The sequence below is a fragment of the Xiphophorus hellerii genome, chromosome 11 (assembly GCF_003331165.1).
Source record: "Xiphophorus hellerii strain 12219 chromosome 11, Xiphophorus_hellerii-4.1, whole genome shotgun sequence".
Classification (NCBI taxonomy): Eukaryota; Metazoa; Chordata; class Actinopteri; order Cyprinodontiformes; family Poeciliidae; genus Xiphophorus; species Xiphophorus hellerii.
This window is the reverse complement of record NC_045682.1, coordinates 25,552,997-25,625,085: the sequence shown is the minus strand read 5'-3', so window position 1 is coordinate 25,625,085 and position 72,089 is coordinate 25,552,997. Positions and strand designations below refer to the sequence as shown.

The following is a 72,089-nucleotide window of genomic DNA, read 5'->3' as shown; positions in this document are numbered from 1 at the left end:
AATGTGCAGATTTGAAAATCACCTCGAAAATCCCCAAAGCTTTTCATTAGAGCAGCTATTAATTCCTTTTTTTTGGTCTAGTAACATATTCAAGGTCTAAGCAATACAGGGTACTGCCTTTGAATTATTGATGATCTTGTAAATTCATATCATACCTGATAAGCCAGGAAACCCAGGAATTGAAAGTTTTTTTATTTATGAGGCTCTTTGGATGCATAAATAGTTTACATTTGACAGTGGAAAAATCTAGACAAGGAGAAACAAAGTTATTAATATCAAATCTGATGTCAATGTTGCCAACTTTTTATGTTACATATACACATTTAAAGCTGACAGCTTGTATTTAATTTTAGAGCGTTTATTGGAGCCCGAGGAAATGTTAAGTATCTTACAAAATCCTTTATAATTGACATTTTTACATGTATTTCTTTGTGATTTAGGTGATGGAGATAACTAAATTGAATCACTGAAGTGAAGGAAAAATTAAACATGCTTATCAAAGAAAAAGTATAAAGTAAAAAATTTGTAAAGGTTAGCGTGCATAACTTATTCAGCTCCTTGGCTCTAACTGCCTCAGTTACTGGTTACTGTCAGCTCAGGAGTCCTACAAACCATAAATACAGCTGCTTTTTGAATGCTGCAGAAATTTGTTACAGTACAATAGAAAACAACAGCCTTGTGAAGAACAAGGAACTCTAAAGATCTTAGTGTGAGATAAGGCTTTTTTGCAAAGAAAAATAAACAAAAGAGATTTTTCAGTCCAGCGCAGATGGACTAGAGAACTGAAGTTATAATTGCAGTGAAAAGTATTTAGAACGTTTATGAAGTATTGATTTTGAAAACCATGTAGGATTATTCTTCAACTTCGCTGTCATGCACTTCTTTGTTGGCCTGTCATGTAAAATCCCACTAAAATATATTGAAGTTTGCGGTTATAACATGACAGCAGGTGAAACAGTTGAAAATAGATCAATGCTTTTTCAAGGCACTTTCCTATTACCACCACATCACTGTCTTAAGCCTTAATACTTGTGCTGCATTTTTTACAACACCCACACATTCACCACAGAGGTCTTCAGAAAGAACAAGAACACTCTTATGTTGATTTCAATTATTATATTGTATAATCATTTGTTTACTACAATTACAATTTAGAGAAATGAAAGAACGGCCAGGGTTGATGAAGAAGGAGTTGGTGTAGAAGATTTTTTTTTTTTTGCCATTTTTTTAAGGTGCGCATGAGTGGAAAGATATGAAATGCTTTTTTTAAAAATAACATCTGACACTAATCTGCAGCTTCAACCCAGCAACCAGCAACCTTTAGCTAATTTCTACAGTATGAAACAGCTTCTCGTGAGTAAGAAAAAGTCCTTCATGCTAAGGAAAGAAAGACTGAGATCGACATAAAGCTTCTTGGAATGTAGCTTCAAAGTTCCAATCTGACCAAATGAGATTTTGTACTTCTGTAGAGCTCAGCATTGTTTGTGAAGGAATATGATTATGTGACCAGCCTTTTCTCTTTTTAAAAGCAATCAAGCTGTTTCTGACTGCTAGTGAAAAACTTTTGTTCCATAATGAAGAAAACAATTTAATGTTTAAGTGTACAAGGACTGGTCCAAATGTGATAAATGCAAAGGGATTTATTTGAAAGTTAGACAGGAAAGTATTTATAGAATAGAAGTACTTTATTCATCCCAGCAGGGAAATTACTTTATTTTTGATCACTTCAAAAAACAAATATATATATATATACTGATCTGACTAATACATGACTGAATAATCAAATTAATGAAGCATGCAGACATACAGTATGTTGCACCAGAGAAAGATTACTAAAGAGAAGGTTGGTGCCATTGAGTTTATGAACGTTCAGCACATTTTGGCAGAATTTTCTTCTTGAGTTTATTCGATTAAAGTGTTTGTTTACTCGTTTCCTGCCAGAGTTGTGCATTTATAGAACATGATAGGAGTCTGCAATGAGTCGGGGGGGGTTGGCATGGCTGCTCCCTCATTATAGACTTAGGTTCATTCATCCTTATTACCCTCAAAGTTGACATGTACAACTTGGCAAGCCTTTTTCTCAGTAGTTGTGGGTGGCTACAACGGAACATGTTCCCAAGCGTTACCTGTTAAAGCTTCATTGAAATATCTTCACTCATTCTTTATAGACCTGGTTGCTTTATAGGTTTCTTATTTTTGAATTATTATAATGTGTGGAACTTTGGTTTTGATTGACATATTGGTTTTCAATTTTGTGACATTTTTGGTGCTTTTTGTATTTTCACAAACTCCTTTGTTGAGTCGTCGCCTTTTTCTTTTCCTTCATTCTTTGAGTTTGCTTCAGACTCTGATTTGGAGCGTATGCATGCATCTAATTATTTTGCCCAAGTTTAGTTATTGCTTTACTGGTGTACTTTCCCAAAATGTGCTTTCTTCTTTAGCCATTCTCCTTTAAAATCTAAGTTAATGCTTGAACACAGCTGTTATCCAGACGCAATTGTTCGTCTTCCAACTAATCACCTTCAGAATGAAAATTAGATCCCGCTTGTCTCTGGTTTCCATTTTTCCAGTCAGGCTCCATATCTCTTGACCATAGGTAACTGTTGGAATATAAGTGGAGTGGTAAATCCGTGAGCTGCCTGCAGCATTTCTAAAACTATTTGGTTATTTGTTACATTTTTGATCATTGATAATTATTTTAGCAGTGAAACCAATGACAGGATCCATTATGTAAAGGGCTGTCACTCAACATTAACCCTTCAGATTGACTTAGATTTATCATAAGACTGGTTGATTTGTGAACAATAATAAGTTAAACACTGGTTTGTCTTTCCTGCATACCCATAACCTTATTTTACCTTGTACTAATTAAAACTTTTGGTACAATCTAATTATGTTGACCTAATATTCTTTTAGTAGTGTGTAGATTTGTTTTAGTAATGTGTATATTTCTTTTCAGACTACCTCCCAATCTTTATATCTAGTGCAAGTGATCAATGGGATTAAATCAGCAGGAGGCAAGCTGAGTTATATAAACGACTTCAAATAGATTTTCATTCATTTGGGACAGTTCTAGTTATTTTGGAGTTTAATAAGCATTTTTAAGTGAGCAACGCATGAAAGCATAGATCCTCAGTAGTTACATTAAATATTGTTCATCATTATTTAAAGACAATGTTTGTAAAATCACCTCCCAAACTCTTTCATAAAATAGTAGAGAATGGATACAAAAGGTCTTTACATTTCTTTTATGTTGCTGTCCTGCATGCTCAGTGAAACTGTTTCAGCCTGTGCATCAACATTTCTAAAACTGAGTGATTAATATTGAACACACAAAATTCTCCTACTCTTTAGAAATCGTACATTGTCATTAGATAATGGATGAAGCTAAATATATATATTTTTTTCCATTTCATTTTGAATTTCCCGTTTTCTTTTTTGCTCATTTTTCACTGTTTCAGCTGTTCTTGCGATTTGGGAGCTGTGTCTAGTTCGTCTGATATTTCATTGCCCTTCATCTGTTCTTCTTCCACAGTTTGTAACGGATATATTTAATAAATGTCAACATAAAACGGGTTACCACAATCCAGTGATTAATGATCAGGACCTCATCTGGTCAGGTAATGGCAAATCAATTCTTGAAGACACACATTTTATTTTATAGGCACCAGCTCACCTGGTGGGAAAATAATATGGTTGAAGAAATGGGTTATTAGAGTATGTCGTGTATAATGTCAGATTAACAAAGACAAATGATAAATCTGCTTTACAGAGCTGGGAGGCAATTTTCTCTGTGGTCGACTCAGGATGATGAAGAATACTTGGAGATATTTGGAAATAGATATGTCTATCTCACTAGTTTTATGCCTATTGAAGTAATTATTATTACTTTTTAATAGCAGTCATTGTGTTTCTAGTCATGCTCCTTTGTTTAGACACGTATGTGGATTAGGTTGTTTTCATTTGTTTTTATATGTTTATTCAGCTCAGTTAAAAATAGTCTGTGTGTGATTTAATGTAATCTATTCATGCACTGACATTTTCCTGGATGAGTTTGTTTAAAAAGGTGATTGACCTCACTTCCATCCAGAATGCTTTTGATTTACTGATGCTCATTGACTGCATTTAAGTGTTTGTGCATCTACAAGTCACCAGAATATGTTTAAAACCAGGTTTGTCTTTCACATTCAGGATATTTGAATTCTTATACCCATACAGTTCTGCCAGCTGGGGATAATGTTCAACATTACGGAGCAAATGACAGCTCACTTTTCAGCTTACATAGCAATATTTTGTGTCCTGGCCCTTTTCCTGTCCTTGACTCTGTGAAGGCATTATCTCCATACACCCATCCTCCCTGCATCATTTCTCCCCTGAGGGATCTTTTTAGGCTGCCAAATTATCCAGAGGTCACAGTATGACTTGTACCTGCTTAACACACTTGATAGATCACCTACAATTACAATTGACCTCCTAGACAGTCGTCTCTCACTTTATACATCTACATGAAAAGAAAAGTTGTGTTGTTTTCCATCTCTCTCTGACATCTGGGAACACTTACGTGTATCATCAAATCAGTACTGTGATATTGCTTACAGTCAAGAGTCTTGTAGCAAAGTTCCCACCTTTCAGTTTTTGTAAAATATGCTTTAGAAAGCATCTTTTTATGTTGAGTTTCCAAGTTTTTGATCACTACTACATCCTCCAAATCCATTTGGACAAACGTCCTACAATACTTAATGCCTGAATAACAAAGCTACTAAACTTTAAAACTTGTCTTTGTAACATTGAAATGAAATTGAACTTTTTTCAGGGTAATAATCATTTGAACTAATTCTTTACTGTTAAGGATACACCCTACAAAATATCATCTATAATTGCTGTAGCTGAAGATTTCATCATGTCTTTATTATTCCAGACTGGGACAGATGTTGTTTGACAGTTATGTATGATAAAGACATTCTGATGTCATTCAAAATCTATTAGCTAAAGTAAAATCTGTTATTATCCTCCACACATTTTGTCCCCTGCAGCTTCTCAACCTCACATTTGTAACACTCAGGGTAAATGAATAATTTAATACATAAGCTGTTTTTTTTTTTTAATAAAATTGACCTCTTTAGTTTACAACCAGAACCACAGTTTAGTCACTCACATCAGTCATAAACTGTGTTTTTTAGTATCATGTGAAACCCTTGATTTCTAAATGTACATTTGTCTGTCTATCCATCCCTCCATCCATCCATCCATCCATCCATCCATCCATCCATTTTCTTCCGTTTTATCTGGGGTCGGGTTGCGGGGGTGGCAGCTTCAGAAGTTACAGATGTACAAATGTACATTTGTGTGTCCCACAAATGCCTTACAACTAAATAAACTCAGATCAGATTTTAAAACCGCCCATAGCTTAAATTATCTGTCTAGTGTGTATGAAGATGCCAATCTTTCTGTAAATAAGACCCCAACATGTGTGTTTACCTATCTATGTCTGTAGCAATCAGGCTGCCACAGATTTTTTGGCATGTTGGAAGATTTCACAATTCTGTGACATGAGAGCTACACAGCACATGTGATCGAAATACAAAAGTTGCAGCAATGACCTAAAAGTTAGGTTATTTAACCTTATACTTTGCTGTAATGATAAAATTCATTAATTTCATAATGCCGATTTTATATTTAGATAATTGAGTAAGTGTGATCCGTAAAAATGTGAGTGCAAAAACTCTTATTTGCAAATTGACTTATTTGTAGCTCTTTGCTTTCTCTGGATAAACACAGATTAAAAATTAACTTTCTCAAATGTTCACATTAACATAGCAGATAAAATATAGTTTTACTTTCATATGCGAGTATAATCAAGACAGTCACCTAGACAGAAAACAGACATTCTTCTCGACTAAAGTAAAGCGTCACAGTTTGAGTTTATCGGTCACCTTGCAAATAGAGTTTCCAGTTTGGGCCCTCTATTAGTCTCTCTCTTTCTTTTCACCCACTTACTCTTCCATCCTATCTCCTATTGTACCAGCTGCAGGGTCTATTTTGGTTCAGTTCGCTGAACAAACAGGATGGAGAGGCGCTAACTTTGCCTTCCAGTTGTCGGCATCCTGGGAGTCCAGCAGGCAGCGAGCCTAGCAGTCTGCTGCAGGCTCTGTGAGAGATTTCTTCCTTTTGTTCATACTTTCATTTGTATTCTTTTGTCACTTCGCTTTGATCCCCTTATCATTTTCACATGTATACTCTGTTGGTGTGTGGTAACCCTATTCCTTTTTATTCTACTTTTGAAATGGTTCTGTTTTTCATTCCTTAGCGTTTGTGAAATTGTTTATATATAATTCTGAAACTTGTTTACTAAACTAAAGATAATCTGAAAGTGCTACATTTTTTTCCACTTACTATCAAAAACTTTTCTAATGTCATTCACAACTTTTGGGTTGTCTAAAAAACTTGCAATCAAACTAAACTGAAAAATTACATAAGTTAAACAATACTTACAAATGAATGCCTTAAGATAATAGGTTAAGATAATTGATTTACAATCAAAATATAGTTTGGCTTAAGTAGTTTCATTTTAAAATGACAATTTTACAGTTTTTTTTCATCCAGATATTTAAAAACTAAAATGTTGCCATATAAAACTATAGTTGCCTCACATATGGCTTTTTCCCTTCCCATTCAGCACCTTTGCAGGGTGTATGCAATTTTACAAAACCAGAATTACTCGTGTAGACTAGGAGTAGAGTCAATTACGGAGATGTATTGTGTCTAAATTTGGAAACTGTGGCTTTCTTCTTCAAGGCAAAGCAGAATAAACGTGAACCAGCATGTCCCATGGGTAAGGAAACATCTCCCAGCCAAAACACGAGCTAGGGGATGCTTTTCTTCTGGCCATGGAGTAAAATATTAAAGGCTACATCTCTAAAATGAAGCTACACAGCTGCTTGCTTCCAATAAGGCTTTGGTTTTAGTAAGATGTCATTTAATTTTGTTTTCTTTTTCTCATCCATCTAATGACTCCATTTTGTCATATTTGACATATTTTGGGATATGTCACAGCTGCAAGCTGATAGTTTTTCAATTGATGTATGATATGTTATACAGCAGCTTAGGAAAGTATTCTTAGTCCTAGGACATTTCCCATGTTTTCATTTTGCAACCACAAGCTTCAATGTATTCAGTGTGCATAAATTAGTGCATAATTCTGACATGGAAGGATGTCATTCTACAAAATTTGAAAATGTTCTTGCAAGCAAAAATCTGAAGAGAAGCATACATTTGTATTTGTCCCCTTCTGCTGTCACCCCTTAATAAATCAAGTGCAACCTAAGCCTCCAGAAGTTTCCAAATAAATAAATAACCAATATATTTATATTTCAGATAGAAAAATATATATTTTAAGTTTCCCATAGCCTGAAAGTAGAAATGTATAATGCTAGGACAGAAACATTGAAAAAGAAATGCTTTTACTTGTATTGTTTTGTTCGTTTGTTCGTTTTTATCTGAAATGTCATGTCCATCTGTTTCTGTAGCCATACTTGATAGCTGGGAGCTAAAACTCTTTTTTTTCCATCAAGCAGTGTGTCCTTATAATTGTCAGCATTTTTTTTTCATGTCTGCACTACTCTGTTTCTATTTTCTCATAGTCTTTGACGGCAAAGGTCCTCTTTGCTATCAGTCTGGTATTTATTCCCCCGTTCCAAAAGGCTCCTCATGGGATTTATGTCTTGAGTCTGAACTTTTTCATAATGTTGTTTTCTGTCAGCCTGTTCTCAACCCCTTTTCACTTTGTGTCTCAAGTCAGCGTTTAGCTGGGGGATCTAAATATACAAAAGGCCAAGTAGGGTTGTTTTGTTTTTTTTCCCACAAAACCAATATATTCTTTATTTCTGGTTCTGCTGTTTACATATTGTGGTCTTCTGACCCATGACAGTGGGAATGGTACTCTTTGGGTTGACAACTTTGTTTTTACTTTCCAACAAAAAGACTCACATACCTTTTCTATGAACTCCAATCTTTTAAGACTCTTAATGAAGGCTCGTTTGCTATTAGGTTACTTTGGGACAAGACACAAGTTCCATGTCAGTACTGAGATAAAGAGATCAGAGTTGTTTAAAGTAATAATATTCCATAAACAGCATTTATGAATAAAAATACTTAGAGATCTTCAGATCATTAAATATTATAATATTGTTATGTGCAGAAAGAAAAATGTATTATACTAAAACAATGTGTTTTTTTTATTTGGTAACGGGAGTGTTGGTAGGGAAATAAGTATCTCTCAAAAATTCCACATTTCAGATCAGAAGATAAATAAAGGAAAGATAAAATAAACTTCTATTTTAAAGGAAAAATACTTCTGCAAGTTCTGTAAGTCTGTAAGTATTACCATAAATTTAAATCATGCAAGCTTATGCTGAAAAGCATATAAAATAATATTTGCATGACAGTTTTGTGGACCAGGGTTGAGAAACATGGGAATTGGGGAAGCACAGATTGATCGGCCTGATATTGAAATCAGACTTTTTTTTTGACCTTGATTGGCTCTGACTGCAGTCTGGGAGGTCAAAAATGTACAATCATACATTTCCTTATTCATCAAACACATCAACACTAAGAACTCCCACCATCTATGAACCTATCACCTAAAAGTCTGAGTTTTGTTGAATTAAAATAAATAAATAAATAAATAAAACTTTTCATAACAAAACAATTAAATGTTAGTGAAGCAACTTTGATGCATGGGTCGGGAACGTCTAGTAATCCTTTCATTTTCTATTGTAATGTCTGCCGAGGAAACTCCACCCCTTCTTTTCTATTTTATTAACAATATGTGTTGTGAACTGGCACTGTATGAATGAACTGAACTGAACTGAATTGCTACATGGTGCATTCGATTAGTTTCAGCTCGGATCATGGAATGACATCCGTAGGCCTGTAACCACTCCAGTTTGCATTCTGATTTCAGGGCCCCTTTTGTTGTATTACCCATCTGGGAACTCAGAATATCTGACATTTCAGTACACGGAGAACACACCAATATTTTTTGTAAACATTTTAGTTTTTTTATAGTGGGCTTTATTCATTAGCAACTTTGCAGGAAGAAGAGCAGCGAGAGAAGGGGAGGACATGTATTAAATGGCCAGTGGCCAGGAATTAAAGCCGCTGTATATGGTGCTATCGCTCTGCCGCTGACCCACCTGGTTTCCACAAAGTATGTATTTTAATAAGTCAAAGTCCCAATCAGCAGATCAGACTTTAAAGAAAACTGGAAATCGTTGTTGGGCTGGAAAATATATACTGTATATATATATTTATATTTCAGTTTCACTCATTAACTCATTCATTGTACGTTGTTAGGGGTGGAATATGCTAGTCACACCCAACTGAGCATGATATATATAGACAAATGACCTGCTGATCACAATGTCATACATACTGTTAACTTGCTCACTATTATATCCATCTGAATAGTGGTAGAAAACCTGATGAATTGGAGAAAATCAGCAAGCTGAGAGAGAGAAGGTGATTACTGCAACAGTAAAGTGCTCTTGGTCAATCATGCAGAGAAGGTGCCTATTACTGTCCCTGTTTTTCATACCACAAGGAAAAATGAAACTTTCCTATAGCTTATATCTATCATGAGTAGAAAGTAGAAGTAAAAGCCCTTTTGTACAGATGTTAAAATGTTTGTTATGAGGCTGGAGGTAGAGTGTGTTTAAACCATGCAGGTAGATGGTTACTGTTGGATTGTAAAGCAATTTAAATCAAACACTGTTTCACATTTACACCAGCATCATTCAGCTCTGACTGGAAGTCTGGCTTTTATTTGAACCAGACGCAGATTAAATTGGATGATTAACTCTAACAATATTTTGATAAAACTTTGAATTTTCTTTGGTGATTATGTTAGACAGCATCAATTTACTAAATAATGAATTGGGGTTTAATCAGCTTTTTGGTACATTTGCCTTGAAGACATTTGATGAAATGTGTGTTTATAGTTCTATATTTGCTTTTCTTGTTCTGCCATCTTTTTTTTATTAAAAATAGTCCCAGTGTCAGTTTCACTTGTGACTGTTTGCCCCCAAGCCACAACAAACTTCCAATTAGTTTTGATGGATCACTAGCTTTGAAGTATTTGCTCATAATTTTTTTCTGTACTTTTCACAAGATATAATTTGATAGTTTTTCTGTTTGATCAGTTTATATAATTCTGCCTTCAAGTTTTTAATTTTTTCCTAAACTTCTTTTCTTTTAATAAGTGATAAGGTCTTTGAGGTTTTGCTCATTATTCTTCCCTCCTCATTATAGAAACAGACACATTTTAACATGTGAAACCTTAGTTTCAACTATTTTACATTATGGATTGATGTTTTTGCTTTTCATCCCGATAAACAATCTCTAGTGTTTACAATTGCAACCTTTACAAGAAAAAGTTAAAGTCTTCCGAATTAATGCTAAAATAACAAAGTTTAGGAATATATTTTGATTGAAATGTGTTTCTGTGGGAAGCTTCAATTTTTAATACAAATTAAAAAGCTCACAGTTTTGTTATACGTTAATGGAAACCTTTAGAAATAAATTAAAGTAATAGGAATATCTGGCAGACCTACTTTCAAATTTTGTGATAAATAGAAATGGTTTTGCATTCAAATAGATGGAAAACTATGAAGGCATGCTAAGATATAATTATATGAAAATATATGAGTGTTAGATTCTTCTTTTGTTGCTCTTCATTTTAAAATCAGGACACCATGTGCCAGTTGATGATTAAAAACTTGTAAAATATACTTGAGAGAATCCTTTTATGAATATTTTTCCTTGCAGAGTTCTTCATTTTAAACTTGCATTGTTTTAAACTTCCTTCCAAAATGCTTATCAGTTAATTCAGCAAAATATATTCATGCAAAGTTTCTGTTTGGTGCTAGAATAAGGCTGATTTCATAATGTTTTGCAGTGAAAGCTGCAAGAAAAATGTTCAATAGCAAAATGAAAAATATTTAAATGTTTCCAGTTTTAAAGTTTGGAGGAAATAACTAACTTCAAATTCTACGTCAATATTTCTAACATAGAAAAAAAATAATTTTTACCACACTTTTGTTTTCATTCCTTATTTATTTTACTGTCTCCATTTATCAAGCAGTTTCGTTTGTCATGTAAACTGTGATTGGGTCTACTGGATTAGAGATCTGGTTCAGGTGTGCCTTTGAAGCCAAAACTTTGTGGTCAGGCTAACTTTGCAATCACAAGCTTCCTCTTCTTGCCTCCTATCTGCTCCTGCCGTCATGAAACATCTGTATGCAAATTTATGGGAACAGATTGAGACTGCATGGATACCTTCGAGCATAAAATGTCACATTCATGCGATGAATTTTCATCAGCAGCTCCTATTTTTAGAGCAGGGTCACACTAAAAGTATTACATTATGTTTAATGCATCTATTTTGGATGGACTAAGTTAGTTTATTCCTTCTTTCCTTCCACCCTTCTTTCTTTTCTTCTGTCCTTTTTGCCTTGTATCTATGCATCTCTCTTTCTGCTTGTTTCCTTCACTGAGCCAGGCAGGCAGCAATGCTTTGGCATTTAAATGTTGCTCTCTTGGCACTAAGTGATTCAAAGAGGGAAAACTTCCCACCTACTCATTAACATAACATAACTGATCCATGCGTTCATGTTATCTATGCCAAATTTTGACCCTACCATCTGAATGCGACAGCAGAAATCAAAACTAATGGACAAACCAGGTGATATTTTTCCATTTCTCCCTTAACTGGACAGCTGGAAGTGTGTGAAGATCCCAGTAGATCGGAGACTACAGAAATACTGAGAACTGCAAAGGAGCTGAAACTGAGTTTTATTTAAATCAAGTCTAAAATCCATGTGTTTAGAGTTATATTTGATAATAATAACTGGAACATTAATCAATATATTTGAAGTATATTTGATGATGATTATTCTTGATGACTCTGATTATGTAATGTTTTTTTTTTCTTGTGTCACAGTCGTTTTTCTCATGAAAAGCACTTTGAACCATCATGTTGCTAAAATGTGCTATAAAGATAAACATGAACTGACTTAAACCATCTTCCATTCAAGCTAAGTGTTTTGGGAGTCTGCAGCCTGGTGTAAGGATAAAAATTGATTGTGGCACATCAAACACTCATTACCCCCGCTGCGCTAGAATTAACCCAACACAAGCACATTAAGGTGATGAACAAGACAATAAAACAGATCTGAGGAATGTGTCGTGCTTCCATCCCTAATACTGGATGCATTAGAAAGATTGCGACAGCAGAAAGTTAATCTCCCTTGCTTTGCAAGCACATGGGAAATCTTTCTCTGAATTGTTGTAGAAGGATTAGGTGTGATATTATGGGCAGCTTTAATGAATCAATTTTAAGTATTCTCAAGAAGTAGAAAAATAACCTAATACACTTGTATTTTAAGCTTGATGTTCATCATGACTGACAAAATAATTTTCTACAGATCCAAACTACACAATACATTCGTCTGATAGATACATAAAGTTGATGTAGCTGATAGAAAACAACACCTGAAGGAACCTAGAACCTTAAAATCACTGAAACATCAGGGGCACATTGCTGACAATGGGCTGTTTTGTAATGTTCTGCCTCAGTACACCCATATTTTTCCACTCCAATAATTGGAAACACTTCAGAAACAAGATGCAGCTTAATCACACGCTATCATATTTTCAGAAAGGGTAAAAACTAGTTATAATTCAGGAGGGTTAGATGACATATTTATCAAACCTTGCAGAATAATATATTATTTAAATTATTTGCCTCTAACTGACAGACATTCTTGAACAGAGAGCCCCTCTGTCAGGATTACCTGAAGAACCTATGACAGAGTATTACTTCCTCTTTCATGACTTTATTTTTTTTCCCATTACACTAATTGATTTTCTGGGCTCCCTCCACATCTAGTAAGAGTCACAGGCCTAGTGAAAAATGATTAATTCTATTCCCACTTGACTTACCCTGGAGTAAAAGCCACACAATGGACCACAGAGACTTTATCCAAGATAATACCTCTTGAGGTTTCCTGGATTTAATATAAAATGTTAGATAAAGTCTTACCTGATGTTCAGAAAAAGTTTACGTTACTAAAAGAATTAATATATTTTATTTATTTATATTTATAAATCAAATTTATTTGATTTATAAATATATAAATATACTTTATATATTTATTTGGTACCTGGTCCTAATATCAACAACAAATGCTTTAAATCCTGTAAATTCCAAGGTGTAGACTCCAGAGATTCAGTTTGCTTCTTTTTTTCAGATAAGACTTTAGCTTCATCAGCTTCACATAAAAACACACATACTACAGCCTTTAATTCCCTATAATGATTTTAAAAAATCACAAGCACTTCCATAAAAAAATATACTTGATACTTTCCTGCAACCTCAGTGGAATCTACCAAGTACCCATCAGAACTTTCTTAAAAGGATCTGTTTACTTCTCTGAAACTTATTTTCCCAGGTTTCTTATTGAACCTACTGATTACTCAAACCAAACTGTCATAAAGTGTACTTGTTGCATTTCTAGAACTTTGTGGTTTCTCTCCTGGAATTTTTATGGAAATTAGCAGTTACTTTCCCAGACCTTTCATTAAATAGAATGTTATTTTTCCAGATCTTAACTTTCCCAGAGTTTTCAATTGACTTTGTGGTGACTTTCCTAAACTCTATAGACATTTACTGGTTAATTCAGCAGCATTTACTTGACAATACCATAAAATGTATTTGTTTCTCTCATATAATGAACTAAACTTATGGTTAGTTTCTCAAAACTTAGTTGTGACTTTCCTAGAATTTCCTTTTACAGTTACTCTTGTTAAAATCACTGGTTAGTTTATGTAAGATTTAGATATCTAATGTCAAAAATAGCCACAGATTAAATACTGTAACTATTTCAATCATGTTATTGATATATATATTTATTTATTAGGTGTTATTCTGGAGTAGAGAAAATAACAACATCATAATCAAGAAACATGCATTAGACTCAACTATCTCTAAAAGCCCTTAATAACATTTAGTGACAAAGCATTACCTGCTTTAACCTGCATATCTTAATATGTTAAAAATACATATTTTAAAATTACCAGAATTTTGTGCTTCCAAACTCTGAAATATATTCAGCATGAAATGCGTTCCTCAGGAGTATTTTTAAAGTTACTGCAATCCTTTAAGCAAAGTCGAATTCATCTATCTCCAAAGGTTTGTCCTTTAGGTAAGGTCTCACCTTTTGCCCACACCTTCAAACAGTGACAATCAGTAATCAAGCAATATTACAGGTTGTCATGTCACCTTTGTGTAGAAGACACGGCTTATGGTCACACACACACACACACCCACGCCCACACACACACACACACACACACACAAAACCCACCACTATCTACCTAGGTTGATTGAATTGCCTTTCAGAAAGGTTTGCTCAATTTAACAAACTCTTTTAAAAACACTTGTTCATGCAGAAGACCACATCTAATCTGTCCTGACGAAGAATGGCTAATTAAGGACTGTCAGTCTGTCTTGTTATTAAAGTGGAGGGTCATTATTATCACCATCTGGGTATAGAGGAGAGCAGTCTCTCTGCTTTCTTACATTGTTAATAAAAGTGATGAGGGTGGCAAACGGCGTTGTATGGAACAGCTGATGTTCTGTCAGATGACTCATCTTCTAACTTGGTGCTCGAGGAAAAGTACCATTTTTTTCTTTTACTAACAGACAAATCAACAAGAGTGTGCACATAATAACTACATGAGCTCTGCTTCTGTTTAGAGAAAAATATTGGTGACAATGGAAACATTTTATGTGTAAATTAGTTAGTTAAACACCATTCCTTCATATATTTGGAAACAACTCATAGTTGCATGAAAAGGTGATATACATGGAAACACTTTTTCCTGTCTACATCACAAAGTAGATTACCGGTAATTAGAAAGAGGATGTGACGGTTCCGGTTACGTGTTTAGTTAATTAGAAGCATAGCATATGACTGTACAAAATGATTATTTAGTTATAATCAAATGGCTGAGAAATTATTTTTTAAATCCAATCACTGTTTTTATTTTTGAATTACATCAGAAGCAGAAGGAAAGAAATTCCAGCATGTGTGTTCACAGTCTGGTGGTATCATATATGCAAATGAAATGGAGATATGGTTTATTCTTGGGGTATTCATGAGCATAAAGCAGATGATTTTGTTTAACTTGTATCTGTGTGGAGGTGTCTCTTCCCAAGTGTTATATTTTGTCTTTCTGAATGCATAAATATGATGACTGGTGCCATAATTCTCCAATGTTGTGGTTATTACCACTTCTTACTTTAATGTGTATACATATGTATATATTTTTTCTTATTTTTGAAATTTTATGAGATTATTAAATATACAAAGATAAATGTTTTCTTTTTCAAAGTGTTTCACTGTACATTTACTCAGCTCCAATTCACACATCTTTATCTTGAGTACCAATAAGTAGGGAGGATTCTTTTAACCCGATGGCATCCAAAGTCAGTCCTCAAAGGTTTGTCTTCTTCATGTTTTAGCGCTTTCACTTGTTCGGCACACCTGAATCAAATGATGGGTCATCATCAGGCCTCTGCAAAACTTCGTAATATGAGATGAGAAGATATTTGCACAATTTGAATCAGCTAAGTAGAAAGCTGAGCTACATCTAAAACTGGCAGGACACTGGCCCTTGAGGACTGAATCTGCACAAAAGAAATGTAAATGTTTAATAAAAATAAAAACTAAAATGCATCAGGCTTTTACAATGAACTGGTACAACAGCCATCGGGCTCCACCTAGAGTTATGCAAACCGGTTGCAAGACGACAGAGAGAAACTGACCTCGAATATACAGGAATTAAACCACAGCGCAAAAGCACCAGCATTGCTTGGGTTGCTCCTCATGCGTCTCTGATTTGTATATAAAGCTACCGCATGCTTCCATCAAAATAGTGCGCCTCTTGCTTCACACCTCCTGTCTCGCCACTTTCCATTAGCATTCCCTGGTCAGGCAGCAGTATGAAAGTGAGATGCACACCTGCCACAGTCAGAGTCTAAGGCCTGCCGCATCACAGCTACTCACTTAAGTTTGGCTCTAGCAGGCTGGATAGTTGTTTACCAGGCTAGCTTTCCCTTTAGATTGATGGATAACAGGCTGGCTGACTGATTGAATGTCCAGCTTGCCAGCTTGTTATACAAGTCCATGGTTGGCTGTATAATTGCCTCCAGGGTGAACAGGTCAGCTTCGTTCGCTTTCATCCTGTCGCCTCTTTTGTTGCCCTTCTTTGCTCCGTCTCCACACCTCTGCACCCCCTTTCTACCCCCATTGCACTCCAACCAAAACCAAACAGCAGCTGTACCAGAGGTAAGAATGTCAGAAACTGTGCTCCCTTCAGTTTTCAGACAGGTTCCTAGAATAGAACAGCATTCACAGCGTGCAGAGTGGAAGCTAAACCCCAGAGGCTACTCGCTTCTCTCTGACATCCTCGATTCAAGAGCGGTGGTACAGAGCTAGCTGCCACAGTCGTCCACACAGAGCAACAGACAGTGTCACAGCTAAATTATAAACAAAAAGGAGTGAAAGTGGGAGTACTCCCATCAATAACTTAGAGAAGCACATGCATTTAGCGATACAAGATTAATATTTACATACACACATTAACACTTGTAAGGTTAGAGCAACAGATCAAGCTAGATAAGATTTCATCCTTTCTTTAATTTTACATACAGACTTATTTATTGATAAAAGCCAGTTTAAAAACTCCTTTTGGTTCAACTTTCTACGTGTTAAAAAAAATCAGGGTAGAGAGCTGAAAAGGATGATTTTGTACATTTGACTAAAGTGGAAGGAATCAAGTTGCTTTGCAATCATTACCTTCATTTTCCTGATATGAATTCTCTAGATTTAGAATTTCAGTCTTCATGTGTATTAGTTGCCCATTGTCCTTGATATATAATTTGTATTAATAGTGTGCATGTGAATTAGTAAATAGCGTCTGTCACCTGACAGCAGTTAGTGTGACCAATGAATCTATATAAGTAATATAAATGCAGTCCATTTACTCTTTACCACAAATGCAGCTTGTGTATTCCAGAAATGCTTTGATTGCTCTGATGAATTTTAAATCTCTAGTTTTTGTAAAGCTTTTACCTTCCCACACCGATTTCAGGTTATTCTGAACTATCGTTAAGAACCATATTAAAAGGAAGAAATGAGAGCAGCACTGAAAATGTCTAGCCTTCTCGTTGTGAGTGGTCATTAATAAATTATTAAAAATTCACTCAGGCAATGGTGCGTGAGAAAGAAGTCACAGTAAAATAGGGTTTTAAAACTATTTTTAAACTAACACACAGTTAGTATGTAGTTGACATTTTTGACTGTCTTTAAGCAAGCTACTATTTGTTAGCTTGGATAATTTTGCCATCGCAGCAGTTTTTATGAGTTTTAGCTACAAGGCATATAACTGACATGATTTTTATCCATGAGATTATGATAGAAGGAGGGATACTTGCATTAGGACTGTTAGAATAACTTCACACTTCTGGGCGTCAACAACCTATTTTTTATGCAAATCTTATTTTCTTACTGTTAATCTTTTCTTTCTTCCTGGGGCTTATAGATTTATTTAATGTTGTGCAGAAATACAAAGTCTGGTAGCACATGATCAACCTCATGTACATCAGACACCCCAGCATCTGAAACAGAAGGGGATGTCTACTTTAAAGATAACAAATAGGCAATCTCCAAAACTGTAAATATGACTTGTATCTTCAGAATCCCCTGGGTGATCCTCAGATGTTAACAACTCTTGTCATATTACGTTGGCCTTTGAAAGGTCACACATAGCAAATTGCCCTTGCAATAGGACGAAGAGGGCCAAACAGGCTTTGTCAGACTGACAAAGCAGGCAGCGACCACCCTCGGGTCATCTTGCCTTTAATGTGACGCAGCAGTGAAGAGTTCTGCTGACTCTCAGGGATGCACAGTGTGTACGACTCTGACTGGCAGCCAGACTCTTTTGTGGAAGACTGCTGTGTGGGAGGTTTCCCTCCATCCTGTGATTCCTATACGTACATTCATCCATGCAAGGGCATTTGACCCTGTGAGAGAAAATGTGAGTGATTAAATCCCTTAAGTTATTGTATGCACATAGTTTATGTAGAATGTGACAGCCACATTTTACTAAATGGTTTTGGTCTTCTTTCAGTGTCTGTATGCCTGATTTAAATATTGATCTCTGTCTGGGGTAAAGAGATTTTAGATGGAATTGTACATTTTTATATGTAACCACCATAACAAAAGTCAGTCTTCATTAGTTTCCTGGTACATATTTACTTTATAATTTGACAAGAAAGCAGAGAGGTGTTCTATTTATTTTCCTTTTTTATTTTTGTATTTTTGACATTACCGGTAATTTGATTTGTTTATTTACATTGCATTAGTGTACACTAAGAAATTTCACTTTTGTATGATATTTTTTCCCCTTTTTATACTTTTGTAGAGCATTGGATTTTGGTTACTGTGCTTTATTTACTACTTAGTAATTATTCAATGATCCCTATGTTTGATCTTGTTTATATATTGTGATTACTCATTCAATCTTTCTTCTTCTGATGTTCTTTCAAGTCTTTAGATTTATCAGCTGATTTTCACTTTGTTATTCAGCCTAACTGTTTGTTGTTGCAGTAATCACCTTTCCAGTACATTAATCTCGCAGTTTCCTCAGTTTCTTGCCAGTTTCTCTGGTTCTGCTCCCAAACTTTCCTCACAGGTTCCAGTCCTCACCATTTTGGTATTTTGAAGGACTCTGAAGTACTTGTAAGTTCATTAAAGTTTTCTTACTCATCTCGGCCAACTTGTACCCATTCCTCCTGCATTTGTGTCCTCGTCACAAAGCATTATAACAGTATGGTTGTCAAAAACAAAAAAGTAAAAATCGAAAACTTTTGAATCAAACCAAAATACAAGATGTGAAGTGACAAAACATACAGCAGGTTTCGCAAAGAGTCATCTTTTACAACATTGATAAAATCAAATCTCTAAATGGTGCTCTTGTGATTAGGTAAAAAATATATTTTACAGTTCAGTCTTGCAAGGTTTCAGTTCATTTTTTATCATAAGTGATTGAAAGTTTCTCTATCTTATGCTGTAAACCACAACTTTCCTAGAGAGTCACATTAATATACTGACCCCATGGAAATGGACAATTGAAAGCTAGGAGATGTTTGTTTTCACTGGTTTTTTGTTCCATTTGTTTTGTTTTAATACGTTCTGATATGAAACAGTTTTGTTGGGGTTAGGAAATGTTCCAGATTCAATTATGTCTGGGCTGAGGACAGTCATTCCAGCTGATAGAGGAGATTGTCTGTCACTGCCAGAGAAATGTAATTGTCAAAGGGACATAACATTTTATGGTCCTCCTACTCATATTACATTTCTATGAGGTCATAATAATTCCACATATTTTTAAGAGAATAGCACCTCTCTGGCCATCCAATGTGATAAAACATCAAGGCAGGAGCTTTTAGAAAGCAAAAGTTTAACATGCTTCTGGATCTCTGTTCTCGCTACTCGCCCCTAAAGACAGAGTCTCTAGTAAAAACTCATATTACATTTTTGAAAAGGCTTATGAAAATAAAGTTTTAATTAAATTAAGGTGCTGAAGGTGAAATTTTCATCTTGGAAAAAAAACAACTTAATTTGATAAATAACTGTTTGGAAATGCACCAGCGTCAAGAACATTATAAAATACAAATTTCTGATCCAATGCACACGTAGATTTGAAGTTCATATTAGCAATCGGTCGTTTTTAGGTCAACATTCCTCAATTTAAATAGTTAATCATATTTCTGAAAATTATGTGACTAAACGTAGAGCAAAGATGGCACTGAAAATCAAAATGCAAACAGAGGTCACATATTTTGTTGTATTACTAAAGTCACCATTAATCCACATTAAACCACTTCCTGCATTTAATTTCTGCTTTATAAATCCCAATTTCTCTCTTCAGGTTTTGTTTTTTCCTTCTCAGTTTTAGGAGTTCTTAAAACAACCTTCTTTTTTGGCAATGTCACTACCAAAGTTTCACAGCCCGAAATACATATGCATGCAAATATTGACACTCTCATCCTGGCAGAAGCAAGTGTGACAATCTGGCACAACAGTAGCAACATTGGACAGAAGGTCACATTTCACTGCTGCAGAGTTTGACAGTGAACAAGTGTTTCTTTTTTTTCCTTTGCAAGTCTCTGTGGATCAAGGTGCTTGTACGGAATAGCAACAAGGTTGATACCAATAATAAACAATATCAATCTTTAGTGCTTGTAGAATTTTAATGAAATAAGCTCATTAACAGTTTAATGAACCTTGCAGGAAACATTGTGACTTCAGAAGAGTTTTGTGAATCTCCAGAGTTTTGTGTTCACTCTGCTAAAAGGGAATGTAAAAATTTAAAAGCAACAACCCAGACTGAATATTTGTGTTGCTCAGCTGTAGAAGTAAAACATATTTTATTTCCAAACTTGTTTAAAAGTGCCAGAGGCTTTAAGAAGCTGTTGCAAATCTACTGTTAGAAGGTTTGGAGACAAGGTTTAATATTAAGGCAATTGGTATTGATATTGTGAATAGAACAGTAAATATATGTACAACTAATTGTATCCAACGCTGTTGCTTATTTTAAATTTAGTTAAACAAAGAAGTTATTGCTGCCAGCATTGTTAATATTAATTGGCAACTGATGCTTTAAGTTAATTGTGGTTAGAACACAATTTAGCTGTGTTAATTGTGCTGTCATACATATATACAAATCCCTTTCTTTCCATCCTTTTCTGATCTTATGATTTTATAGCATGAACCCACTCATCACTGCTATCCTCAGTGATACAATCATTCCTAATGAGCCACAGAAAACGGGGAAAAACCCCAGCAATCACATAAAGTTATACAAGTGAATCTAAAAATAGACTTCATCCCACAGCTATGTTCTCACACATCATATGGCTTTGCCAGTAAGCAGATCACATGTTTTCAGATTGTAAAAACTCACTGAAGATTTATATACAAATCTTATATATATATAAGTCTCCCACTTGTCTATTTAGCTTTTTCCCATCGGTTTTGTTAAGTAGCACTTAAAATTCTCCCCTTTTGAAATTTGAGTACCGTAGGTTGTCTTATTTTTTTTCTGGCGGTATATTCTATTCATGTGCAAAAAAATCCGGAGCTCAACAGTTAAATCGCTCAACGAACAATCACAGCATGAGTTTCATTTACAATTCCTCTACAGTGTAGTGCTGCTTATTTTCTTGGTGGTACCCTGCAGAACATAGATGCTTCCCATGTGCCAAAAGCTTATCAGCTTGTGCTGGTGCTGAGCCTATGACTGGAAGCGATAAAAGTGGATGAGAATATGAGGGAGCAACACAGTGGTAATATGTGTATGTGTGTGAATTTACATGAGATAGGGAGAGCATCTGTGTCTTTGTTGCTTTGTGTCTTTGTTGCGCTGTGTGTGTCAGATGGAAAAGGGGAAAGGGGATGAAGGCACTGCAGGGGCCAGCTCTTATTTTTACTGTCTATCGCGTTGACATTTCTGAGGTAGAAGAGGTGCTACGATGGCACCAAGAGTTTGTGTGGATAAGACACGGCAGATTCTGTGAAATTCTGTGGCTGCAGTTTCCCCGTTCTCTCTTAAGAAGAGGTGATTGAGTTGCATCACAAGAATGTTGCAATGTTGCACTCAAGCACGTTTCTGCTCCCTCTTGATAAATGCATCACACCCTTACTTAAGCATGCAAAACGCACTTCTTCAACCACGCGTATGCAAACACCTCCTCCTGAGCGCTGCAGGGTTTCTGTTCTGTAAACAGGTGTTGGAGCAGTATGGCAGCGTTTTCTAGTAGGGCATCCTCCCCGTGGCATCATTTGCAATTTTAAAAATGCACTTATTTTCAACTCACTCTTTACCAAAATAACACAAGCAAAATGAGACTTTTGCATTTTAAATGGCAATAAATATTTATGTATTTACTTTGTGTTGTATTGTAGGAACCCAGCTAATTTAAAGCAGCCTGCTTTTGTGTGGTGTTAAAGTGTAGAATGAATTGTTCCTCTGTTAAAATGTATTGATACAGTGACACCTGCTGGAAACATAGCAAATTTTTAATCACAATGATCAGGTTTTATTTTCAAAATCATCTTATGAATAGAGGCATGCTTTATTATTATTATTGACTGTGAAGCCTCAGATGTATGTTCATAACAGATTCTTAAAATGCACACCCATTACTGTAAACCAATAACTATAATACACACATAGAAAGCATACTGCACATTCTCCTTTTCCTTCTAGCCTGTTGTATTCTATAACTCCTGCTGCAGGACTTCAAGGGCTTAACTTCTTTCAAATGTATTATGATGGGAATAAATCAAACTTTTAACAAACTCCTGAAGAGAATACTGACCATTCTGCAAAAATTGAGCAGAAAGTGAGCTTGGTCCTCTTCACTCTAGATTTGATGCTTTCCCCTTTAGAAAAGAAGCACAGCTGTACCCACTGCTCCTCTGCTATTCTGTTTTTATATTTGAACATTCCTTATGTATTTTTTTCTAACAGGTTACTGCATGGTGCAGAGCTCACTAGTATAGATCTTAAAAATATAACAAGGCAGAACAATTAAGCTGCAGCGTTCAAGGATGTTGCTTTTGTTGTTTTTTTTGGTATTTTTTATTTCAGCATGTATTCTCAAGCATAATAACTTTTCAGCTTATCCCAATCGTTAAGAATTTGTTCAAGGACAAATTTAATGAAAATATGTTGTCAATCATTGGCCAACAGTCTTTTGTGAGCCATAATAAAAGAGTCAAAATTGCCAATTGTTGTCAACATTATCATCTTATTCAGTGTCTCTCTTTTAATCATAAACAACATGGGTCAAATCTAGTGCCAATGTTTTTCTTAAATTGCAAAGTTATTATGGCATTTCAAATTTGGTTTGACATTGTGTCATAATAACTTTGCAATTCAACAGTTCCGTATGTCTTTTGTTACTGCTGAGTTCTGTGTAAAACTGAAGGGTGACGGGGTGCTGACATGTTTCACCATATGTCTGATGTAGTCTTTCAGATTTGCCCTGAAAAATCTGAAATCCATGTGATTAATTCGGAGTCCAGTCAAAAATGCTCTTTCAATCTGCCAGCCAGGATTAGTGGGTGGCCAGTATTAAATGCAGAGAGGATATCTGTAAATTCAACAACTCGTCCATGTGTTGTACAAGCCTCCAGGTAGATATGCACAAACATTGTCTGCTATAGGAAAACTGAAAAGGTCCAAGTTGCATACCCAAAGAGTGATTATGTTTTTATGAATCTTTTTTGTTTATGGAAATTTTGTGTTGCTTAGGGAAAATTTTGAACTCACCAAATATTTCATTCTTGCACAATATAGATTTCTATCCCATCCAGTCTTATGCAAAATTATTTATGCTAATTTTCTTTTGACCTCAAAATACTGAGATCTAAATCATGTAATTGTGGCTCTGGGTGTTTATGGTTAGTCCTTCAACCCAAACGAAAGTTATTTGCAACCTTTCAAGACTGACCTGCAATTAGCTCCATACAACTACTATTTTCTTTTCTGCTGAAAACAAAAACTAAAGGGTATCATGCTCCGTAGCACAGGTGTCAAACACCAGTCCTGGAGGGCCACTGTCCTGCAACTTTTAGATGTGCCTCTTCTGCACCACACCTGAATAGAATAATTAGGTTATTAGCAAGGCGCTGGAGAACTGATCTCCACAAGGAGGAGGTAATTAAACCATTTCATTCCAGTGTTTTGTACCTGTGGCACATCTAAAAACTGCAGGACACTGGCCCTTGAGGACTGGAGTTTGGCACCCCTGCTCTATAGCATGACATCAAACTTCAGTGTGGTAGCCTGTTGGTTGTATAGTATTATTATTTTTTTCCACACATAGGATTAAATAATATTGTATCTCTAATACATTTGCAAAATTTACCAAATGAATTTAACATTCAGAGGAGACCTGCTATTGCAAGTGTATTGAGGGGGAAGATCAACAAAAACCCACAACATATAGTCAGAGTTGAAATGAAATCAGCAAAATTCTGCTCCGAGGCGACACTCATAATCCAGTACGTCGCCACATTTTCATGACCATTACAGGAGTCAAGGGTCTTGCCTTCAAATGCCTCACACGTGACAATCAGTACTGATTGTCTGAGTAGGTAAACTGGTATTTTATTGCACATTCTCACCAATGTAAACTGATATTTATCTTCCTCTTTCAAGGAAGCAAATGACTTTTCATTTCTGCTGATCATGACACAACCATTACCTCTCATGTGCAGATTGCTGCTTGAATCCTGTTTGATTTTCTGTCTGGTTTTTAAAAATGCTGACTTCTGAAATGCATTGTTGCAGATTCAGGAAAACATGGATCAGTGAAAAGGTTAGCATCAAACTTTTAATGTACCTTACATGAAAGGCAGTGGAGAAAAAAACATGATGGGTTGTTCACTGGTTTTTTAAGTTCTCACTCTGATTAATATGTAGTTTGTTGACTTTATAGCTACACTTTAAATAGGATTAGAGCTTTGAAATAGAATATGTTGAAATAGAAGACTTTAACTCCACAACTCAGTAGTTATGCAGTTAAACGTATTGGTTAAATATGCCCTGGACAAACTTCCTGTTGCTTCTATACATGTGCAATAAATGCCACTGTGTGTTAACTAGGTATCCCTATTTGCTGCGGACAACAGGGAGACTAGATGAGACATGCTTTGTTTGAGACTGCTCTATGTTTTATCCTGTCACAGAAACTCAGATAATTTCCTGCGTTTTAATTGGCTGGGGGTCGACAGATGGAAGGGCTCACCCAGGGTGCCATTCAGAGGAGACCTGCCACTGCATATCATTCCACGAATTATTGACTCGGCTCTGTGCGCCGGGTTAATTAGATTAAAACTATGTGTTATGGGAGGACACAAGTCAATAGCAACTTGGGATGCTAACATCCTAAACAATGGGGCCAAAGCTGATTTTATTTGAATCCTGAAACTGTTCCAAGGGAACTCTATTAAAAATGGAAGAAACATTCAACTTAAAAATGGGCCGAGTGTTTTTCTCTGAGGAAATTATGCTGCTGGTTTTGACACTTGATAAAACTGAAAAGCAGAAAAACAAAGGTTATTTAACATACTGAATTCCATCAGAAAGTCCAGAAGAGTTGAGAAATTCTTCATCATTCTCCACACTGAAAACCATTGACAAGAGACATTAATTAAACTCATAACCCAGTTCAACAGCAGATTCAATTAAGTGTAATTAATTTGGTGTTAAGAGATGAGCGTGTTTTCTGATAACGAAGTGCCACAAAGTAAAACTCAGACTTTTACTCTTGTTTTGGATGTCTATTTTATAATATATTTACCACCAATGACAAAGAAAATATTTTCACTTTTCTGCTAAATTCACCAACTGCACAATTCTTAAGTAGTAAGTAGTACAAGATAAGTAGTATTTCAAAAGAGCAGAAGAAATTTTATGTTTTTTGAACATAATATTTGTTGTTAACTGGTTGCTAAGAGACGTTTTCTGATAACGAAGTGCCACAAAGTAAACATCTGATTTTTACTTTTTTTACCAACTGTAAATTTCTTGTGTCTAAGCAGATAAGCAGTAAATCCTGTCCGTCTTAAGCAAGATCCGCCCTCTCCCTCTCACCTCCCGCCTGCCTGTGGGAGTCAAAGGACCCAGTAGTGCTGATGCATAGCAGCCTCACTTCTGTCAGACCTACAGTGTACTTCACCACCATCAGAATATGTGCATGAACATGTGAATGAGATATTTTTTTTAAAAAATGACCAAGATCTGAACTGAAAAACATTGTGAGATTCCTGCCTAGTTTTAAGAAGCCTTGAGGTCACCGTTGCAACTTTGTGACTTTTCTTCTGGTTTGGCCTCACAGGAAGAACAACCACACTCTTGAGTTATTTTCTACAAATATTTAAAATCTTTTCAAGTTCAAGCATTTGATTATGTTTCATTTTAGGTGTGGTCATAATTTCTCACAGTCACAGTTTGACTTTGCAAACGGGTGGTTGTGACATTTTAGTTTGAAAAACAAGTCAGAGCTATGTTTAGAAATATTGCTTCACCTTGGAATGTGGATTCACTTCACCAGACTCTAAAAGGAGAGCCATTTCATAATACCTTTTGTTTACTTTGCACTGAAAACATTTTTTAGGAAGTAGTCATGATCGAATGCTATGCATCAAACAGCCACTAGAGGAGGTTGCATACAAGCACATGACTTAAACCCAGAGGGGTTCTTAGTCACATTTTCTCTTTACGTAACATGTAAAACCACAAATATGACCAATCACTGACAGATGAGTTATAGCTAACAGTGACAAAAACAAATTCCCTCTGCTAATGACAAGTCTTCGCATAAAGAAGCTGCTTTAGTGGATTCTTCACACTCAGATTTCCCCCTCCTTGTCCAAGTACCACAAATGTGATGTTTCACAAGAGCAAAGACAGTCATCCTTGCCAGTCTGCACTTCATTAAGCTGATTGCTCGTCTGTGTAAGCTGCTTGCTTCGCCTGCCAGTTCTCACTGCCTGCCCGACCCCTGCAACTTGTTCTGATTAAAGAGGAACCTCATAAATATGCCGCTGCCTATAAACAATTCCTTTGCTACATCAAAGTCACAAGGAAGTTTTTAAGCTGCTTTTACAGTCCTAACAAAAGCACAGGCACTGCAAGCTCTCAAAACTCACCCTGTGGCTTTAAACTCTGGCATTAAGTTGTGGTTTAATTTAGCTTGTTAATAGATAGGAAAACAACAAGAGTGAAAAATAAGTCCTACTGAGATAGAAGTATTGCTTGTATTATTCTGTTTGTCACTTCTGTTGTTGTTTCCCTGGCTCCCCCGAGTTGTTTTTCTTCCCCTCCTCCTTTTGTCTTTATTACCTAAAACTGATGTAGCCTGTTGTGCAGAGCAAATCTGCTTGTGAAACCTCAAAGCAACCAGACCCACCATAGTATTAGTTTAAGATGCCAGGACAAGATACAAAATAGTTGAATAGTTAACAAAGAGAAACTGATCAAAAATCAAATTGGCAACAATTTAGTTTAATGCATGACTTTCTCCTGTAAATAGGTTAACTGACCTTAGGTAATTTCATTTGTCAAGGCTAAAAATGAACCAATCATTTGGTCAATTTTGCCTTGAATGAATTTTGAACAGTGATCATGTCAAGGACTGAATAATCTGTTTTGTTTTTCTTTTGCTTTTGTAATGTTTAGTAATTAATGAATAAAAGGTAAGAACTCTTGCTAGTTTTAGTCTGCAAACACATCAACCAACAGTATGTATGACGATGAACTTGAATAAAACTCATATAAAGATGAGGGACATATGCTTTCATGCATAAATGGAGTTGTTGTAATGCCTTCATTTTTTGCTGAACTCAAAAACTTGCAGTAAAGATCCCTTCTCCTTTATGTTACAAATTAAATTCGGACCAAGCATATCAAACCATAAAGAAAACTGGAAAATCTGCATCAGCGAGAAAAACATTATCCAAGCATCTCTAGTCAATACTCTTTCTAAAAAAGCAGAATAACTAATGTAGCTGCAATGAGCAGTGACTTAACTTTTTAATAAAAGCAAAAGTACTTCAAAATGTAGGAAGTATAAGTTATTAATTGCAACTAGCTTTGCTTAATAATGTGAGACTACATGACACTGTTGTTCAACTTGCACACGCGATTATTGGTTGTCAATAAGAAGATAATATTCCAGACATCTGGCATTTTTATAAGTTGATTCAAGAAATGCATTTTAGCCTAATAAAAGACATGAGAGCAGAATAAGTGAGAAGAAAATGCATGATTGTATAATTCATGTTTCTTGTTTATGGTTCCCCTTAAACTGAGCTCTTCTGATGACACACCATCATGGACATAAAGCCACATGGATTTATGTTTAAAAAAGCTGCAAAGGATGCACTTCCTCTAAATCTTACAAAAACTAATTTTACCTAGAGATAGGTATCCGTGTATTACTTTTCTTTGCTATAAAAAATTACATATCTGTATGTAAGAATCTAAACAACTTTAATTTCAGATGACAAAACAAAAACAGCATAGAATGCTCAAAAGGAGCAATATAAATACACATTTGGTAAAACTTTGTACCATATTCTCTACCATAAATACACAACATAAGGCACTCATACATTTCCAGCATTGTATTTCATAGGAGATAAATACGTTATTGTGCTATAAATGTGTTGTGAAGAAAAACAGAAACTTCAACTATAGTGGTATAAATTATGCTTTGCTATATAGAGCGTAGGTGACTTTCAGGTTTAACCTGAATTCAATGTTATTTTTAAGGCAATCGGTTTGTGTAAACCACAAGAAAGCGTCAGTGATATGTTCATTCTGTCCTGAGAAGCTAAAACTCCAGTTCATCCTCACAATTATCCTGACATTGAGGCCATTTTCTGACACAAGGCACTGCGTCTGATTGGGAACAAGGCTTAAGAAAACAGCTGCGGTCTGTGCTTTGGTGCCCAGTGCAAGTCCTCGCCCCTGCTCAATTATTGCTGATGTAAACAAGTGAAGAGGATAAACAGCACCCAGACAGAAACACCCCTCCGCATAAGAGGGCAATCGCGTAAACAGGCTGTCCGACGAGGGCAGAACAGGAAGCGCCTTTCTATCCTCACCTAGGGGAAGAAAAACAGGTTGCTAATTTGATCTGAAGTGTTCTGAATGTCACACTTCTTGTGCAGGTGATATGGATAGGCTGTACACTATTTATTTATTTTTTTTAAATGTCAAGCACACATCCTCTCTGTCCATTTTGGAATGCATAAAAGCAAAATACATAAAATATTTCCATGTTTATGATAAGTGGTACATGCTGTATCCCAGCGGAGCAGCATATAGTCCTAACGGGGATATGGGCAGGATGGGTCTTTGGTGGTGGTGATAGGCAGAATACGAATGTCCGTACAGAGACATGGCGCCCAGCGACAGTGGTAACGTAAAGCCGGGATGTAGTGCTGCAGAAGTGGCAGTGGCTGCCACCACTGCCGTCTTGGCATCAGCGGCCATCTTGAGTTTCTCGAGCTCAGCCTCCTGGAGCCTCTTTGCCTTTGCTCTACGGTTCTGGAACCAGATCTTCACCTGGGTCTCCGTCAGGGTCAGGGAGGAGGAGAACTCTGCTCGCTCTGCGATAGACAGGTACTGCTTCTGTCTGAACTTCCTCTCCAGAGCCAGGAGTTGGGATGTAGTGAAGGGAGTGCGGGGTTTTCTGTTGGTCTTGTGTTTCCTCAGCTGACAGCCTGGACTGATGTGACCTTATGCAACAGAAAGGGTGAAAAATTTAGTATAGTAACTTCAACTATTCTGATTATAACATGATCTGAATAGAGTATACACCAAGTAATGACTTTCCAAAAACTTACATGAATTTCAGTTGAAAAACTGACAATCGTGCTTTCACTTAACATTACTACTTTCATTTTTATTAGTTTTAGATTATAATCTGGCTGAGAAATAATTAAAATAAACAAAGTAAGTAAATAAATTATCAATGAACAGAAGTATTGGATGATAAATCAAATTTACTAATATTGTAATTAGTTATATATACTTTTTTATTGTAATACCAAATTCTGACAGAGGGCATTGTGTTACACTTTTGAAAAAAACAATAAAATTTGGAGAAAAAAGTTAACCTTTAATTCGGGTACATTTAAATATTGGTAAAAAAAAAAATCCATTGATGACACAAACGAGGTATGTTTTTTTTTGCTAATATAAACAAAAAATAAATCTAGGTAACATAAGCCATATCACCTAATAACACTTTAACTTCTACCTTGATTTTTAAGTTAATCAACCTATCTTGGGAAGGTTTAGTTTGTAATCCATGTCTTATTTTATTTATTTTTATTTTTTGTAAATATGACAAAAAACATGCTATTAAGTAAGGCAGTCTTTGAACTCAAAAAGTTCAAAGCAACTTAAAATGTACTAAAAAGGCGACGTGGGGCACAAAGTCGACCATGTTTCAATGTAATATTTATTTATGCATTGATTGAAAATTGTGTAAACTCAAATATCCTTGCTTCCTGATTTTTCTGAGTCTTACTTGAAGTTTGTTCTTATTTAAACTAATCTAAAAGGTTTAATGTAGATAATAAACTACATAAAACATTAAAAGTAAATAAACAAGCTTTATTATGCTTGATAACATGGAAATAAACTTACGTGGTTGTGTGGAGAAGGCGCTGGCAGAAACCCAGTGTGAGCATTCCTCTGACTCCGACACCTCAGATTTCACCGGCGAAGAAGGGACCGCCGCGAAACTGTTCCGACCTTCCCCGGGAGGACTACACGTGTCCCGGCACATATACAAAGACTTTAGCCCTTCGGCTGGGGCTGACACGGTAGCTCCAGGTGTTTTACAACAGGTGGACGTTTCGGTGCGGTGATCCGTCGTCCTCCCGGACATGAGCGCCTCCACGCTGAATGGATGACGCCGACGGAGAATCGGCGACGTCTTCTCTTCCCTCTGCACTTCTGGGGAGACCGATCGGTTATTCTCCCTCTCGGAACAGTGACCCAAGTCTTTAGCAGTGTCCTGGGAGGTCATCTTTTCTCCAGGTCTCCTCCAGAAGTAAAGGTGGACTGGAAGCGGAGAGCTCCGTCAGAAGTCCCGTCAGGTGATGGTGTCCTCGGTGAGCGAAGCGCTCTGAGCTGTCAGGTACTGGGAGAGAGTTTGTAAACGTAACACGCTGACAGTTTAACTTTGACCAATCACTGCAGCCCAGAATGTTTACGAGTGAACTTGTGCTGCTTTCAAGAACCGTGGGAAATTATTCTTGTTTTTTTTTAATGAAGTACAACCCGGGAAATTCCTTTTTAAAGAATTTATTCACTTCCAGAGTTGGGTAGTAATTAGTTACATTTACTCAGTTACATTTACTTGAGTAACTTTTTTAAAGAAATATGCTTTTATCGCTACTCTTGAGGAACATTTCTGGATTCTCTACCCACTGAATGAAAAACAAACATGTTTTAATCAACAACTCATCAAACAAAGATACACACCTGCAGTTTTTATTAAAGTTTCATAATTTTTATATTGAAAGAATTGATTTGGATTTTTTATTGTTTGTTTTTTGTCTGATTTTGTTTTTTTGTTTGTTTGTTTTTTGTTACTTCTGTGAATTATTGTCAGTTTGGTCCTTAAAATACCAAAATTTCCATTTAACGCTACATTTTGGTCCATCTGATGTCATTTTAAAATATTTAATGACTGATAATTTGATCAGTTACTCAGTACTTGGATAAACTTTTAAAGAAATACTTTTATAGTCTTACTTGAGTGATTTCTTGGATGGCTACTTTTTATTTTTACTTGAATAAAAATGTGTTGAAGTAATGTGACTCTTACTTGAGTACAATTTTTGGATTCTTTATCCACCCCTACTCACTTCATTATGTCCACATTATGTATATAATGTGGAGAAGCATTTCAACTTAAAATTAATATTTTTAGTTTTGGCAAAAGGTCTAAAAAAGATGCTAACTGACAAATTTGGACAACAAATGTTGACTGTCTGTGTTCTTTGCTCCAAGTGAAGGTTCAATGTAACTTGTGAGGCATGAGTTGGTCACCGATAGAAACAGGGTAACCCAAGGTTTTAAAAGTTACAGTCAAATTATGCATCATGCCATTTGACAGACTTAAATTATAGGCTATTGATGATTGTCCAGATAAAGTGCAGTACTTTTATTTGCCATCGATCAGCTGACTGAAAGGCTTTTCCCACCAAACAAATATTCATCCGAAAAAATTGCCAGTTGCAAAAAAACACTCAAAAAGTGAAACCTTGTGAATTAACCCAGAAATATATTATTTGTGTGTGCCAAGATAAAATTAATTTCCTGCCATTTTTCCCTCTGAAATGCTGGGAAGTGAAAGATTTCTAGACTTTAGTTTTAGTCAGAGTGAATCAGTTCGGCTTCTTTGGGAACTCAATAAGCACAGTTCCATATTGCTTAACTGGCTTAAGAAGTGGATTCAGGGAAATAGGCTGTAAAAATAATAGCCATGCAACAGCATTATCACATGTTAAGCACCAGTAATGGATTAGCTCTAACTCTAACCTCATGAGACTGCATGTGTAAACACGGGCCCCATGCGGATAATTATAGAGAATTATACCCGGGATGAAACACAGATCCCTTTCTTCTTTATCTCCCCTGCTCTCTCATCTGTTTGGTCTCCTCTTTATTGGGACTTTCCATTGTGAGCTGCAGTGCTGGTATGTACAGATTGTCAGGCTTTTATGGAGGGGTTTCACACCAAAATAAAACAGAACCAGTTCTTAAAAGGCTGGTTGTCTCTAAGCCTTGGCAGGACATCTTGGATGGCATCTCTGTTTGCCTTTTACTGACTCATTCATCTTCTTGTTCTATGATTCAATTATTCACAGTGCCAATATAAAATATTTAATTTTTATATATTATGAGATAACTTTTACGTGGAAGTATTCAAAAGAAGGTTTCCTAGCTCCTAATAGAGAGCTGTACTCTTGTCATTTTCCCATATTTTAAAATCTTTCCCCTCTAGTCATGGGTGCCTAAATAATTACTTATCTGTTGCCTTACTACTTGTGTTTAACAAAGAGGCTCTTTTCATACACTGTCTAAATATCAGAATTCACACAACCCTAAAATTGTACAAGATTAATTGGATTCCTTTTCAAAGTTTAAATTTTTTTAACCACTAAAACATCCCTAAAACTAAATGAATTAACAACATGATGAAAAGTCCTTCTTTGTGTGCTTAGATGAAGCCAACAGATCCAGATTGGTTTGTCTGTGTGAAGCAGGCTCTTGGTTCCCAGGAGGCTGCTACTGCTGCCTTATTAAAGTGGGGTTATTTCACAGACAATCAGAGGTTTGTGGAGGCGCCAGTGAGCGGCCAGATGAAAGGACCAACTCCTCAGGGGACAAACTGTTGCCTTATTTTTTTTTACAGCTCAGTTCAGGATCCCCACCTCCTTCTTCCTCCTCCACCCAACCCACTTCTCTGTCTTTCTCTTTCTCTCTCTCTCGGTCTGTGGCTGTGCCTGTAACCCTGCAGGCACCTTGTCAGTCTTGGCTGACTGTCATTTTGGCACGTTTCTTTTATTTCCACCTCCTGACTTTGTCCTTGCAGCCTTTTATCTCTGATACCTTTATTTTAGTTATGCATCATTAGATCACTGCTCTGTATGTTCATTCCTGAAGCTCTTCTTTCTTTCTGTTTCTCACCCTCATGCAAGTTGTTCATCTTCATTTTTTACGTCAGAATTCCATTACTCCTGTTTCTCACAGTCGGCCTTTCATTTTCTGAGCCCCTATGTCTTTCTGTCCTTGAATTGCGTCTTTGTTTGCAGTTAATCCTTATTATTTCCAAATACTTTTGTCATGTTTGGTCTAATATCAAATCAATAAATGTTTCTTTATAAACAGTATGTTGAACCAAGCAAAAAAAAAAAAGAAAAAACAGGCAAAAATTTAAAATTAACTTGTATAATAGTTTTATAGCTCATGTTGCACTAGCATAACTTACAGGCTGTACTGTCATGTCATCTGTGAAGTATGTTGTTCTGAACTAAAAAAGTAATGAGTCTAGGGATACCACACATGCAGTGACGTGGAAAAATATTTTTCCTTCCTAAAGATTTCTTCTTTTTGTCATGCTTGTGTGATCTAAATAATGCTTCATATCATCAGGAACATTTTTAACTTTATATAAAGATAAAATAAATGTAGTTTTCAAATTATTGTAATTGCGTGTTCACACAGGTGTAGTCCTGTGTGGACAAGTAATTGCTCCCTAACGCTAATGACTGGTTGTGCCATTCTTGGCACAACAACTGCTATCAAGTATTTGAGATAACTGCCAGCAGGTCATTTACATCGATGTGAAGCAATTATTTTCAATCAGCCACAACAGAAGGGTTGTAGCATGAATGGGTCATTCCGCTGCATCTCGGTCTGATTTAACTGAATTATATTTTAAAATACTTTTTTAATCCCACAGGGAAATGTTGTTGTAACTCATATTATACAAATTTTAACAAAGATTCATTGTAGATGTTAATGACTATTGGCAAGAAGAATTGCTTGTAGTGGCCTGTTTTACAGTAGTTCTGTGGAAGCTTCTGACTGAAGTCACTGTTGTTGAGGATAGTCAGGGTTGTCTGTAAAGGGAGCAACTTTTTAAGAGACTCCAGAGCAGAACTCAGAGCTGAGCCAACCATCTTTATCAGCTTGTTGAGTTATTTTAGGTCACTGATTGTATGGCTGCCACCAGGTGTGTCGTCAGGGATTTTGGGCACCATGATTAAAAAAAGAGCTATTTTTTAGCTCTTCAAAAGTAGAGTTACTCACGTGCTTTGAATCATTGTCCTCCTGTGTAACCCAAGTGCACTCAGGCTTAAAGTCAAAAACTGGTGGCCAGACATTTTCTCTAAGGACTGTTTTGTAGAGAGAAATCGTGGTTCCATCAATACAATAAATCATCCTAGTTATGAAGTAGCAAAGCAGCCCCATCCCAACATACTACCACAGTATGTTTAATGCCACATGTAATGTGTTTCACACCTTACAAAATTTTACACTATTTCATCTTGTCAATCCAAAAAATACTTTTCTAATTTTTTTAGGGATCATCAGGATGTTTTTCTGTTTGGCAAAAGTTAGATTGATTGATTTTTGCATGTTTATTTTGGTCAGCAGTGTTTTTTGACCGTGGAACTTTCCAATTACTGTAATTTCTGCCCAGTATTTTTCTTACTGTTGCATGGTGAAGACTTAACTGAGACAAGTGAGGTATAAGGTTCTTCAGATGTAATTTTGAGTTATCTTATTGACCTGCTAAATGAGTTGTTGATGTGTACTTGAAGTAATTTGGGAGATCAGCTGGTCTCAGTAAGATTCACTCGGTTCTAAAGTTCTAAAACCTTTGAATATTTTTAATATCTTCAGAGTGGATAATGTCCCTTTTTAATATATTCTTTAATTTTTTTTAAAGACATGATATATTGTTTTTTGAGATATATGACCATTCATTGAGTTGTCAAAAAAAGTTTTTTTATTTTAATGGGTTCTTGATTTTATAGTTCTACTAATCAGGTTTTTTGTGTGGCCACACCTGGAACTAAGCTTTCCATTAATGTACCCTGAGTAGACCAGAACTTTATTGTCCTTTAGTTTGATCCTTTAATCACACGTAATACGCGATTTAAAGATGTGTGTAATTACCTTTGTCGCTAAGGCCTTTGTTCATTATCATACAATCCCTTATTAAATAAAATGTAATTTTACAGTTTTGTACTTTCCTACGTTATCTTTGCCTGATAGAAAATTTGTTTATCTTCAAACTTGTAAGTTCCACCTAAATGGATTGAAAACGAAATCTGTAAGAGGACAAATACTGTTAAAATCAAACTTCAGTCATCAATTGTGCATTTTAAAAAATGAGCAAGAAAACAATTTAATTACTCTAAAAAGACAATTGCAGGGGAAACAGAAAGAGGTAGCGGAAGGAAGGAAGAAGGAGGTGGGGTCGAGATGAGAGGGGTGCCCTCCTGGGTGTAAGCAAAATTACCCACATATCCCACTTCCTTTTTTCCATGATATAATTTAAGCCTGGTAATAGCTAAAGCAATTTGTCTGAGCATGTTTGCCTGCGTGTGAACTGTGCAGATATCTGTGCGTCGTGCGTGCATGTGTGACAAGGAGGGAGTCTCGAGAAGCCTCTGGTTGCGTGGGTCGGGCACACCTCAGAGCGTTGTAATTACAGCAGAAGCTTTGAAGTGGCAGAATGTTTGGCAGGGATAATCAGCAGGCTGGGCCACACTTAAATTCTCATTAAAAGCAATGAGTCAGGACATCTCACTCATAATTTCTTTATTGTCTTTGATGATCTTGAAGCCACAAAAGGAAAAGCTTCAAAAGTAATGCGTGAACATTCATCCATCCATCCATTTCCTGTACACTTTTGTCCCTTAGAGGGATCCGGAGGGGTGCTGGTGCCTGTCTCCTAATGGGTGAACAATGAAATTTATTTTTCACAGTATTCTTGTATTGATACATATGATAAATATAAATGTACCACATTTATATGACATTTCCTAGTTATATTACCAACTCAAAGTGCTTTACACTCCAATTCATTCAGTCACACTCCCAAATGCCTTATTTATTAAGCACTTTAAAACCGAGCTCAACACCTCAGAAGAAAAGGTACAAATACAAGGTGTAAAGAAATCATGATAAATTAATATACAACAGTTACAACAAACTGGACACAAAAGTAGATATAAAAAACATTTTATACTGCGTCAAACCTGATAGTTAAAGACTGTTCTTAGGAACAGTAAATAAAAGTTATCTTGCAAAACATTAATATGTAACACATCTGGTTGAGCGAGAAAGTGCATAAGCAGGGCAGCAGTTCTGACAGATGAAATGCTGCTCAACTACTGAGAAAATTAGCAAATTAATTATAAAATTTATCCAGACATAAATTTTGAGCTGTGGACAGGATGCCAAAACTGGCTAAATGCACCCTTAATTAAATCTACAAGGAAAAAAATAAAGCATTTTATATCAGTTTCAAACTAGAATGGGAAAACTCACTTGTTTCATAAAGAGGGGCATAACAGTAATATAGATTAAGATGCAATATAATGCAAAGGTTAATGGTTCAAATTTTTGTTTAGACAGTATCGGCTTCATCTTGGACAACAGATTTAAATGGAAAAGGCTGAATTTTACTACTGGATTGACCTCACTGTTGAGTTTAAGTAAAGAATCCTTTCTCACATGCATATTTGTGATAATGGTTTTCTCATATGGACATAAAGCTGCTGGTGTACTGAGCCCAAATGCATGACCTCAGTATTATTCTCATAAAATTTCAGGAAATTTAACGTCACCTATCTTTTGAGGTTAATCAATCTTTGAGCTTTGAAATAAGGCTCTAAATTTCTATTTAGTCAAAGTTTCTTTTCTTTTGAATAATATCACTAGGTCAATTAGTGCTCTGTTTTTATAGTGTCCTTTGAGTAGTGTATTTTTCTATATATATTTTTTTTCACATTAAATTAGTGACACTCTTAGTACAGTACAACCTTTATATGTGAATATGCAAATATAAAATTGGAAGAACTACTTTGTTGTTGGCTTGTGATGCTAATATTAGTTGGTATCATAGCAATTTTGTAACTGAACCGGTTTTCCAAGGTTCCGCTCTAAGCATTGATCTCAGGTTTCACGTCATTCACAGACGTGAACTTCTGAGGCAAATCAAACCTAAGATCACTCTAACTGCATTGTTCAAATACTAAACAAATACCTCAACAAGAACTGTTTCAAAACAACTCTTTAATAAAAACCGATCCAAGAAATAAAAAGGTTAAATAAAAATGCAGCTAAAGCTGTTTCTTGGGTATCTAAAATAAGAGCTTTGACCTGTTTTTAAAGTTAATCGCTCACCATAATACAAGGCAACAGAAAAACAAATGGCAGAGTGTTCAGTTAGTAACCCTTCCGTCGTATAAAGTAACTCGTCAAACCAGTGGGACATGTTGTAAACAACCGACACATCCACACGCAAGCTAATCATGCTGTATTCACTTTGATCCAAATTACCTCAAAGCTGTCACCCACCCCGCCTCTCCCCTGCCAGGCATGGGAAGCCCTCAGAGCCTCCGCCTGTAATACACCTAAATGACTACCTTGAATGCTACATTGGCGCCAGAGCCAATTAGCTGTTAACACAGTAGACAGATCTATTCAGTAGCCAGAGAATGAGGCCTCCTGTAAAGTGAAAGATTGATGCCCACTTTGCTAATGACAAGAGGAGGAGGTAATCTGTTGCTTGACTCAGGCCTGGGATATGTTACAGGACAGTCAGCTGATGACTGCGAGTCTGCAGGGGAGGCTTCCTGAGAAAATTAGCAGTTGACTGTGGGTCATTATAGGAGTTGAATAGAGGATTGTAAAACACCTACACATGGGTTTACCTACAGACGTTTTAATAAATGTAGTATTGTGGTTAGTAAAACTACATATAATGTCTTTTTAAACAGGAATAATTTTGTTATAGGGTTGTTCTCCCTTTATTGGGTTATAGACGATTAAACTTCCACTAAATGTTACCATATTTTTTATAAGGAGCTGACTTTCTTGTAATCTAAATGGCCTTGATCAACTGTTTTCCAGGAGCACCACAATCTCTCTCTGAGAGGTTCTGTAATTGAGAGCACTTGCTAGATTTTTTGTTACTTTCTCTCTTACATTATCACAGTTTTACACAGCAATATGACAAACTTATGTTACCTTTGCTTATCAGAGTTGCAGTCATTTTTCTTTTTGATTTAATTCCCTGGTTAGAGTCAAGTTTAGGTAATGTGACTAGTGTCATATCTACATTTTTTACTTATGAGAACTTATAAGAATTTGCCTGACTTAAATCCTGTCTTGTGTTTCCAGTCATCTTCTCCAGTGACTCCCCACCAGACATCCAGCATTTGTTCAGTTGCTTTAAGGCTTCGTCTACAGAGCAGGCAAATGTGATCCATGTGCAAACTATATCCAACTTTTTCACAGCAGTCTGACTGACCCAATTACAGACTGAAAATATTACATTTAAACAGCCATGTCACATTTTATCCAACTTTTATGTCATAATTATGCAACAGAAAAATCCAGACGCAAGTAAATCTGGACTTAAACGATGGCTGAAAATTCTGATTATGAAATTATGAAAGAAGTCTGTGTCACTGAAGCACGTCACATCGCAATCACTCCACTCCTGGCTATAAGTATAAATCCGAACAGATTCTGCTACAGACATTGAAACCAGTGCTCCACAGAAGGTCATTGCTATTAGTTGTGCTTTCTTTTTGTTAGCTTCTTTCCTGTTGGGACAACACTACTGGCTCCCACTGCTGAAAAAAACTTTGAAACTCATTGATAGACAGTGGCATCAATTACTTCTTTGGTAAAAAGTATCCTGATGTGTGATCTCAACGTTCTTCTTCTGATTGTTTGGGTACATAAACGGTTCACACAGAAGTCTCAATGCGATTCGGTTTAATTAGCAGTATAAATGACCTTACAAAAAAAATCTAACTTCAGCAGAAAAACAGAAATGATCATCAAGACCTGTTGTGTGAATGAAGCTTAAAATTTGCGATACTTTCAATACTGCAATGAATTTGTTAAACTTTTATATCCCAAAACTTTCATCTTCCAAAGCCGGTTTTAAGGGGCGAGACCTACACGTGCTGTTATAAAAAAATAAAATAAAATTCTGCACAGTGGAGTGTGCAGAGGCATAAACCATATTTTTGACCCATTTCTTGAACAACTCTATGGTTGTAATTTTTTCCACCAATTTCTATTATTCACATTCACAGCTTTATCAGACCTTGTTTTGCAGAAAAGTCTGATTATTATTGTCTATTTTCTTTCATGAATTTGTCTATAGACTTAAATAGAATTCCTTTATGATGTTTTTTGGAAAATGTATGCAGGGAAAATGGGGCTTTTTTGATTTTGATAATGCTGTATGTTACAAAATGTGAAAACCTTAGCTTTTACTCCCACTCTTTTGTCTATGCCTTGTGTCCTTGGCATTAATATTCAGATATTATTATTTAGTTCTGAATTATTTCCAAGCTTTGTTTTTGTTTGTTTTTTGTCAAGTTGTGTGATTTTTAATCGTGAAAAAAGTGCTAAAAATGACCAAAAATAACATAAATACCTCTGTACTTTGGCCGTCAAATCTTACAAATATATATTCGTGAGATATAATTGATATAATTAAGCATTCCTTTTAACTGGATCATTTTGTAGAGGTCTGAATTTATTTTAATTATGATTATGATGTCAACTGAGGAGTTCAGTCTCTTGGAACAAATTCACAATGTGGTAAAAAGATCAGAAACATGAAGGATCTTGTCTTATGAGTCAACATGCATCACAACCTTGTGACTTTAGGTTTCTAGTCAAAGTCTTAACCCACATACAGAGTATGAGTCTGACCAGAGGCCATCTGGTCCTCGCACAACCATGCAGATTCTCTGTAATGAACTATATCTTAATCATTTTTGACAGTTAGGATTTATGACAAGACCGACCTCTAAATCAAAAGGAGCCTTGTTATTATGGAGAGGCAGTGAAATGGTGAAATTGTTGTAAAGTGGTGCTGGAGGGGCATCTGTGCATGCTTTTCTCTCCGCGTGTGTGTTTGTCCCACATGTGATTGTGAGAGCGTGCACTGTCTTCTGGGAAGTGTTCCAGAGATTGGGGAAATCCACCTTCCACACAACAAACTACAACCACAACAACAAATCTGCTCAAGAGAAAATTCTCATCCCATCACAGCAAATAACATTTTATAGCGGAAAAAGCCACAGCTTTCCCAGCTATTATGACTGAGCTGCAGGCAGCCTTTAGGATACATTTAAAGTACAATGAGCTTACACTGAAGAAGTGAAGTGGGACAAATATCACTTAGGCTTGCAGCAACCCTGGCGTATTTTAGTGACTGTAAAAAAAGTCAGTGATAATGTTGTTAATTTCTAAATGTCAGACATATTAATTGATATGTCTGATCCTACCTTGATCCTACATTTATAGAATTTAATTTTCAAGAATTATCTGTAAGTTGTACTTTTTTGAGGAGAACACCCATTCATATTTTTTTACTCAAACTGCTATCATCACCACCATTATTTAGAAAAAAACAAACATTTGAGACCTAAAGTTTGTTCTTATTAACTTATTTTATGCATTTTAAAAATAAATAATTTAATTACAATCAAGTCCTTGTATGTTGCTCAAGACTGAGGGCTGGATCAAGTTTGCCAAGACTTTTCCGCCTCAATTAGGCTATTAGAGTTAGAATTTGTTTCCTTTGAAAAATTCAGGTGAGGTTTTCTTTTTCCTGCAGTGAGCAAATATTAAATCAGCTGTCCTAAAACATGCCTCACAACCATTAGCTTATTATTTTTTATCTCTTTAAGACAGTCTGCTCCTTTTCTTTTCTCTCACTGGAACATTTATCTATTTTATGGACATCTTGTAATCACTTTGCTTAAATCCTATTATCTCCTACTGAATGTTGCCATGATCAAAGAGCTCACATCCAGACTCAGAAGCAGCCTGTAGGATGATTTTCACCTTTTTTTTTTATTGTCCTGAACAAAACATTAAACATCAATCACTAAAGCACAGCATATTTAAAAAATCTCAAGGGAAGAATAAGAAAAACTAATTTAAGTCACTGGGATTTTAAAGTATTAATGAACTGGCTGTGTACATTGAGTGTTCGAGCTGGTTGACAAAAACTAAATGATTGTGAACAAAGCAGTTTTGAAGATGAGCTAATTTCTAAAGGTGTTTTTTTAACACTGGAAGTTTGGAAAGTCTCCGCCAGCATCACAAACTGGACTTATAATCAGTCAAGTCATACAAGAAATGAATGAACGTATCTCACAGAAGCATTTAAATATAAGTCCATTCAACAGTCTCAAAAGTATAAACCTTTTTTTGAAATAGTAGCAGTTTAAAATGTTTAAGACTTTGTAAGCTGAGAAAAAGCTCCAAATGGGAGTTTTTACATGCTAATCATTCAACACACCAACACATTGGTCCCAAAAAAGATCTACGGAATAAATTTGTACCATTAAAACTAAAAATGCTTTACTATTCCCTGAGCTTTGCGATGTTGTGGGGTTTAACCCTTCAGTTTATTTTCAAGTTGATGCAGTTTGGCTTTTAGAATCTGGTCAGTGATTCTTTCATTGAGTCACGAAGAACAAAGCACTTGGTAAACAAATCAGCCACTGCACCAGAATAAGGAAAAGGAAACATCAAAGTCACTCGTAACTATTTTAAAGGTTAACTATTCGGAAAACTCTTGATGGCTTTCTGACTCACTTAGTAGACTGGTGCAAAGTAAACTGAGTAACATGTTTGAGAAAGACACTGAGTATTCTTTTAGTCAGACCCACTTACTTTTTCAGAGGTTAGGTCGTTGAACATGTAGCTGGCTGACAGACTGTCCAACAATCCTGATGGCCAATTAAACTGAGGTATAAACAAGCACATGACCTGACACCCCAATGTCTCGAGATGTGATCTGATAAAACCTTTTCTGTGTTTGTGTGTGCATGTGTGTCCTTGCTTAGTGGTAGACTTCTGACTCAGGCTCACTGCTGTTTAACAAGCTGGAGACTCCAGTTACTCTGAGATCAAGGACAGAGTCCTGATAGACAGTGGAGAGTACACAAACAGTTCAACTGATCTTTGTTCTGACCCTGTGGAGAAAAGTGAGTGTTCAGATGAGTGTGATGACCCTGTCTTCACCCACAGGGTCAAAGGTTTCTGACATCCTTTGAAATGGAGCAAAAGAGACTGGCTGCTGAACTGGTTGGAAATAAGGTAGTAATCATGATTCAGTCCATATGCTTACATCCAAAACATAAGTAAATGGAAAAAAGATGGAGTAAGCTTAACATCTGCTGTGCGTAAATATTTATGCATGCTCTGTAAAAGTGTGATTAAATCAATCTGCCACTTTAATTCTTTGTAAAGTTTTAAAATTTTGTCGCATCTACAGTATAATAGCCCAAAAAATAAAACACTCTTTAGTCTGAAACAATTTGAAAGGAAACTGTTTCAGCTCTTCAACTATAGCTCTTCTTCCAAACACCTAAAGCCAGAAGTTAAGTTCCCCTTTGCTTCTTTTGTAAACTTTCTGAAAGACTGAGACGATTATACACTTGCAATATATTGTGGAGCCCTAGTGTGGTTCATCAAGCACATCTTAAGTTCTCATTAACACACACAGGAAGGGTAGTGGAGAAGTGTCCTGATACAGAAAACCAAACTTGACTTCAGCCATGAAACGTTTCTTCAGTAACTCTGAAAATATAGCAAAACTGCATTATACTGATTTATAAAATGACAGCTTAGAGAAGGGTTCACCTTCCATCGTACACATTATAATGGTAAGTTGGTGATGCCATCGCTCAAGTGGAGCAATAAGAACCATAATTTGATGCCTCAGTCATTATTTGTGTATCTGCGTTTCATATTTTACATATTTCAAACACTTCATATCCCACAGAGTCCTCTTCATTTCCTCATGAAACATTAGTATTTTAATCATGACAGAATACCTGGTAAAATAACAGTTACTGATACTCTTGTTTCCTTTGATATTTTACAATGCTTTTAAGATCTTTTAAAAACTGTTGTAAAATATTGACATAAAAGCGAAATATATGACTTGATGTTTTTCATTTTTGACCAGGATGAAAATCAACTATTTTCTTGCACTTCAATTTTTGAAGCAAAAACAGTCATGAACCTTTGTCAGTTAAAATTTATAATGATTTTAACGAGTTGAAAAAGATTTTCACTCAGTTGAAATATTACAGATCAGATTAATAGTAATACAACAACTATTTATAACCTTAACAGCTTTGTTAAATAGTTCCATAATTGTACATTGTTGTTAGTCCCTTATGGGCGTCTTTAAGCTTTTTAAGATGAGCTGCCTGCTGATTTTAAGATAATTGCTGACTGTAATAGTAGCCAGGAAGTGGGATGATCAACTCCAGATGAGGAAACTATAGAGAGGAGAGACCAAGTAAAGCATAAAGGGGGCAACTATTATGAAACAGAGAGAAAATAGTATTAGTAAGAAGAAAAAGGAATATTTTGTACACTAGATTTAAGTTATTTAGTACTAGATAAAATCTGAAAATCAAAATAACATTTTGCTTTGATTGTTTTGAGAAAAGTTTAGTGTTTTGTTCATTGTCAGTGAACCTAGGTGTGAAATGTAATTTTGCTCCTTAATTTACTACTAATGACTGAAAAGTATCAGTTGAATCTCATTTTAATTTCCTTGTGGCTGTGTTTTACTACAGTGAATGTATCTTGCAGTTTGTCTGAGTTGGGAGAACTCTGTAACATTGTTTGTGTTTGGAGTAATTGCTGTCATTATGGTGAATTAGTGCTCAACCCCAACTCAAGTGGTTCTCTAAAACCAGCCCACAGTGCTCTGTCTCTATCTTGCTCTCTGGTCCTACTGCCTTGTTACAATCAATTAAGCTGATTACAAGCACAATCTTCACCACTTCAAAGTTGGGCAATTAGAGAGGGTGAGACTAACTGTCTCTCTACCCTCCTGCCCCCACAGCCTCCTCCCTGCCCTGTTGTTTGTCTCCCAGTCGGAAACTTTGGATATATAGTGTTTTAACTTTTGAGGCGTTGAACTCTGGTTGTGGTTTAAAGAAAAAATAACCTTTTTGGAAACAAAACAGTGTTTTTATGGTAAGATTAAAGGATAAACGACAAGTAATGAGCTAGAGACAATTGGTGCTCTGGGTCCTCTTTAAAGCTAGAGGTCGACTCCTCGTCAGGTCAGACGACAGGCCTCACAATAAATGGAGGGACACGCAGGGAGGGAGCGAGACACCAAGTCTAGACGGCATATTTAGGGACCCTCCCTGGTTGCTTTGTTCTGTGCCATGTCTACAGGTAATTACCCCGACAAACCACCGTGAACTCCGTCAAACCTGAGACAACTGATGGGTGAAAAGGATGAAAAATAAGTGAAGCAAAGGAATCAATTAATTAGTACACATTTGCTCACATATACATTTGACAGTGAGCTGTCAAGCATGAATGTGTTATTCCCAGTGAAGCAGAGCGAAAAATATGCTGTGCTGCCTTAAAACTGACAGCTTTTTTAAATAAAATGGCTCGTTTGTACAGAAAAACAATTAAAATAATAAAAAATACCTTTGTAATATTCGATCAGGGATATGTTGACTTAAACCTAAGGGTACACCAGTTAAATGTCATGTTCCTTATACCAAAGTACATATATAGTGGCACTTTATTTTAAACATGAAACCTTTTGGATTTAGGCTAATGCAGTCAAAATTTGTAAACCAGTATCCACACAATCATTTACCATGGAACCATAGAATCATGTATGTATGTTTAACTGCGACAGAACTCTGACCAGAACTGAACTGCTTCTTGATTCTTCATTGCTGCCCGTTCTTCAGAGAGACTTGCTGCTTGCCCAGGTCATTTCGCTCCAAAAGTCAACGCATGCGTTTCTGGCGCTGCTCAAGATCAAACTCATAATTACGCTCCTACACACCGTCTCTGATCGCAGACAGCATGTCCGTCAGTCCACTGCTGTGCTAAAGCCAGCAGACGTCCAATTCAAATTCTACAATTTCTGGGAGTTTGTTGAAAAGCAGGTAACATTTCATAAAACTCATTTTTTGACTGATGTGACTTATACTGCGGCACTTCCAGTTATCTGGAGAATACAGCACAGTGGGTCGTGTGTTCTTAAAATATGAATGGAAGAAGAAGTCAAATCTATAAATAGAGGGAAAACTTCAGCTTAAGCAATTAGAGAAGCATCAAGGATCATTTATTTTCACTTGTGCGTCCCTGAATAATCTATAGCAGGGGTCTCAAACTCCAGGCCTCGAGGGCCGCAGTCCTGCAGTTTTTAGATGTGCCACAGGTACAAAACACTGGAATGAAATGACTTAATGACCTCCTCCTTGTGTAGATCGGTTTTCCAGAGCCTTAATGACCTAATTATTCTGTTCAGGTGTGGTGCAGCAGAGGCACATCTAAAAGTTGCAGGACTGCGGCCCTCGAGGACTTGAGTTTGAGACCCCTGATCTATAGGGTCTGAGTTAGATAATGAGCAAGCAATCCAAAAAGAAAAAAAAAATCAAACAATAACAATTAGTGTTGTTCATAAGTGCTAAACCATTTTAAGGCTCATTTGTGTTTAAACTTTTGGTGAGGTCCTGGCAAAAGTGTAAGCAACATGTTTTTTCCTGGTTTCAAGGGGAGGGAAAAAAGACAGAACTCCAATCCCCACACCTACTTGCAAGCATTCCCACTCAGCAATATTGCTTGTCAGACGACATTTGAGGGATTAACCTTGAATTTCCCCTGGGCCATCCCAGCTCCCCTCCCCCTCTTTTCTCAGTGTTTCCCTCTCTGAATAGTTGCGCAATAAGTGGCGCCGCTTCAGAGCCCCCTGGGTATTAGAGGGTTGAGTGGCGTCCTAGAGAGCTGTAATTACACCACCACTCAGGTGATTTAAGGGTCCTGGAACATGCTGACCCATGCATGGCTCCAAAATCCTACATTACACTGACACCTACCCTTTTGAGCACCTCAGAACATGTTACTTATTACATGTTTAACGATCATGCAATGCAATAAAAGCTTCTTTGGCTTTTCATCAAAGAAAACAAATATAAATCAGTTTCCATGTTGTGATATAACTTTTTTCTTTTTTACATGTTTTAATTTCTTGTCAGTTATTATTGACAGTATTGTGAAGCACAGGCTTCAAAGCGACTCGTAAATTTATGATTAACGACAATGAACTCTGCTTGACTCTGTTAAAAGATTCCCACCTTTGTGATCCTTCCTGCAAGCATATATTTTATGAATCATTCCCAGTTAAAGTTAATGGAGATTATTCAGAAAGAAATATTAATCATAGACAAGTGCTAGTCACAAGAAAGTGTACATGACAGGGTATAATAAGAGAAAAGGCTGATAATTGGGTTAGGTTGACTCTCCACCCCCTGCAGACACTGTGGTGACATGAGGGAATGTTTCTCTTTTAACAAGGTCAGGGCTAATGCTGCTTAATGGAAAGAGGATGTTCCTCTGCCCTGTACTCTTCAACTCTCGCCTCTCTTCTTTCTATCTTTGCGTTCTTTTGCTTCAACTTGGAAGCCAGTCAGTGCTTCCTCCAAGCACTGACTGACTTTTAGAAATGTATTGCTTTCACCTAATCTCTGTTGGCATAAGGTTTCAAACTGGTGATTTTAAAAGTTAGATTAGGTCTCTTTTGTGCAACACTGCAGATAGCCGTAGGCAGAAAATGCAGTTTAAAAACTGTAAATTGCTCTGTTGATTGTTAATTTTAGAGATTTTCAAGTGACAGTCAGGGAGTGTTGCCCAATTTGAAAGGGGAAACAAAAGTCGAAGAGGGATTAAAAGAATAAAAGGCAAGCGTTATCACAAAGAGAGATTTTGAATATTTTCTTTTCACCTGGGGCTTTCTCAGCATTAGTAAATAAGGTGTTAAACTTTTCTTTCTTCCTGTGAAGGCTTTTGTTTCTGACGGTGCTGGTTAAAGAAATTGTGCCTTTTCAGTTGTAATCCCTGCAATTAAACTTGAAGGTGCGGCTCCATTACCTTGGAAGGCTTAGTAATGACCCAGGAGAGAATATAATTGCTTCTTAATTTGAAGTTGTGAAGCGCATGAAATACCTGAGGCTCAGCCTGCCGTCTCAGCAGTGGTTGTTCATGGATTAGCTCCTTTTTTCTTCCCAGTTTCTCTTTTTTTTTTACAATCTGGGAGCTTTCTAAAACTTGTTCTGCAATGCTCTTTGCACATCTAACTTGTTATTGATCTTTGTGACTGGTGTTTTAAGACTGCCCTTAAAGAATGGGAAATTAAAAGTTGAATCCTCAAGTCATGGCAAATGAAAAAAAATGTAAAAAAAGTGCAAAAACATAAAGCAGGACAAAAATATAAGTATAATATCTTCAATAACTTGCACTTTCATAAATAGAACACCATGAAAAGGGACAAAAATTAAAACAAAAAAAATACATGAAGCACTTTACAACCTCTGTGTATAGAGCAAAAGAATTGAGAAGCACACATTTTTATTACAGCTGCAGTACTGTATTGTAGTTGACGTTTTTGCAGAACATGAAAACAGTCACAACACAAATCTGTAGATATTTTGTTTTGCCAAAAACAAATTGCTATGCCAATTCTTACTTCATATCTTAAACAAATCTGTAAGTAAGATCTAAACAACTGGTTTTGACTCCTTTAGTCGGCAGCAATTATATGAAAAAAGCATAGCAGGCATTCATTTTCATGTTACGAATGACGCTGGTATCACGCCAGGGGTGAGACGATAACACCATTCATTATTCAGACATGACATCTGTCCAGAATGACAGATTATATATAATTATAAAGCCTTCAGGTACCCATAATGGTTTTTCAAGTCCTGTCTTTTGTCCACGATGAGAGATTTTCCAAACCGTAGGTCGTAGCTCAACGCCAGCTAATCATTATTTAGCTGCAGGATCTAATGTTATTCAGTCAGGAATAAACTGGATGAAGAACAGCTTGTTTAAAAGGTTAAATTATATTTATTGTTAACATGCAAGGTGCCTTGCAAAAGGCTTTTTTTCCAACATCTCATGTCAGAACCACAAACTATAATGTGTTTTATTTTATAGACAGTGTATTGCATATTATTATATAATCTGAAAATATTGGCGCTAGAATGTATGTAACCTGATTTAGCAGTTTCACTTTCATTCAATTTTAGCACGATTTCCTCTTTTGTCTCAGCTGAGGTTCAACTGCATTTTTGCTGTAAAACAAATTTCTGTTTCATCAAGACGAAGACACTGTCATGTTCTGCAGGAGAGATATTTACTACTTTCAACCTTTTAACAGAACTCCACTTCAATATTCTGCCTTGTTGTTATTTCATTCATTATCTCATAATGTCATTATTTTAAGTGCGACTTTGCCCTTATGTTAACCCTGCTGAAAAATTAAGATAAAACTGGTAACATACATGAATTTAATATTGATTCATGTATGAAAAATATTAAGTGGATCCATGTTTCCATATATCAAGGCTTGTTGTTGCTGTCATTCCCAGTTATTAGTTTGTATATATTTTACTTTGATTAAGTAAAGTCACCACCTGAGCGTCAAAAAAAGGCCTTTTTAAACAAATCTGTAAGTATTTTGTAATGCTTACCATTTGTAAAAAGGCATTTTTATGCTTTTGCATTGTGTAATTAGAGTAACACAACACCAGACCAGTACCTTTAATCATCAATTAAATTTTAATTAATTTTTCAAACGCATCCAAACAAAAACCCTACAGGATTCATAAATCACTCAACTACTAAAATATTTTCCCCAGGCCTCTTTCTGTGAGTGAGTTTGTTAGTTTTGAAAATAAATACTGCTGTTGTCTCTGAGTGAGCTGCAGAAGGAAAGAAGAACCTGACAGGCAGGATGTCAGTTACATGGCAGCAGTGAAATCTACACTTAGTGCCGGATTAAAACTGTCAGCTGTCAATAGAGACGACTGCCAGGCACAATCTGCATTGTACTGTTTGTGTGTACATTTAGATACAGGGTAAGCTGTTGCTCAAGCATTCACTTATGCACAGACACTCTTTTATATTTATGACTAGTATTAATATCACTACTTTTCATAATAAAGATTAAAGTGCAAACAGGTCCTTTTTTTCTGTCTGGAGTTTTATAATCATCTGTCTTGACGCTAACTCCTTAATTATGTCAAGACTTTGTTTACTTCATTCATATTGTATAGCATTAATATTTTAATAGGTATCTGACACACATGCATGGACACTATAGCTAAACTACACTCCATATTGTAGGTAGTTAAAATGGGTGGTACAGTAATTGTGATGCATTCATTTGAGTGTGTGGTTCTGCCGGTTTATCGTCTTCATTTTTCTGCTCTTGGTCAGACTCTGGCTCCAACATGTAAGGTTGGATGGTCAAGCCGTCTGTTGTTCACATATTTTATAAACATGGGAATAAAAAGTTTCTCTGCCCGTAGATAATTGTATCTCTGCTTTCAAACTAAAAAAATGGCCAAACAGGGTGAAGTGGAACGCTGTGTGACATGGAGAGGGGCAGGGCGTGAAATGTCTCATTCACATTTAAAAAGACCGCAGCAAAACAATTTGCTCTAAAATGGGCCTCAGAGCAGAAATAAACGAAGGATCTGTGGCGCTACAATAATGAGGAATTCAGACCAAAGAATTCCAGTTTACTTTATATAGACCAAAAGTGAATGATTTACATATGAAAACAAAGGATTTAATGGACATATCATTAAAGTGATATGTCCACTTTAATATTGATCTACCGCATAATAATCTAACATATAAGACTTTGGTGGAGACATGACAAATGTGAGAACATTTAAGGTGTTCAAATGACTTGGCAAAGATATAACGTCTTATAGAAAGAAAGAAATCAAGTCAAAGCTTCTTGACCATTTGTACGCCTCTACACATCCAAAGTGGTGTATGAATGCCTGTGGATGCATATTCTATACGCCCAAATATGATAACAGAAGCACTTTGATGCCATCTACCACAGTCACTGTATGCCTACCATTGCTACTTTGTAGACTGAATATCCAAATGTAAGTTTAATTCGTGACATGCATAAATTATTCTCTAATTACATAGAATGTGCTTGACACAAAAATTCAAAACAATTTTCTATATAATTTTAAATAAGTGTTGGCAAGGGTTCATAAAGAATTTAGGCATATGTTGTGCAGGCACAGCAAGCCGCCCTTCCCTACAGGACGGTGCCAGGCAAGTGGGTATGGACAAAAGCTGGATGGGCATATGCTGTCGGTCTCTGTGTGTCTATAGGACTGAAAATTCTTTCTATGTATTTGCTATGTTAATACTCTGTCAACACTGTAACTAACTGCAGGTTTCCTAAGTAAACATACTTCTGTTTCTGGGAAGTTTTTTAAGAGCTTACATTTTAAGTCAGCCATGTAGAAAACTTGTGTCTGACTCATGAAGCTGAGTTGTTTACTTAAGATTTTCACGCAAAGATGTTCTGTTCCTAAAAAAAATTAAAAAGACTGTTTATGAGCGTACTTTGCAAGAAATTTGCAAATTTTCTGAAAATAACTTAATGTCTCTTCTTAATCGCATAATTTTTCAAAATATCAAGCTTTTTCTTGAATTTAGAATTGTGGGAAAATAGTTTTTGAAACTGGAAAAAAGTCATCATTTATTTCCAATATTTAAATAACATCAGCAAGCTGACTTAACTTGAAAACAGGAGCTTTTTGCTCCAATTCTTTTTTTTGTCAGGCCTTTTATAATCATCAAAGAACTGTTTTGATTAATGACCGGAGCCCTGGTCTCTGCACACCCTAATAAAGCAATAATTCAAGGCACCTTCCGTCTTCACACCCGTCCAAATAAGATGAAGATAAAGTAGTTTAATGATCAATTACAAATCCATTAAAGTCAACTTTAAGATATGCATGGATGGTTTTTAATCACAAGTCATATTATCCTTACATGTTTTACTTTGTGTAACAATAATTTCACAGTTTTCCTCACTTCAACAGAAATCTCCAGAAAGTGGACCACAGAATGTGTAGCACAGACACATAAGGAAAAGGAAAAAGGAATTTAGTGGGGAAATAATTCAACCATGATGGGAAGCCACCGTTGACCTGTGTGTGTTTGTGTGCTTGGCCTCACAGTGTTTCCACTCAATTAAGAACTTATTAGGACTTAAAAACCCTATCCTATTTCACACACACAACCAGGATTAGCCTTCAAAGCCTGCGGTTTGCCTCTTTTTTTATGTTGCAACACTTAATATTTTATGTTAGAGTGACAGTCAGAACGTTTAACAAAGGTCACATGTCAAAGATTTTACCACTGCATAAATATTGTTCTTCCTCAGTAGCTAATGATTCATGTCATGGATTAGTCTGTAATATGTCTTAACAAACTGGAAATAAATGACTGGGAAATATTTGCGTATCTCCTTTTCACTTTTAAAGTACAGTACAGACCAAAAGTTTGGACACACCTTTCTAATTCAATGGGTTTTCTTTATTTTCATGACTATTTATAAGGCAAGAAATCCCACTTATTAACCTGACAGGGCACACCTATGAAGTGAAAACCATTTCAGGTGACTACCTCTTGAAGCTCATCAAGAAAATGCAGAGTGTGTGCAAAGCAGTAATCACAGCAAAATGTTGCTACTTTGAAGAAACTAGAATATAAGGGGTTTTTTCAGTTGTTTTACACTTTTTTGTTTAGTGCATATTTCCACATGTGTTATTCATAGTTTTGATGCCTTCAGTGTGAATCTACAATGTCAATAGTCTGAAAATAAAGGAAACTCATTGAATTAAAAGGTGTGTCCAAACTTTTGGTCTGTACTGTATATTGCTAGAGAATGCAATAAGTGTTTTTACTCATTGAGTTATTTGTGTTCAATTTAGATAACAGCTTTTAAAAATTAGTCAATAAGCCTCCTGTCCTCTATATACGCTATTTTCGTAGTTTTTTTTTTCAGTGATGGTGCCCCACAAGTCTGGCCTTTCTGGAAAACTTGATAGAAGAAAGCCATTTTAAAAGACTTCTATAAGAAGTCCTGTTCACAGTAGGACACAAAGGTAAAGGTAATTTTATTTATATAGCACATTTTCAGCAACAAGGCAATACAAAGAGCAATACAAAGAGCAAACATGTTGAAGAAGATAAAATGATATTTTTTTTTACTATACATGCAACACGTTAAAAATGACTGAAAGCAAACTCATCCTAGACACATCAGCCCCAGTGTGAACAATATCAAGTGTCAAACATTTCCATCTACATGGTGGCAGCAACCAGGTTGAATCACCCTGAATACACCATTCAAGTAAGGTGGTGGCAGCATCAGGCTGTGGGTATGCTTTTCTTCGGTAGGGAAAGAGAAGCTTGTCAGATTGGGAAGATGAAAGAGGCTAAATAGAGAAATATATTTCTGTGAACCTAACAGAAATAAAACCTGTTAGGTTCACTTTCCAAGAGTATAGGGACCCTAAACATACAAACGAGATCTTTTCAAAGCACAAACCTCAATTCAAAGAGGAATATGGACAGACTTTTACTGTTTTGCAAAGAGAAAGAGTCAAAAACTAATTTTTAAGATTTGGAATGATTAAACAAGTACTGAGTACAAACATGCCTTTAACTTTCCACTTCGCAATTATGCCCTGTTTTGTTTTGGCCTACATCCCGAAACTTTAAAATAAATACTGCAACATTTGTTTTTGTAATGGGACAAAAGTTCAAGAAATACAAATGCTTTTCCAAGGCATTGAAAATTGTTTTAATGAAGTGTATAAACCAAGGAACGTCCTGGACCAGAGAGGTATGAAGACAGGAAGCTGAGTCTCTTAAAAAAAGTCTACAAAAAACCCACACACTTTGTGATCTTGGGTTAATTTATAATAACAAGACCACAGTCATGATTAAAAGCCTTGCAGTAGCAAACATTTAAATTGTTTACACATTTGTTGTAATTTGGAATCAGAGTTTTGTAGACTCTGGTTACAAAGTCGTCAAGCTACAAAGATTATAGGAAAATAAATATCCCTCACTTGTTCACAAATTAGGAACATAATAGGACATGAAAAAGCAATGTTGAGGAGAAAACACAAAGGGACAGGAAAGAAATGAAAATGAGTAAATTATATTGATGAAAGTGTTGCTTGATGAAGACAGATAATGTATGAATCATATTTCTTGTTCTCTTGTCACATCATGTTTTATTCAGAGGACTCCTTTATTATGAGCAAAGCTCTGTGGAAATGTCTCTTTGCCTTGTTCTATCTGTCATCATATCACATTAGTGTCACAAGCTAAATGCATCAAGGCGGGATATCAGATTGCTTACAGAGATGGGACTAAGATGGACTGAGAGTCAGACAGCAGGCCGTTCTGTGCTCATTGTGTCGCTTTGAGTCTCTGACACAACAAGGAAATTCTACCTGTAGCCATTATGATAGATGCACTAATAAACCTTGAGATTGAGTTTCAAACTGGAAAACAGTTGGGAATTTTGAGGGGTTGTCACATAACCTGTGAGCAGTAGTGAGGATATCCTTAGTGTATATTTAGTGGCACCATGGGTGAAAAGCCTTAAAATAAAAATATATGTATTACACCAACATATAAAGTCACACTAAAAATATTGAAAATGGCACATTTATTTTGAGTCTGTTAAGTTGGAGGGAAGTTTACATTGAGTAATATTCATCCATCCATCCACCCATCCATTTTCCAACACCCTTGTCCCTAGTGAGGTTGGGAGGGTTGCTGCTGTCTATCTCCAGCGAACGTTTCGGGCGAGAGGCGGCGTACACCCTGGACAGGTCGCCAGTCTGTCGCAGGGCAACACAGAGACAAGTAATATACATATATGTTTAATTTTAAATCACTTCTATGACAATAATTGGCACCGCTAACAACAAAAGTCACTTTATAAAGCAATCAGATTATATTCACAGTTGCATATGCATCAGTTCTAGAGTTGAATTAATACATTCCAGTTTTATCATAATTATCATATAATGCAGTCAATGATGGCTTAATATGCCAACTGGTAAAAAGATTTCTATCGAGACAATTGCATTAACACAGTGATTTTGCAGTAATGCTTCTGAACAAACATTGAACAGTTGATTGTATCAAGTCATTAACTTTGCAGCATTCCTTCATACTTAGCGTTCATGTGGCGACAGTGGAAATTATAATTCCCTTTCAATATGAAGAAACCTCCAGCAGAAGCTAGATTAGAGTGAGCTGCCATCTGCCATGACTGACTTGGGGTGTGAGAAGACAGATCAGAGACAAAAAACAGAAAAAAACTGTACAGGAGGAATTTCTGTTTTAAAGAAAAAAGTTAATAGCAGCAGTATATCCTTTAATGGCCACATTTAGGAAAAACTCAGCTAAAGAAGCAGTTTATCCTATGGCATGAAAAATAAAATACGTATACTTGCTCTTTAGTTGCTTTATCTAGTAGAGAAATTAGGTTAAACACAGCTAGACAAGGTTGAGTGCTGGAACTAATGCAAAGAGAACATGACACTATTTGCAGCAATAGCAATGATCCATCCAGACAGCTGTCAAACTGTGACACCTTCACAGTTTGACAGAACCAAATGTAACTAAACTCTTTGAAGAGAAAAAATAAAGAGAATACCAACTTAATGGCTGTAAAACCTGATGCATGATTGGAGAATTCGAAAATTTCCAATTAAAATCTCCTGCTTCAGTTTAGAAATTGTATTTCACACAAGATGCTCTTTTTTCATCCATCCATTCTCTTTTGATGTAAAAAAAACACTGAAATACATTTTTGACCTGACAATTTTAGATCCTCCCCATCACTGTTCCCAGGCTCTTTATCATTATTAATGAGACTTTTTGAAATGTTGACATTGTTTATAAACTGATTTGTTATGTTTATTTATATTAAAATGGTCACACAGTTACTGAAATTATTGGTGTACTACTTGAATTGAAGAGGCTTTCTTTTTTTTTTTCTCCTGTTGATTAATTTAAATGAAATATTTTTCTGAAATATTTTACTAGTTTAAAGTTGAAGCTGAAATTGACATCTCTGCTAAAATCACAAATGTTTCTTAAAAAAGTAGAATATCATCAAAAAAGCCTCACCTGTTTTTCCAAGACGTGTCGTTTTCTTTCTCTTCTTTATGTTTAGCACCATCCTCTGGTTGGCTGTATTATTCTCCCTATCTTGTGCACTGTCATCACCGTCACATAACTCTTGGCTGCTGGAAAACAGAAAAAAAGCCTTAGGGGACACATACAAATGACAAACTTATGTCACAGTTGAGAAGACAGTAGTTTGGGCTATGAGTGATGAATTAGGCACAAACCACAGAACGTCAATGCAAAAATAAAAAAACCTCTTTTCACAGAATGGTTTATTCAAACATTTTAAGCCAGAGTTGAGTGGAAAGAAAACACATAGAAACGGAACAAATTAACAAGGATAACAAAAAACTTAAAACAAAGTCTTTTCAACGATTATGGCAGATTCACAACATGCATGGGCATGAACTCTGCTTTTGCAACAAACTTTATAGAGATGCTAATTTCATAGCCAAGTCAAGGAGAAACCTGCAACACAGCGCATAAAAAAACCAAGCCATATCTAGTAGTTTCATTCCCTTTCCATTAGGACTGGCTCCCTGCCTACATTGTAAAACTTAACAATAACTCCTTTAATCACCATAGTATTGCAGTCCTTGTAAAAGTTGCCTGATTTACCTCCTTAGAGAATCAATGGAGGATTGTCAAGAGGAAAAGGAGAGACACCAGACCCAACAATGCAGACACAGAGAAAGCTGCTGCACCTTTTAAACATATAAAACATTCAAATTTAGTCTGTTCTTTGTTGGGTCACAATGATTTTGTATAATAAATAAATCTGTTTCACCCAGTGAGCAGACTCTTAAACACACTTGTTCACATACCATGGCTTAGTGTTTCAGGAGGGAAATGCATAGGAGTGATGTATAATGTAGTTGATAGTATAAGTTTTAACTTTAGCAAAGTTCAGCTTTGAGGATGTGATTTATCTGGTGCAAGATGTCCACCTTGTGGTGAAATGCTCTCAAGTCATTCTTTTTGTCTTTACTTCAGAACATAAACATTATTTGTCGGTATTTCTTCACCTGAGAGCTGGTGCAAAATATACTGTGATTTTTTTCTTCTTCAGTTTTTCTTGTTGCTACATGAAGGTCATCATTATATGTTGAAAAATCACAAAGCAAAGCCATTTAATGAGGAGGAGGAGGATGCAGACATTGTGAAGGCACAGTTGGCAGCAAGGCTGTAATTTAGCACACAAGTAAGTCTGAAATGTCAGACTAAAGCTGTGATCAAATTTCTACAGAGCTATGTGGGAAAGAAAATAGAACAAAAGGATTTTTATTTCAACCTTCTACTCTTTCTAAAACTATATTTGTGTGAAACTCTTCTCTACTTCAGCTCTCCCATCTGTGATTAAGTGTTTATTCATCAGATTTAATTATGGCATTTTATTAGTACCCTGTGACTGACATTGTAAGTGTATGGCTGTAGATGAAAATCAAAAGTTTTAACAAAAAGAGGTTTTAAACAAGGTAAAATGACTTATAGTCAGTTTACATCTTGTAAGATTAAAAAAAAATTAACTTCTTTTTAAAGATTTCAGCAGATAAACTGTTTGATCGATCTCTTTGTAAGTCATTATGTTTTTAATGAAAATTTTATATACTCTGACCAATGTCTGTACACTTAAAGCTTTATTCCAGTATAACTCTGAACAGCCTCTAGGTGTCATTGTGGTTCCTCTAAATGTACAGAGTGACAAGTAGATTATTATCTTTACAAATAAAAGACAAAGTGGTTTGGTTGTCATTAATGTATTGCCCCAGGTTAAAAAAAACAAAACACTCAGAGGTATCTGCCAGATTTAAAGTTTCATTATCTGGTTTAATATTTACAAATGTACTTCCTTAGCCTCACAGCTACAGGACTGTTCATTTTAGTATCATAATCATAGATTTGTGTCATTAGAAGTATGATAAGGCTGGGTATGCATCAATAACAGGGTTGAGCTGCAGCCACCTTATTACTACCTTCATTATTTCTACGTTTTCTGCCTGTGGTTGTTGAAAGTTTCCTTACTACAAAGATGCTGAAGGGAAAATGTTCCTTTTCAATTTAGTTTTCCTATATTACTTGATTATAGCACAATGAGGTAACCTGTTTAGTTAGTTGTGCTATAAAATGAGACTATGTGTGAACATGTCTAGTTTGTCCACTGTGTTTCTCCAAGTGACTGCTGTGCTGTTACTGCATCAGTCAGTTGACTCTATGGACCTGTGATTATTCACACTCTGACCACGTACCTTCTTCTCTGGCTGCAGAAAGGGAGTGTGTTCTACGATAACTGCTATCTGTGGCATTCTCAAATGCATGTTTGAAAAGAAACATAGCATTCCACCGTATGGAAATTTACTGTGATCAAAACAGGAACTATGGTTAAAACTAGTCTCTAATATTTATGTCTTTGAAAGCTAAGAGCTAGAACCGAACATTCAGCCAAGACAAAGAAGAAGTTTCAAAAGATTTAATAGAAATCTCGATTGGATGCTGGATGTTGCTGCTCAGACATTTGGAGGGTCTGGAACACAGAAACAGATGATTGACGTGATTGGATGAGAACCAGGAAGCTACAGAGAAAAAGATCCAGGAATACAGTTTCAGTAGGGGTGGCTGATTTGAAAACATTAGCCCTTGAAGGTCTCAGAGACCCTCTGAAAGCAGAGGTTATTGCATCCACAATCCAATAATTAATAATAATAGCCCTGAGTCGTACACATTAGGTTCTCAGACAAATGGAAAAAATGGGGACTACATTTGACTTGAAGCAGAGTCTATAATTAACAAGAGATTAAAAAAACTAGGTAAAACCACTATTCAGAGACAGATATGACAGAAACAGATCAAACTCTGATGGATTTTGAAACATTGCTCTAATGCCAGTTTCAAGGCATTAAATTAGAAGGTCAAATTTCTTTTAAGACGTTTTTCAAAGTGCATTTTCAATACAACTGAAGGTAACATAGTTGTGCAATAAAATGGCACCATGTGCATCGAGAATACGTAATACTGCTCTTTTAAACTTTCGTCTCATTAGAACACAGTTTTCAAAGATTTAAATATTTATGTCTGACTGCAAGTTCAAACTGCAATCGTGGTTTTATCTTGCGTTTGGAGTGATGGTTTCTCCCTAACTGAGTGGCATTTCAGCCCATTTTGGTACAGAACTGGTTCCAATGTAGATAGTGATACTTTCTGTCTTCACAAGATCATTTGCTTTGTTATGGGGCTGATACATTCTGCACTAAAACACATTCATCTCTGGAATGGAGACTCTATCGCTAGCTAACCTAATCTAACCCTAACCCTTCATGAAGAGAGTGATGGCAGGACATTGGGAATCTAGTGTTTCTACTCAACGATGGATTCGACTTGTTGAGGTCCACATTCTCAGACATTCAAAATTAACCCTCTATGGCATGACTTTTTATTTTTTGGGGGAAAAAATATTTTCCTGCATTCTTTGGGAGCTTGGTGGTCCCTAATTACATGTCAATCATAAAATCGGACTCTGACACCTCCTGGAACCAGATTTGGGTTTGTTGCCTCAGGGTAACATTGGTCTAGAACACCAAGATTTTCTACACTGATTATGAGAAATGAAATACAAATCAAACAAAAACTATATTCATAAAAAAACTTTTTTTCGGACAAAAATATGTCAAAAATCATGCCCCCCAAAAAATAAAATAAAGGAGCAATGTGAGGTACAGATATGTGGTTTGTTGCCTGAGGGCAACGCCATGCCATAGAGGGTTAATATGTCATATGCTTAAGAATCTGTGACTTTACCATCTGGACTTTTTTTTATTATGTAAAAGCACTGCCATCTTCATGTATGCAAATATTTGAAATAGAAAGAAGGAAAAACAGAGCTAGATTTAATTTAATGTTTTACACGTGCAGCAAATAGGTTTACATGCAGACCAATAGCATAAAATTAGCATATAGATAAAGCAAAAATGTTTCCTTTTTATGGATAAGTGCAGTCTTAAAAGAAATAATTTAATCAAGCAAAATACCATTACTAATTGTAAACTTTACTAATCAAAGATTATTAAATAAAAGGTTTGTGTCATATCTAAATGTCCAGCATAATTATTTTTAGAACAATTAATCAGATTTTAAGCTGTGAAATGTTATTTAACGCTAAAGATATTTTCAGGTAATTCTAACATTTTTAGTAACTTATCAGCTTTTTTAAAGATCTGGATGTAATTTGTCTTTCTTCAGTTTTAGGTTGATGCCAGCATGAGTATTAATCCTTAGGGAACATTAATTGCTGTTTGTCTCAAAACTACTCAAATCTCAGAAAGATAACAATTGCCTGTTTAAAATTATTCTGTAACTGTAATGTTTATTGTAAATGGTTGTTATCAGTGGCAAAATGCTCTTTTGTATTTATATATGCTGGTTCAACTGGTAGGCTACTTTTTGTAAGCTGATAACATAAACTAAACAGCTGATTTAGTTGTGCCTGTTACAAATAACCACAGTTTTTCTAAACATTTAATTCCAACCTAAATTTTACTCTGGTCTTCAGACGAGCCTTAGGGCAAACAAAGAAAAGACAAATACCATTTCTTCACCTCAGCACAATATGTTGACCTTAACACACATAGATGTTTTAAACAAATGTTCTGCATATAGGTAACGTAGGATTTTTTTCTCTTAAAAAAAGTGCATTATAAGGATGACATTAATTACTCTACTTTATGTGTAAAGGTATCATAACATTGGAGTTCATATTTGTGAAAAATGAACAGGGTTATTTTTCCAACTGCTCAGAAGAACCCTGACATCAACAAGGCTTGATAAACTTAGGAATACATTTTGGAAATGAATAAAATTGCAACTTGATGCCAGATATATGTTTGCCTTCTAGCAATTTTTTTCTTAGCATAAGTGTTTGACCACTCAGCACATTATTAATCACCATTTCAAAGACTATCTTCATCAGTGTGTAAGTCATCATATTGATGGAAATTTTCTGACAATAATTTCCTTTTCTCTCTTCCTGCTCCATTCCTTTAATTATGTATTTTCATCTCAGAGAACAGTCTCTGAGTTTGTTGTTTTGTTCTTTGTTCTGTTCTTTGATAAATCCAAAAAGGTTTCAGCACTGACAGATGAAACAGTTTAGTGTTGTGGTAAATTACAGCTTAATTACCTATTGTTTTAAAAACTGGTGTCTATTTTCTGCTGCAAAAGCTTTCATCAGGTATTTATGTCTTGACATTTGAGCCACTCAAAATATTATTCTTACTATGTTTGTCAGTCTTGTTATTGAGTATTTTTTAGCTCTCTTGTAATAAATGTATAACAAACACACTAAAACAGACCATTTATAGCAATACTTGAAACCTGCTTACATTTAAAACATTACATTTAACTACCCTTTATAGTTTACTCTCAAGGGTTGGAAATCTTTTCTTGCTGCTAAGTGCACAAACCTTAAGATGTATGTCAGTACAAGATAATATAGTGTAGATGTTAGTTGTACCATTAAAACAATCTGTATGTGTCAATTTTCAGCCATTCTGTTGTAACTTCTTGGACTTTGTAAATACACCAATTTTTACCTCAAAGGGTTTTAGATCAACCAAATTAAATAAAGTCACAGATAAACATTTAATCAAGTGGATATAAAAAATGTGCAATAAAAGATGTTGAAAACTTTTCCACTGTTAATGTGACTTTCAACCTGTACAGTCAAACATGAAAAGCAATACACCTAAAATAAAAGTCATGCAATAATTTGGTTTCATGTCTGCACATCCATAAACAATGTGGAAACATTTGATTTAATTTCAGCATTCAGACAATCTCTGCAGAATCTCAAATCTTGACATAGAAATGGTGAAAAAAGTTCAGACATGATCTATTTTTGTCTTGTTTATTGCATCACAAAAACCAGGTCTTCTAATAGGGGCTGTGCAGACTTCTTATAGCATACTAAAGCTACTACTTACCAGGAAAAAGGAAAGTTCTCATTTTTGTATTCTGTATTCAACTCTTTATTGGTACTACAATACAGAGATCCTATCATATCCAGGATCTTTCTTTGTTTGCACTTACATGAAACACAATCAAAGGTCTTTTTAGAGATAAGTTTCTTTATATTGCAGATGCTGCATGAGGTGCATCATACATGTAGAAAAAGGAAGAGGGAATGTTTTAATGTTTGTCGCTGTAGGATTATCTGAATGCAGTTTAATTATTGGGTGTCTTTGTGGCTTCCTCTGATCAAAGGAACTTCTCTTTCTCTCCTCACACTCACAGCAGGTTCCTAAATCCCCATGTTTGAACCTTCATGCCAGTTTCTAATATCCTCCCATGCATACTCCCTTTCTTACAGACTTACTGCCACTGAGCCAGAGGCATTGTGAGCAGTGATACCTCCCTCTGCCCCGAGGCAACACTTCAATGGTTTGCTACAAACAGAACCAGAAAAACTCAGAGAAAGGCTTTTATGAAACATTGAAAAGAAAGAACTAATTAAACATGATTTTATACCCAGAATGACGTCATGAACTTCTATTTTGCTAAAGCGTACAACACAAAAAGACATATAATTATGCATATTCAAACCAACACCCATTCTTTTGTGCTCATGGTACTAGTACTTTGTCTTTAAACTGATTTTATTGGTAACACAAACTAGTAGCGAACAATCTTTAAGGTGAACATTGTGAACAAATGATTACTTTGGGATCATATTTAAGTTTACATTTCCTGAATGTTCATACAACAATAAAATTTGCATCCTATAGTAAGTCCAACCTTTTGTCAACAAAGCTTTAGCAGGTCACAGATCGAGATAACAAGTATGCACTGCATCTAGAACAGAGGTCTCAAACTCCAGTCCTTGAGGGCCGCTGTCCTGCAGTTTTTAGATGTGCCACAGGTACAAAACGCTGGAATGAAATGGTTTAATTACCTCCTCCTTGTGTAGGTAAGTTCTCCAGAGCCTTGTTAATGACCTAATTATTCTATTCAGGTGTGGTGCAGCAGAGGCACATCTAAAAGTTGCAGGAAAGTGGCCCTCGAGGACTGGAGTTTGAGACCCCTGATCTAGAAAGTATTCACAGCGCTTTACTTTATCCACATTTTCTTATGTTACAGCCCTATTCCAAATTATTTTTTTCAAATTTATTAAAAGTTGTGTGTCTTTCCATTTCAAGCCCAAATAACTGATTTTACCACAGGTGGACTCCGTTCCAGTTGTAGAAACATACCAAACATGATCAGTGGAAACCATTTTGAGCTGTGAATACTTATGTACATTTGTGTTGGTTGGCAGTATATGTTTTTACTTTTTCATTTAACACATCACAGAACAGCTCTTAATGTCCGTACTCCTTCTTTAAAATGCTTTTTAGCATTACAAAGTACATAAAATTTAAATCCCACACTTCATTCTTTATTCCTTTGCCCTGTCCTACATTCGCATCATCCTGTGTCTCTGGGATGAAAGGCAGTGTATCATCTCCTCTTTCCAAAATCCAGTCAGTTGCAGACCCAAGCAGTGAAAAGGATTATCCCTCAATTTTTATTAGTCACACACTCATAAGCCATGTATCTCTCTGAGGCTTTGTGTCAGCAACTCTGTATCCAGAGTGGAGAGACTCCTCATTATTGGTGGATTGAGAGGTTTTAACTTCCAAAGAGAGTGGAATTTAACAAATTTAACGAAAACTGCATTTCACAGATTGGCACATGATGAAATGTGTTGTAACTTTTAATGTTGCTTCTGTGGCTGCTTATTCAGTCCATTAGTGAAACTCTCAGAAAATGAATGTTTATAAAATCCAAAATTATGCGTTGAAAATTTCCGGATGCATTACAAATATCCTCCAATGTTAGAGTTACAAATATTTGTGTAAGTGGATTAACTAACAAATATTGCATAACTCCTATAACAATGAGTTTTAAGTCTCATGTACATTCCCCTCACTGAGCTTGTGAGGGAATGTTTGGGAAGTAAGGAAGTATCTTTAAATTCAAGATGATGCAGACAGAAAACAAGTTGTTTCGCTCCCCTGACCTTGAGAGAAACTGACAATTCACTTCTTACAAAATAAGAAGAAAATATACACAACATAGAATCTGAGGCATTTTTATTTGTTAAATCTGAGAAATTCTGTTTCAGCAAATAAAAACGCTAACTTTTTTTCAAAGGCAACTTGATGCTAATTCTTATTTTTGTCATTTTGACATGGAAATTGTGAAATAATGAAACTAAATCATGTTTTTGTCTCTGTCTACAAAATAACGAGACGTGTCTTCAAGGTCGGGTCTGAAACTTGATCTTCTTTAATGTTTTAAAACTAAAGCTATGATATGGCACTAATTTCCATGTATCCTGAGGCAGCGGTAAATGATGATGGCAGAGCTCTGCAGGAGGATTCTGAGCATGGTTTGATGTGATGTAATGTGCAAAAAGTCAACAGTGCCTACCACAAAACTGCCAGAAGCAAAGCTCCAGGAAGGAAGAAATATTTCAGTGAGTTTTTTTTAATCCAAATTACTTTTTCTGACACAAGTTTCAGCATAATTTTGTGTCTCAGCAGCTAATTCACCTAATTTTATAGAACACCGCATTCTTCTATTTTTCCCTTTCATTTTTAGTTTACAACTGAAGTTAGTACAATAACAACTGATAGGTACTACAATAGACTTAAATTGAAGGCAACCAGCCATGGAGGCCTGTCCTCCTGCTTAAAAAACAGCAGCACAACTCAACTGTCAGCCTCCAGAATTTGTAACAACTTCAGGATAGGTGTCAAAATGTCTCCAGGAAAGACTGAGCCAAAGTCCAGTTGCCTTCAATTTGAGCCTGTTATAGTAGAAAAATCTCACTTTAAAAATACAGCAGAAAAAGTTGGTTTTGAAAAATATTTGTATTAACCCTCTATGGCATGACTTTTTATTTTTGGGGGGAAAAAATATTTTCCTGCATTCTTTGGGAGCTTGGTGGTCCCTAATTACATGTCAATCATAAAATCGGACTCTGACACCTCCTGGAACCAGATTTGGGTTTGTTGCCTCAGGGTAACATTGGTCTAGAACACCAAGATTTTCTACACTGATTATGAGAAATGAAATACAAATCAAACAAAAACTATATTCATGAAAAAACTTTTTTTTGGACAAAAATATGTCAAAAATCATGCCCCCCAAAAAATAAAATAAAGGAGCAATGTGAGGTACAGATATGTGGTTTGTTGCCTGAGGGCAACGCCATGCCATAGAGGGTTAAGGTGGGGAGGAAACTCATTTCCAGACAAACAGACATAATTAGCTAAAAATGGAGCGCCTAACAGCTGTTAGCCTTTGAGGAAAGCTGATAAAGCCAAAGGTATTGCCTAATTTCTGATTCCGTCTGCATCATTCCTCTTCATTAAGCAGATCAATATGGCTGTCTTTGTCCCAGTGAGCATGCAGAAGACTCGCATTTTTGACCTCCGTACTTCTTCTCAGCAAAAGAATGGATTTAGATGTAGTAATCAACTTTAGCGCAGACTGACTATGAACCACAAACCCCTCGGGTCTCGTAACCTTGAAGGTAATGTTGTGGATTTTTTCCTGCTGTATTCTGCCTACAGACCTAATTACTGATGATTCACAGCAGGACAATATATCCTCACAACACCAACACAGCAGGTGGAAGCAGTCGAGGCTGTTCAAATTGTGAAATATGTAAAGGTTTTCCTTGTGTAGGAACAGTTTGTGTACACATCTTTTAGAAAGATGTTTAAATTAATGAATAATGAATGTTGAGAGAGTGAGGGATGAAGAGGATGAAACCCTCTGGTTCAGAATATTTATTTGCCCTGCGCTTCACAGAGCGCAAACTTTCCAAAACTAAATGTGCAGATCTGGAATTGAAAGCAGGAAAGCATACTATATGTATGAAATACTGTATATGATTTAAAATATGGATGAGGGAGGCAAACAGCATGGTTCATATGATATAGACTTTATTGTGAGCACAATGCACATGGAAAGAGATGTCAATATTAATTCTTTTCACATTTGGTTAAAGAAAATTTATCTCAACCTGTGTAGAAACCGGCAGGAAGATTGACATGCAGACAATTCTTCTTCTTCAACGACTCCTCCTCACATGTGCAGATAAAGAAAGCAGTTGCAAGAAGTTATAATGATAATTTAAAAGCTAAATGTTCCTTTTTAAAAGCTAAGTCTTTCTCCACAGTTCATGTGAATATTGGTTTGCCATTTTGTTGTGTGAAGACCTTCAGAAAGCAAAAAGATGTGGCGACCTTTAAAGAAAGAGATGAAAATTCAACTTATGTTGAACTGCTGTTGAACATGGCTTTTCATAATGAAAAGGAAACAGTCGAAGAATTAAGAAGATCTGCAAAGTTCTGTAAATATTTGGAGGGGTCAGACTAATTAAGGGATATTTGGAGTTTTGTTTAATAGTTAGATAGTTTTTAACAGATTTAGTTAAAAAAAAAAAAAAGAAATATAATATATGAGTGTTTTTTACAGAAAATCAAAAAACAAATCAAACTCTGATTCCCATCCAGCTTTCTGATTATTTTAACGACACATTATTGAGTATCCCCATGGTTTATGAGCAACATGACTGTTGATTGGTCTCACTAAATTGTGGTTGTTTGTCCTATACGTCTCTGTGTGATGGACTGGTGTCCTGTCCAGGGTGTAACGGCACCTGGAGAAAGTACTTACAATATTTTGAACTGTAACAAATGAGAAAAGTAATTTCTAAAACTTTAATTTCTTATCGTCACAATGAACATGTACTGCATGATTCATACTAGAATAGCTCAAGTTAGTCCACTTTGACGTATACCTATATCGGCTTCGATAGTCCAACTGGCCTGAAGGATTTTATCTAGCAGGTGCTTTTGTTCTGTAAATAGGGCCATTACCTTATCAGTACCCTGGTAATGGCCTCAACGCATCTCACAGTTGCACAATTGTTCCTTAGACTTCGATTTCGACTTCGACTGACTTTGTTGTCATTTTCAACAGTATAAAATATGAATATAAATCTAAATATAAAATATAAAGTGCAGGACTGACAGTAAAATAGAAGTTATTTAGCTCTGTACATGTGCAAGGTATAAAGTGGAGACCAGTTTTTGAGTGCAGTCCAGTTAAGAGTTCAGCAGTCTGATGGCAAGTAGGAAAAAGCTGTTTCGGAACCAGGTGGGCCTGCACCGGATGCTGCAGAACCTCTTTCCAGAGGGCAGCAGGGAGAACAGTCCATGGTGGGGGTGTGAGGGGTCACTGATGATGTTTCAGCCTCAGGACACGCATCCTGCATCGATGGTTGACCTGACACTTCGCCCTTTTGCCTGAGCTGGGTGTGGAAGGTTGTTGCCGAAGCAGTTTCTCCTTGTGTGCCTTCTTCTCACTCACATGAGAGTTACCGAACTCTTTTGCAAGCTCAACCAGGAAGTCCACCCGTCTCTCCTGCACCCCAATGCATGCCTGATAAAGCACATGTGCATTCAGTGCTGCCATGTCAATCATGTTTGCCAGGTTTGCTGACCAGCTGTCACATAGTGATGGAACCTTGGTCACCCCCCGCAAGATTATGACTGAAATAAATGCCATTAGTTCTTGTGAACTAAATAGGTGAAGCAGTCACCTATTTATCCTCCACAGCACAAAAGGCTGCATGCAAATTTGCATGTGCAAAGTCTCCCAGATTTCTTTTGCTTACACTTTTTGCATGATTTTTTTGAGGTGGATCAACACAATTAATTTGGTTAGTTTATTTCTAAATTGTCATTTTAAACCCTCTTAGCTTTATTTCAAAGAGAAACATTACTAATTTCTTTTAGAAAAACCTTTGCATATTTTTTGAAACAGATTCTATGTTTTGCAAACTCTATGTACATTTGGCAAAATGACCTGGATAATGCAGCACAACATCATGGATCAGCTGCAAAAGGTCACATCTCTCCAAAAACACTTCATGTATGCTTCAAAACTAAACTGAAGAGCACTACCTACAGGAGACCTGATCTCCTGCAGGTATCATAGATACCCACCCCCAACATGGACTATTCACACTCCTACCTTCTGGCCTGACGGTCAACGACCACATTTACAATTGAAGAAGGGATGCTAATTTGAGCCATCAGAGTCGTCAGGGTGGACTCAGGCCTTTTGGCCCTGGTGAGCCGATGTAGGAAGGACTCGAAAACTGAGCTATCCTAGTGTTAAACTGTATCCCGTATCCATAGTGAGGCCTTGGCAACACGGAGAGAGCAAATCTACTCCATGTCAAAAGATAACAATCAAAGAAGAGGACTAGCATCACTTTTTCAGTGGGAGTTGCTAAGGAGAGGATAGACAGTGCAGCACCATTTTTCTTCATTCCTGTTTGATCCTTGGCTGGATGCCTGGGCAGCATGGGTGTAACGAGAAGCTTAGCTTTTTTCAACATCACTGGAAGAGAAGTAATTACTAAACAAGAAGAGAAATAGACAACCTTGGCAGATAAGAAAAGGAGAGAGAAACTGAAGCACAACGAGTGAAGAAGAGTTGGTGGGCGTCCTTCAGGGTGATTATTATGTGGCTTCGTCAGGAAGCAGCAGGAGAGTAACAGGCAATTTAAGCTGTTGTCTATGTTTAGTTACAGACTAAACGTGGTTGTTGTTTGGCAGCTTGTAATTAGCACACCCACATGTTTTACACAGTTACAGCAGCACTGGATGCGTCTGCTGGACTCTGATGTTTCAGAGAAACAAAAACTGTTGTCCTCCAAAAAACACAGTGAATTTATAGAATTCCTAATTTTGTGTTGAATTTATTGTATTTGGCAGGATGAAGACATGTCCAGGTGTGGCTTTTGTGTTACCTATAAATAAAATGTGAAAGTGTAATGTCCCAGAAAACAGCCTCAGCAGTTTCCAAAAATAGATTCTTGCAATTTAGAGAATTGATGATATAACATTTTTCTTTTTGTTGATTCTGAACCAAGTATTAAAGAAAAGTACTGATTAATGTGGAACATTAGTGAATAAAGGTTGTAATGAATCATGGAGGGACAGTGTTCAAAAGTCTGAGCCAAGAATCAAAGCCATCTTTCTATCCTAAGAAATGACCCACTCTGTGGTATGAGAAATATGCTACCATGATTAGAAGTACCTACATAATAAGGTTTTAGACAATTACACTTGTAAAACATGCTACAATAGAATTTATAAATGCTTAATTTAATTAAAAGTGGTTTGAACAGAAGAAATGTTTTCTCAAAGCATAGAGTTGTTTAGAATTGCAAGGTACTCAATTATATAAAGATTAAGAAGAAATAGAATTGAATTCAATTTATTTATGTATCTCCAATTTACAAGAAATATTATCTTAAAGAAACTTACAACAGAATTAGATCCAGTTTACATCCAGTTAATGCTAATTGCTGATAAGTCCACAAAACCTCATTTTAAGTAATCTGAGTTATTCATTCAGTTTCAAACAAAACATTTTGTTTGGACAATCAAAAATATGTTTGTTTTAGCAAAGCTTTCAGCTGCAGATATGAAAAGAGGAACGTAATTTCTCCTGTATTTAACCTTAGTACCTACAGTGATGGCTGACTGGCTCATAATGTTTCACAGGTTCAGTAATGCCTCAAATGAAACTGCTTCTCACTTAATTAAATACATTTTGAAGGGCAAAGTTCTCAATCAAAATCAGAGATAATTTATCTTTTCAAGCAATTCTTATCAGTCTTTTTCTTATTCTAGAAGTAGAGCCATTATCACATGCTTTTATCCACGCTGATTGTCACTAATATGAAAGGTTTAGGCTTTTCTTGAGTGATGTTTCATAAAGTCACAGCTGACATTTTAAGACCAGAAATGTCACAGCATCATTTCAGATGCAGAGCTCTCATTAGCCCGTTGTTACAGATAACAGATATTTCACTGAAAGCTCTGACAAAAGAGCAAAATGATGCAAAGGCACCAAGTGCCAGAGGTTAGGGAAGCCGAGCCCAGTGAGCATTGTAGTACCTTTTCTGTTCAGTGAATGAAAGACGGTTTTATTATTAAGGTTTTCTTCTTTCAGGCTAATTATGGTTTTCAAGTGCAGATTGAGATAATATCTCTGGCTTCATCCACTGAAAAGGAACCAATAATTTATCTGATAAGAACCTTGAATGCCTGTATGAGGTTATAGGAAATGCATTGAGCTGAAAATTGGTCTCCTCTAAAAGGATTTTTGAGCATTAAGTCTTAATGATAATGTGTGATCAATGATGTTTGCTTGGACAACAAACGTATCAGAGGATTTGGTGTAGTCTTAAAAAAACACAAAGCTGCTTTTAGGTTCAGAGCCTGAGCTTCAACTAACTCTGATATAAATGCCTCTCTGATAAATTGCTATCTGGCTCAATTTTGAGAAGTCCTTCAGTGGTGGTTATTGGACACATGATGAGGTCTTCCTCCCATCACCCCGAGTCTGTAGTGTGAAAAACAGACTCTCCAAGAGCTCAGCATTCAGCAGGAAGAGTTGGTGTGTGTGTGTGTGTGTGTGTGTATGTCTGTGTGAGAAGATTTTATTTTCTAAAATGGCAAACTGGGGCTGTTTGTCATTCTGTTTTTCTGCCTGTTACTCACAAGGAATCCAAATCAAACCAAACAAGAGCTAGCCAGTTACCTTTTCCAATTGTCCTTTCCCATTACAACTGCAAAATGTTTCCTGTGAATTAATGTCATGAATAATTTATTTAGTTTTATTCTGTTGATTTAATTAACATAATAAATCTTCAAATGCAAATATTTTAAATCAGAGCCTCCAATTTGAGTATTTCTCAAATTTATGGACTAACATTATTTTGTTAGTTCATAAAATTGAAACCTTAAAATAACCAGTGTGCTTCAAAACTGTGATGAATTTTATTGCTTAATCATAACCTGGCAAGTCTTTACAAATCAAGTTGCTCAAATATTTCATTTACACAGTCAGCTTTGTGTTTTGTTCTTTAAGGGAGATTAAGTTTATCCACTATCCAATTAGCATTTCTAAAAAGACCCTGTGGTTGCTGACATTAAACATAAACATGATGTGAAACAGAATTTTCCTTACATTTTCTTCTTTTAACACGCAAACAGATTAGGAGGATTATGAAAAGCTTGTTTTTTGCTTTTTGAAGCACACAAACACGGGTTTGACAGAACCCATCAGAACCTCATGAAATGCTTGGAGAAGAGCCACGGCGTTCCCTTCATTTTTACGGTGATGGGTTGTGAATTCCTGGGAAGAGAGTGTTGGTAAATAAATTACTTTATCCTCTCCAACAAAAGCAAACCACTTTACAGTTTACATCTCATCCACACACCTTTGACCTGCCAGTCAAGGTACTGACCTGTCAACTGGAACAATGAACAGTTCCATTTTCATTCGAGGGCCTCTTTGACAAAATGACAAGCAGCTGCTGCAACCTAACTTTAATCCTGAAAAGGCTTCTTTTTCACCAGTTTTATGCACCGTGGAGGAAAATAAGAAATGTACCATATTAGAAAGATGAGTGGATTTTGGTATGAAGGCTGCCTGTCCCAAAGATGATGCAGAATTTTCAAAGAAATGCAAGTTTATTTATTTAGCACCATTCATACAAAGCAATCCAAAGTGCTTCACAGGACATCAAAGGAAGACAAAGCATAGCCATAAAAGCATTGGATAAAAGAAAAAAGATGTTAAAATACAGAAGTTAAGTACATAAAAGAACCAAATGTCTCAACCAATTTATTTGTCAGATGCCTTCATCAAAAGCTGTGAAAACCAAAAAAACCAAAAAATGTGTTCAATCCCACTTTAAAGGAATCAACAGTTTCTGCACCTTTTATGTTTTCAGTCTTGGGCTGAGAAATATGTCAGCCCAAGACAAATTAGGTTTTTATTGACCAATAACAAAATTATAAAATCTCTTCTTTAACAAACAGAGCAGTGATTTAAGAAGTGGTGTGAGTTTATATATTTCTCCTGGTGATGGTCAAGACTCGGGCAGGAGAATATCCAGGATTTTCTGTTTTCTGTTTGGACAAGAAACCTTATATTCTTACAGTTTTGTTACAGTTTATTAAGTCACATAAAGTCAATTTAATAATAGACTTTATGTGAATGTTACAGCCAGGTTCCTCCTGTGTCCTTTAGCAGCATTGACTCTAGTTGAGCACAGATATCAGTCTTCACCTTTTTGATATCTAAAGTCAGTAACACAACGCAAGCGATTGTCTAAATCATCCAGGAGGAGTGAATGCTGCAAGTTAACAATTTGACACAATCTGTTGAGTTTACATAGATAGAGAACTTTTTAAACTAATTTGACTAATGAACTGAGTTTAATGCACTAATTGGTTACTAGGATTAGTTCCATCTCTGCTGGTGAAGTAGAAAACTGTGTGACTCCAGCTATTGTTTTGAACTCAATTTCTGAGAAAATGGCTTAAATATTAAAGGAATGATTGCAAATGATATATAAAAAACTGTCTTATTCATTTTAAAACTTTGTGGTGATG

The 72,089-nt window shown here is 36.0% G+C and overlaps 1 protein-coding gene and 1 long non-coding RNA gene across 2 annotated transcripts; both read right to left on the bottom strand.

Moving 5' to 3' along the window:
* Nucleotides 1-27,188: 27,188 nt before the first annotated feature.
* msx2b (muscle segment homeobox 2b) lies at nucleotides 27,189-30,886 on the bottom strand. The gene is made up of 2 exons (XM_032577271.1): nucleotides 30,361-30,886; nucleotides 27,189-29,444 (listed from the first exon to the last, which is right to left on the bottom strand). The coding sequence occupies exons 1-2, from the start codon at nucleotides 30,743-30,745 to the stop codon at nucleotides 28,987-28,989; spliced, it is 843 nt and encodes a 280-aa protein (XP_032433162.1). The 5' UTR covers nucleotides 30,746-30,886; the 3' UTR covers nucleotides 27,189-28,986.
* Nucleotides 30,887-36,048: 5,162 nt separating this feature from the next.
* LOC116729015 (uncharacterized) lies at nucleotides 36,049-55,751 on the bottom strand. The gene is made up of 2 exons (XR_004341055.1): nucleotides 55,561-55,751; nucleotides 36,049-36,196 (listed from the first exon to the last, which is right to left on the bottom strand). It is a non-coding gene; the product is annotated as an uncharacterized LOC116729015 (long non-coding RNA).
* Nucleotides 55,752-72,089: the final 16,338 nt, after the last annotated feature.

Coding starts and splice junctions, on each gene's coding strand:
- msx2b (XM_032577271.1), bottom strand. CDS start 30,745: ATGACCTCCCAGGACACTGCTAAAGACTTGGGTCACTGTTCCGAGAGG. Junction 29,445..30,360: donor CGCCTTCTCCACACAACCAC/GTAAGTTTATTT, acceptor CTGTTGCATAAG/GTCACATCAGTCCAGGCTGT.